Raw genomic sequence first — 71,889 nt, forward strand, 5'->3', positions numbered from 1 at the left:
GAGATGCAGATCAGTTTACATGCACCCCCACCCCACCCCCTCCCGCTCTCTTCACTGCGCGAAGAAGCGACACCATCAGCGACGGTACCACCACCTCTAGCGGTAAATCATTGACTCGCTTCTCAGCGACGCAAGATGCATATCGACATTTGTAAGCTGTGTAGCACTCTTCTATCGCCATGGCTCACGATCAGTGAGATGTTTACCCGTATGCGGAGCGCTGAACAGATCTTTCCACTTGCTGAAATCAACGGTTCCGTGCAGAAGTTTTGTAAAGTCTCGGCCTTTACATCCATTGCTCGTCTACATGCATGGCGGGCCAATGCACGCCCCTCTCGCACGCGCTCAGACCCGCACCGCCATCGGAAGGACGAGAATCGATGTCACTGATCGTCGTCAGGACTCAGTCCGTTGTGTGTGCAGATTTCACTGCCGCCCCGGCCACCGTTCGTGCGGAGCGTCTGGCCAAAAATAAGTATACACATATGCAGACAGATGTGAACGCTTCACAGTTGTTTAGACAAGTGTTCCCTGCTTGTCTCACTGCAATTGACGAGGGCAGACTGCGCTGGTGGCACCGCCTTCAGCGGCGAACCATTGACCTGTGGCTCGGTAATGTTAAGTATGGCTCAGGGTCTCTCGGCTACTCGGCACTGAAGGACCGATCGAACACATTGTGTTTTGAATTCGCTTCCTCGTATTTATGCATGCACACACACACACACACACACACACACACACACACACACACACACACACACACACCACACACACACACACACACACACACACACACACACACACACACACACCACACACACCACACACACACACACACACACACACACACACACACACACACACACACACACACACACACACTCACACACACACACACATATATATATATATATATATATATATATATATATATATATATATATATATATATATATATATATATATGTGTGTGTGTGTGTGTGTGTGTGTGTGTGTGTGTGTGGTGTGTGTGTGTGTGTGTGTGTGTGTGTGTGTGTGTGTGTGTGTGTGTGTGTGTGTGTGTGTGTGTGTGTGTGTGTGTGTGTGTGTGTGTGTGTGTGTGTGTGTGTGTGTGTGTAAGTGTGTGTGTGTGTGTGTGTGTGTGTGTGTGTGTGTGTGTGTGTGTGTGTGTGTGTGTGTGTGTAAGTGTGTGTGTGTGTGTGTGTGTGTGTGTGTACGGTTGAGTAAATTATCCTGCCTTGTGTGAGTCGGCAGTTTGCTGCGAGTGGATATCCTCGACCGAGCTATTGTTGACAAATTACAACATGTCTGCCTCCGATTGTTACCTGATCCTCGCCTGCGGTTTAGTTCAGTTCAGCTCAGTTCAGTTTATTTGAAACAATCCAAGAAGTGGGTTCTGCTGTTTTACGTCAAGATAAGGGACACACCGCAGGGGGGTTCGCTGTCACGTAGAGCAGACGAATGTTCATTTGTGCGGTCAAGTTGAAAACCGTCACGTCATACAGATAAGACGCAGATCTCGACTACAGGCTTTCCTCACATATCACGTAAGGCAGTCTTAGAAGCGCTCAGCGTGGCGATGGTGCTTAAAGAAGATGGCGGGCGGTTCTACGCAGTTACCGGAAGACGACATGCTGTGTGAAATCAAAAGACGCTCCGTGTCGAACCGACCCTGCACTCGCGCAGATGGAGGCTGCCCCTGCCAAAGGCGCGTGTTCACGTGAGGCCACGGTGGCGCGCATTGTAAACAGCGCCCGGGCCTCGACAGGCCTGCCCTCTCGTAACAATATCTTGAAAACCTTGACTGCACCACGGTGCGCTACCAGGTCTCGATCCATGGCCAGCCAAGACAGTTTAGAGCCGGAGTATTAGTGTGGTGCTTTTTGTACCCAGCAATGATCCTAGCCGCGAAGTTTATTACTTTCTGGGTTGCATGCAACTGGTCATTGACAGCCCCATCCCACACATAGGCGAGGTATGATATGGCGAAATACGTGCGCATGGATAAAAATGTTTATGACTTCCGACGGAAAGTAACGCTAAAATCCGCACAAAAAGACAAGGATGCCTTTGCCTATGTCAAATGCGCGTGTGACGTGCGCACCCTAAGACATTCGAGCGCCTTCGAGAGCTTGATCGCCGCCAGCGACGATATCAACGCCTTGTCGATGCTGGTGACCAGGCACTCGACAACGTCGAGCGTGACGTCCGCGCTGGAGTGGCATGGCCCTCACGCATACTGGGATGGGCTCAGTTACCTGGTCGGGTGCACGTAGGAGGCCAGTTGGCTACAAGTTACCTTTCCAGAATCTTAGAGAGTGCACTGATGAAGGATATAGGCCTATTATGGTACGACACGGCGACGGACACAGCGATACAGCTCCGGCAGCGTCGCCGGCTTGAGCTGGAAGCCTGCAGTGCAAACAGTGGACCGTCTAAGGTCTTGGCGACTGGTGACGACTGCCCTACGCAGATCGGTGGCAATGCAAGGCCCCGCAGCGGTGATGTGTCGGTTCAGCTCGTCGGCCACTGCTTCAGCCTGCTTTGGTCTCGCGGCAGACGCGCTCCCGGCTGTCGTCGGGGTCGCCATGGCAAACCTCTAGAAGGTCGGCCAGGAGTGACGTCCGCCGCCCGGCGCCGCCGCCCGACGCCATCGCTCGACGCCATCGCCCGACGCCGTCGCACGACGCCATCGCCCGACGCCGCGCAGTAAATCGCGCCGCGCTGCAATGAGGCAAGACTCCATTTGGTTCCGGAGTCGCGTGAAGTTAGCCTTTGCTTCCGTAGTGCGTAGACACGGCCAAGTGTGGCGCGTGCAGTCCCACTCCGACACAGCCAAGTGTGGCGCGCGCAGTCCCACTCCGACACAGCCAAGTGTGGCGCACGCAGTCCCACTCCCACACAACCAAGTGTGGTGCGCGCAGTCCCACTCCGACACCAATGCTCGTAGGGCCGTGCCGTCGGCCAGGCTGAGGCCTGGACACGCGCATACGCTTGGGTGGGTAGTGGTGGTCCATCGCGGCGTTCCACACGGCCTTGATGTGGTACAAGCAGGTGTTACCGCAGTGGCGCCGGCTACCTGAACCTGGTCTGAGGAGAATCGGTGAGAGTAGGTCTGCGATACATTTTACCCTGGGTTGTTCCCCGATACCAATGTCGGACAACCGTGACTTGCGTCGAGGATTTTCACAAACGGCAGTCCATGTGCAAATCTCGCCGGTTTCGATACAGCAGTTAATGTTGTCATCGGGCTATAATATGAAGGCGCCTTCTTCGAGCCTTCCCGTGCCTAAGTAGGCTCACGGAGCCCGGCAGAGGTGGCCCTGATATCCCGCTTGGACGCATCACTGCAGTGAACCAGGGGATCTGCATGCGTCGCGGTTCGCATGGATGGGCCATCACTCGGTGAATCGGCGCAACGACACGCTCACATGTCCGCAGGTCAGTACTGGGTCATCTCAGTATTTCCAAGAGTGGAGAGACCGCCGCCCATCTGCGAGTACACACAGCCATGCCTGCGCGGTGAATGATGACCGGGGAGCGCCACCTCTGTGTGATGGAGCACATTTCGGCACGCCCTCTGACAAACACAGACGTGACCTTGGGTACGGCTCACTCGACACTATACGCAGCATACACAAACCAGTCCTGTTATTAAGCTCGGAGACACACGGCCACGCTACCACAGTTGCGCTACATCCATGGTCCCCGTCACACAACGCGACGCGCTACACCCATCGTCCCCGTCACACAACGCGACACGCTACACCCATCGTCCCCGCCACACAACGCGACACGCTACACCCATCGTCCCCGCCACACAACGCGACACGCTACACCCATCGTCCCCGTCACACGACGCGACACGCCACACCCATCGTCCCCGTCACACAATGCGACACGCTACACTCATAGCCCCGTCACACGACGCGACACGCCACACCCATAGTCCCCGTCACACGACGCGACACGCCACACCCATAGTCCCCGTCACACGACGCGACACGCTACACCCATCGTCCCCGTCACACGACGCGACACGCTACACCCATAGTCCCCGTCACACGACGCGACACGCTACACCCATCGTCCCCGCCACACGACGCGACACGCTACACCCATCGTCCCCGTCACACGACGCGACACGCCACACCCATAGTCCCCGTCACACGACGCGACACGCCACACCCATAGTCCCCGTCACACGACGCGACACGCCACACCCATAGTCCCCGTCACACGACGCGACACGCTACACCCATCGTCTCCGTCACACGACGCGACACGCTACACCCATCGTCCCCGTCACACAACACGACACGGCGTGAATCTGCGCAATGCAAACACCCGATCACAACCCGCTTATCCGTCTCACCCCATTTCAACGCTTCTTCACAACTGTCATGATTAAACTTTGGAAGCAGCTTGTTTTACCTTCCCGGACAATCCATTCGCTGCCTAAATCTAAGTGTCCTCTGTCACAGAGGCTTGTGGTTGAACTTTCACCATATCATTGTTTCGGCTAGGTGAAAAAGCTAAGTTACACTTCATACGACAGTTCGTATGATCGGGTTCTCCTTCGATGCTCATAGACATCAAATTTTAAAAAGATGACAATCCATCAGGCTCCTGATGTTTGCCCTCTGAAAACGTCGCCGATTTTGCGACCGTTTTGGAAACACTACAATGCGACTTTGTTTCATTCCCTCACGCTCTAAACCCAACATGATACTACCCGAAGCCAGTCTGGGTGCCGGTGGGGGCTGTGGGGTCACCCGTGACTTTCGAAGTGCTTGCTGAGCTCAGGCTGATTTCGATATACAAGAGGCCCACACCGGCGCGCGTGGGCCTCCCCTGAGGTAGTGGCACTCAAAATTGGATTCGGGCAAAAGTCGCGGCGAGACGCAGGCCAGACGGGACGACTTTTTAATTCATGCACGCAGCGAGATGTCCCGTTTTTTTTTTATTTATACACGCAGCGATACGCCTCGCTCTAAGCGAATTCGCATTTGCACCAACCTGCAATGAAATCCTTATTTGTTTAAGGAATGAAGTTGTGACATCCATCACAAACCGTAATGGGGAAGTAACATCCATCACAAACCGTAATGGGGGAAGTATGCGGGCGGTGGGGGTGGAGGGGGGATAATTCATGTTTCTATCAATAAGCTTTTGACGTCGTTGTCAGATTATAAGAGAATGTTCGGGCAATGTAGTGTAGGGTAACATCGTCTCACAAATGATACCTGTGCGCTCTGCGGCAAGCGCGCATCGATGATCACTCTCAACGTGTTGGGTGTTGAGAACGGATGCAAAACGTCGCCGTTGAAGTTCACTGTGGAGCGGCCTGGCTCATGATGCGGACGGGTTTTGATGAGTGAGATTCCGATTCCGATCCCCAGACGCGCCATCAGCTGACGTCTGGCAGACGCGCCATCAGCTGATGGCCAGTGACGCGGTCAGTCACCTCGGCCTCAGTCAGCTGAATAGATGGGGTAGTATTGCTTTGATCAGATTGGGAGTGTGGCGTGTGAAGCGGCTACTTTATTTCATATGATATGATAGCATATGATATGATATAACATTTTGGCAACCGAGCGTTCTTACGTCAAAGTAGGTGACCTCCAACCTGCCAAGATCTACTGGATGAGCGACGATATTAAGCAATCATTGGTAAATATTTGGAGTGTTAATTATTGGATTGTGTGTGATTCCGTGCTGTTCGGATTTATTTTGGGGCTGTGCGTAGCGACCTAACAGTGTGCCGCCTGGACACATACGCGCCGCGTGCCTTCCAAGCTTCGAGATTTCCGGAACCGCTGGAGTGAACAAGCTGCGCGTGGTCAGAGTACATACCTATGGTGATGCCACTTTATGGAGTGCATCACAACTGTGATGTCACTTTATGGAGTGCATCACAATTGTGATGTCACTTACCGGAGTATAAAACAATGGCGGTGTCACTGGGTGGGTGTGCCGGTGCGTAGTGCAATGTAATGCAGTGCTCATATGCAAGATGGAGGGTCGTTCGCAAATAAGAAGTGGATCAATGGCCCGATTAATGACTCATGGACTCACGGTCGGTCACCGGAAGGCTGGCACCGTTAAGCGCATGATAAGGTGGCTCGCCTGACGACTTCTGGAACCGGTGCACATCATTGCAATACCATCTGAGCTTCTCCGGAAGCCAGCGATACAGGACGCTCTACAGGCCCACTCAGACGTCGTCTGCTCTCAGACAGGTGACTTGCCCCACATCTAAGCTATTGGCTATTGAGCTGACAGCGTCCAACATCGCCAGCTCGCTAGAGTGCCTGCACAGAAACGCATGCTGCTGGGCACCGAGCATGTCATGGCTTGACAGACGCGCTGGTAGCTGATGGCCGGCGACGCGGTCAGTCACCTCGGCCTCAGTCGGCTGAATAGATGGGGTGGATCTAGTATTGTTTTGGTCAGATTGGGAATCTGGTATATGAAGCGGCTGCTAAATATGGTATGATATGATATGATTGGTACCTTGGTTACTATGTGTTCTTAGTATTAAGCAGTCATTGGCAAATATTATGAGTATATATGATTGGACCGTAGATGGATAGATCGGGGATCATGAATCATCTTGGTTCTTCCGCATAACCGAAAAACGAGGACCTGTTTACGTCACCCGGGTTTGGGCCTAGTTTAACATTTCAGCGTCCCCTATAAAATACCAAAACATGCTTCTTTCTCACACGTGCCGTGATCGACAGCTGCGTTGGAATGGTGTGAGCGTATACCGCCGATCGTCGAAAAGGTCATGCCTGTCGCGCGAGCAGGCCTCGCCGTCATGAGTGGATCAGTCTGGCTCAAAAATGAGGACACGCGTGCGCAGCCAGGCATACGCTATACGTTCTTAGATTGCATGTCAAGAAAGGTAAGCAGTTTCCAAAGCAGTTCTGGCTAGCTCCGTTTCGGTTTCGGGAAGACGCCGATGGCGCCGCTGGTGCCGCCTCCAGCGGCACAGCTTCGTCAAATCATCCGTGAATCTAGCGTGGATATGTGTTCTAGACATGTCCCCAAGGAAGGAAATGCGTTGTATAAATTTTAGCGTGATCTGTGCTGCCGTTCCCTCCGTGTATTTGACTAAAAACATGACGCAAACACATCAATACGTCCAAATCACGCCCATGGATTACCTGTTGGGATGCAAATTGTGATTTAGCTGTTTTGATGCAAATTGTATATATGGCGGAAGCAGCAATGCTTGGCATTATCGCAGTCATGTGGTTGTTTATCTCCTGTTCATCAAATTTCGTGAACCGCAAGATGGAGAGCTTTGTCTGGCTAATCTTTCAAAAGAATGCTACCACCTAAGCATTAGCAAAAATAATACTGATAATAATAATAAGTCTCCGTAACTTAGAGTAGCTCCTCTGCTTGGTGGTTCTGGTGAGAGGATGGTGGATGCTCTATGGTGTTAACATAAAAGGTTCCATAAAATTAGCTAGAGGGAGAGCCAATCAATGAGTTATACTGCGCGAAGCAATGAAATGTAGCCCAAATTTATCTCTCACGCTCGCTTTTCTGCTAAATTTGAGAGGGAGGCGAGTTAATCGGATGGTTTATGCAGCCAGCTATGCGGTCATCTTAAGCTACATTGGAAAACAGACACCGTAATACTGTCAATTCGTCTGGTCTCAATGACGTCACTCACTACCTGGAGGGTCTCCGAGAGTCAAGCGCCGTATTGCGGCGCTGGTTCCCCACAAAGCGGTGCATTAACACTGAAACCCAATAGCCGCACATAGCACAAGGCCATCCTTGATACCTGTGTGTGGAACGCGTGCTATGTGCAGCTACTATTCCGGTGGGAACTTGCGACCTTTGCGACGGCCAGCTGCGCCACCATTGTTGCTGAGTGTTCCATCTACTTTAGTTTATGCCTAGGTCTCGACGACCCTCCCTGCCTCCTTCCTCCATGCAACAGAACCTTAGAGAACGGCAAAAAATTGTACAAGACATTGAAGCAAGGCACTGTTTGTCCGAAAGCCGAGCATGTTCGCAAAACAGATCATGACCGGCACTCGTTAGTTCACTTCTACAAATTAACGTTAAATTTCACCGGCCGGGAATGATTGACATTCTTTGATCTTATTTAACCCAACATCAGTTTTTAAGCTGAGAATAGCTGACTTCCCACGTACCAGAAACTACCATGTACCAGGAGAGGCGAGCTCTCATGCTGCACGCTCTCCTCGCGTGCTTCCTATCTTCTTCGGCCTGTTACGCGCATTTCGCTCAACCTATCCTTGTGGGCAAGTGAAAAGTTTCCTGCGGGTGTTTCCAGCCGGTTGTTTGTACTGCCCCAAACGGGGCCTGGCGCCGCCACTGTCCAGCCGAGGACGCGGCTTCGTCGGCTCCGTCGGGCCGGCGCGCGAGCATCGATCAGCGCCGGCGACGAGGCGGCTCCGGGCCCGGGCCCGGCCACCCAGCATAACACGTGACGCTACGCCCAGTCGGCGGGTGACGACCGGCGCAGCAGATCGGTAAGTGACCGCCAGACTTCCGTGCGCCTCGTCATTCGAGGTTCCCGGTGCTCTCGGGCGGGCGCCGGTCCCAGTCGATTGTGCGGGTGGCGCAGCCGAACCAGTTTGATCCGGTTAGTTCGCCGGTTGGGCCAGACCGGTTGGGCAGACACGTGGACTGGTCGCCATAGACGTAACCACGCCTTAAATGTTGCTGGGCCCCATGATTTGCTTTATTGTTACTTGATGTGCTCAAAGCATAAAAAGGATTCAATCTACTTAAAAAGCTGCTGGGGTTCAGGCCCCACCGACCCCAGTGATGGTAACGCCCATGCTGTTCACCACGGGCGGGGCACTATGCCGACACAGTTCGCTCAGGACCTGAGGAGGTGAAGCTAACCTCAGTGATTGCACGGAGGGCAGAGTTGACAGCAGCGGTTGGCATTTGCCAGAATACCTGACGCGTCGTTTACATTTCACTTAGGCTTTACACTCATTCAACAGGTTTTCAGGAAACCACGAACAGACAAATCAAACAAACAAATCAAGGGCAGACGTGATGTGGGGTGAATGATGTGTCACGTGTAGAATGGAATGAGATGCGTGAGGAGGAGAGCTATACAATACCAGCAAGACGTCTTTGCAGCGTGAGTCGAGACCATATATCACCGTCAGCAAAGTAAGCCTTTGGAAACCTTTGGAGCATTTGTCAGTCCATACAAGCGCGCAGCAATGCCTCGGACTACATTATATCAGCCACAGCTGGCTGGGGGAAGCTGATTTCACCCCGCGGTTTTTGAACACAGCCCAAAAACCAACTCTTGCAGCAATACCAAACTTTCAGTACTTGTTTATCGATCATCTTGACATCCTCTTCACAAATTTGCGGTTTTGATCTACCTAGGTCAAATACCTAAGTTAGGTCAAAGAGGTCAGCCTATAAAACTATTTGACCAAGTAACACTTTGTTATGGATGCTTTGCTAAGTTTCAAACTTACTGCAGGAATACAGCATGATAATATCCACAATTTGTGTCTTTCATATGTTTCGAAACAGAGGGGGTAGATGACCGGAGGTCAGGTCATGGTCTGCTATTTTTCGTAAATAATCCAAGTTATACTTATGTTTGTGTGTTTTTCGTGTTGTGTGTGCTGTACTGCACGTGAGAACCAGAGTACTAATTCACCTGTTCAGCCATCATATGAGTACAGAACACATGGCCTTGGCTCGGGTTACGACCTGCCTCTATCGGTGCCTTCTGCAAGACGCATGCTGAGCTCCAAATTTGCAGATGTAATCGGTAATTTTGGTCGCAGAATAGAAATAGTCCGCTGAACATGTTATGATCTCATTCAAATGTAAGACGAGGTCAGACTTGGCGACATGAGGACATGTGAGATTTTATGAGGTCATCCAAGTCAATTACTTCTGTCGCCAATAGCGGGCAGGCTAGATTAACGAGTGCGATGTTTGTAACCACCTCCTTGTTGTGTTTGTGGAGCTGATGACGTATAACTTCATGTACCAAACGTGCCTGTTCCCAGTTGTTACACCTTCATTGTCAAGCGTTAAAGGGGTTATGTATAACGTATATGACAGCTATGCGTTCATGTATACCTGTAGATATACAAGACATTATTTCTGACCACAGAAAAACAATGTGCGATCACTTAGACCTGATGCGCACCATATTTTTTGCAATTGAACGCTTTATAAATTTCACCTAAGTCGACCTCAACTGACCTCTAGGTCACCCTAAAAGCAGCTGCACCTGTTAAAATTAGCTTAGTCAGAAACATATTGTGGAGGAAATAAAAAAGCATTTGTTACTGTAGGCTTCTACTGTTGATGCATTCTACATGTACAGAGCGGATCGCTCTAGAACCAGCAAGCTGCCGAGGGTGGGGGTTATAGTGGCGTGTCAAATCTGGCACGGGACCACTATGAAGTGGAAACGTTGCCGACGCCCTCAACAATGACTACTGCTGCATCGAACTTGGAGATTGTGTGGTGCCTCGTCCGAACAGACAAACGAAAACTTCTACTGATCGCGTCTACCTATCGGCATCCTACCAACACCAATCGACAACTGACAGCCGACTTTGATGACCTCGAGGGGCAGCTGCAGCATATGTTACCAACGTGCCCAAATACCTCAATGATAATCGCCGGGGACTTGAACGCCTGTGTGCTGAAGAGACCATCCACCAGCTGGGAAAAAAGCTTCTGATTTACCGTATATGATCGGTGACAAGAACTGACACTTTTGCGAGCCAATTGGTGGCAAAATTGCGGAAATGAAAATACATTTCGAGAAACCAAACCATGTAACACCTTACTATGCCAGCTAAACGAAATTCAAAGCTTAGTATTGGTCTGCTAACACTTGCAGCATGAGCATGTATAGAACACATGTCAAAACCTTGACGTTTTGCTGTGTGAGCAGATTAAGCCAAAACATGCTGTCAAACATAGTAGCTTTAATCAGGATAGTGTCTAGTAGGTGCCAGAAACACTACAAACTATACCAGATCAGTGCTGACGTCACAGATCAGCGGTAACTGTGTTTTTTAACCCCTCAGATCATGCTTTTCACGGATTTTTCAGCCAAGATTCGCTTCACATGCTAAACAGCATAAGATACCAAATAACTAGGCTTATTACCAGCCGTAAGAATCGAGGCTGGTCACAGCATCTTGTGACGAACGTGATCAGTTTGCTACGCAGCGTTTAAAGCGTCGTGCTATTTGAGACAGATGTGCTCGAACGTTCGCCACGCGGTAATGCGTTAGATTCAGTGCGAGGATGTGGGCTGATGTTGTGTTCATGCCGTGAGAAGCTGACTGACTAGACGAACGTAGCTGATCGTCGGCTTTATAATGTAATGGCGTTAAAAAGCCCTGATGATCTAGGAGCATTGTTGTTTGTGGATGCCTGAGCCGTAGCTCCAGAGGTAAAAGGTAGGCCGTTGGAGCGACACATGCCTAAGACTCATCCGCGGCTTTCTGCTACTGAGAGTAACAGCGACTCTGAGGTAAGAGACTGCAGATCACTGTTGTAGGCCTCTCACATTGTCCGTTGCACCTCTGACTCAGCGTACTGATCGGTGGACAGGTGAGGTAAAACGCTTTTTATATTCATCATATTGCATATAAAACTGAATGAAGGTAGTAGAGGTGTTCAGAAATGTCGTTTACAGCTGTTGATACCAATTTTGCATGGGTTTTGCTCTAAGTGATAGGGGCCATGTTAGGAAGTGCGACTTCTGCACCGCTAATGATAATGTGAAGATAGTGAAGGTCCCCTGCGCGCTCAGCTGATGGTGCGATGACGTCATAAAACCAAAGGTGATATTGTTGTTAGATGCTTGTAGAACCATGTTTTGCTAAATATACGGCTACAGGGATACAATTTTGCGAAATACATAGACTTGAGGGATGGAGGGTGGGGGGCAAGAAAAAAATGGCTGAGCCTGTCTCCAAAATGCGCTGAAAACAGTTTTATCCACAGATTTGACTCGCTTTCTTTTTTAGTTGAGCGCAGGGATGTAGTTTCTCGAGATAAGTTTGAGGGTTGAACGCTAAACATTGTGATTAATGAAAAATAATGCTTAAAAACGATAAACAAAAGTGGGAAACTGCCCGCTGTGACTAAAGCAGTTGAAGTATTCGTGCATCGCCAGATAGGCGCTTATTCCGAGGAGAATGATTTGGTTTCGTCCTCCCAGCACGGATGCCGACGTCATCATTCAACTGAGACTGCCCTTACGGTAGTAACGGACCGTGCGTATCGCGCGATGGACTCTGGTGAAATCGCTCTGTTAGTGTCTCTGGATTGTTAGAAATGTTTTGGCGTGCTCCATCACGGAAAATTACTCAGGAAACTAAACGTGTACGGCGTAGACAGCCATTGGCTAGATGACTATTTTGAGGGACACACTGAAAAGGCCAGAATAGCTCGGGAGAAAAGGAAACCCTCTACGAGTCAATGACAAACACAACCGGAGCCTATCAGGGTGGAAGCCTGAGCTGTTCAATGTTTTTTTATATTCTCGAACGCGATGAACTTGCATACCGGCAGCTCTACAGTGGTCCAATCTGTGGACGATGCCCAACTGCCCGTGTGTGGCAGTAAAGAGCAGCTTGCAGGTATTATTATTCGTTTGGAAGCCTCTCTCACAGAACTTGTTAACTAGTTTGACCAGAATGAAATGAAAATTAATTCGGCAATCAGGACGTTAACTGCATCTGTCAGATCGACCGTGTTTCACTTTTCTTGAAATCTGATGACCTCACATTTTACCCAAAGTCAAAAACTTGGAGTGTTTCTCATGATTTGACAAAACCTTCACGTTGGTATATTTATTTGTCTCGTGCGACGTCTGGGACTTTGAGATGCCGGGGAAGTCAATATTTCCCTCCCCCCCTCCCCTCCCCGCCGGGCGCGGTTGTCTCGGACCCGCGGCCGGGCGCGTGTTGAGATCATGGCAGGCATAAGTTCGCTGCTGTTTAACGTCCACACACAAACTCACAAGCGGCATCGCTCGAAGATAGCAGTTTCAATCCACGAAATCGGTAAAATTCCAATTCTGGCAAATGTAGCCTAAGTGTCGCGACATGTGCATAGCTCTTAGCTGATCACTGGTCACAATTACCAGGGCTAGACATTGGTATAGTTTGCACAGCTCAATGTCTTTTGGTTTCGTTTGCAGTGTCTTTTTCCCGAGATCGGTTTCGGAAACGGTGGCATTGGCCTTATATCTTCGAATTGATGGCGCTCCTGTGAATGTAATACCTCTGGGAGATCTGTGAAAAAGTTGTGGTCGGTTCACTTATGCCGTGGACTTATAAGAAGCCTTTTTTCATTTGTCACGTCATTTCCTTGAAATGACGTGACAGTCCAAAATCAATGAGCCTCCTGGATGACAAGGCTACTCAAGACCCTCATCGGCCACAGAAACAGAGCACACATCAGTTACCAGGTCGGTAAGAAACTGAGAGAAGAGGTACCTCATGAGATTTAAGCTGCTGGGAGCAGTTAGTACAAGCGACGGGTAACAGTAATTAGCCCACAGCCCGGAGCCTGGAATAAACCGGAGCCCCACATTCCAGCACCAAAGCTGGGCTCGTCAATCAGTTATGTACAGCAGGAGTACATGCAACACGAGGACCGTTTTGTACGAAACAGTTGCCGTGAGTTTTGCCAGAAGGAGAAATTATGTTTGATGTACGGTCTTGGCAATACCATCTTTCCGGGAAAACGTGGCTGTACTCGCTGGTGAGCTTCCAGTGCAGCTGACGAAGGAGTGATCTAGAACTGGCATTGCTACATACCATTACATTTCATCGATCGCTTAAGGAATGCCAAGTCCAATCGGTTTAGAAGAGGTCAACCATTATCCCAGTTTCAAAACAACAGCCTGAAGTCTCTGAGTCTCTCCCCTTCGTTTGACAACGTTTTGGATCAGTTTGTTGTTTCCCCGCACTCTCTCAAACATAAAGCCGATGTAAAGACTGTTCCAACTTCCCACCTCTTGGTAAAATTGCAGCACGACTTTTTCTCTGAGTAAGATAGGCAAGATAAGCTGTTTTCTGTATTAATGTATGATTTTAAAAAGGGATTTGGCCTCATTGATCATACCACGGTACTACAAAAAATGCATGGCATAGGATTTCCCGCTGTTTGTTCAAATTGATTAGCTTCATTTCTCCAGAACAAAAAGAAGAGGGTTAAGATGCTAGATAAAACAATAAGGGGTTGCAGATCAATAGCTTGCTGCATCCCGCAGGGTGCACTGGTTGGACCTGTTGCCTTCCCAGCCAAGATCAACGGTGACGCCGCTGAAACATCGTTTGAAATATGTGGACGATCTCACAATATGCTTAGCATGTCAAATTGACGGAGTGGAGGAGCAAAGCCAGCTGCAAGACAAGACTGGAGCCAACAAACCATTGGCGCACTCAGACAACGTAATAAGTTGGACTAGTTCACCAGTTGTTTGCAGCACTAAACTATAAAAGCTAACAACATTAAGTGACATGTTATCTTGGCATGCAACTTATGGATGAAATTGTGAGGAAGGATTATTATGCTTTATATATGCACAATGAAGGAATACCATTTATTTCAACTTCAAATCGTAAATTTACGCCAAATGGATTCGAGCAATGCTTGAATATTCTGCAGATACTTTTTTCATACCGGGCTCACGGGCCATCTAGCCAAACAACTTGGGGGAGTGCTGACGTGGGCCTTCAAAATCATCGCTGGCTGTGGTATAAATAATCAACGGTTCCTACCGCAACTTAAAGTGGAAACCCTTGCTGATAGCACGGAGAGCTTGTGTTCACAGTTTGAACATCACGTCTTCGAATTCCAGGACAGAAAGGCATGCTCACACCACTAAGTGCGTGAATCTCGGCTTCAGACAGTTTGCTTTGGTGCAAGACTGCGGAAATCCACCACATCACAAAGCACCTCATAAACAAAGTTTTAATTTCATCTAGTTGACGGTAAACGTAATACCGTACCCACCACCACAGCCGTAAAGACATTAGGTGCGTGTAAAGTGATGCTCTCTGTGTTGCATGCAATGCTCCCATGCGTGCTTTTAAGATTGATTCCTCTCTCTCTTTCTCTCTCTCTCCCTCTCTCTGTCTCCCTCCCTTCCTCCCTCCCTCCCCTCCCTCCCTCCCTCCCTCCCTCCCTCCTCCCTCTCCTTTCTCTCTCTCTCCCCCTCCCTCCCTCCCCTCCCTCTCCTCTCTCTCTCTCTCTCTCTCTCTCTCTCTCTCTCCTCTCCTCTCTCTCTCTCTCCTCTCTCTCTCTCTCTCTCTCTCTCTCTCTCTCTCTCTCTCTCTCTCTCTCTCCTCTCTCTCTCTCTCTCTCTCTCTCTCTCTCTCTCTCTCTCTCTCTCTCTCTCTCTCTCTCTCTCCGTGTCAAGCAGTTGGTTTCTGTTTGTTAGGTCATGTTAACATTTTAACTGTAACGAGGTACGAGTGTTCCTGTTGTATCAGTTGAGCGCACAGGATGGTCTTGGATCGTCGTGGACGGAAGTAAATATTGTTCGCCCAGCCACGCGGAGGACGCCAGGACTGGATGGCACGCGCCGTGGTTGCGCGCGTCGCGTAAATGTCGTCATGTGATGTGTGTTATGCTTGCGATGACCGAAGCTGTCGCGCGTATCGAAAGCCCAGTAAACTTAGAGCCATTTCACGCCAAGTTTTGGAGTGTACCGGTGACAGCAATCCATAAACATATCCTCCACTGCTGCTTCTGTGTATGTCTCTTTGTTAGCGTGTCCGGCGCAGCAGGGGTGTACAGCGACTGGAACAGGTGGTAATTTCCCAAGTCACCGGGCGCCAGGGGCTAGTTGTATTGATACTGTAGCCAACGACAGCTTTTGCCGGCTCTCACACGGCGTGTCTGATACCATCGGGGTGATGAGCAATCATGTTTTGTTGCTTTCAAATAGGTCGGCAGTTCCCAGAGCTTCAACGCATCAGTAGTTAGCGGGGTCTGGTAAGTGGACTCACTCCTAGGAAATGATATATTTGCCGTCCGTCTTGGTCGAGCCACCGCCATACATCTCTATTGATCGGTTGGCACCGCGTTGGAGCGGTTGCACGTACCAATGTGTGCTGCCTGCGCTACAACAACGGAACTAACTCAGTCCGACACACATAACTGTAGTGGCTAGCTGTATTAAAGGCCAGGTGGCGATCTGTCAGGCCGTCATTCAGCAGCGCTCGTCACTATCTATACTAGACGTGTCCAGTTGCATAAGGTTTTGTTGTAGACGACTGTAGGCGATTATGTAAGGTGGTTCTTGGATAGGAAGAGCAACTTGATTTTGAACACATTGCCTCCAATTTCTGACCCACGCTTGCACAGTTAGCCTTGTCTTCTCCGTCCTCACTAACTGCACCGAAGGTTTTTAGCAGCAAATTATCTTCGCTAAGCGGGTTCCGCCATTATGCGATGCCCCTGGGGCATAGGGCACGATCACACCAGTTGGACCAGCGCGACGCAGTCGTGAGGCAAAATGGCCATTTGGTGGTCCAGGGGTCCGGACAGGCCAACGATGCCTCCACCAAACACAACACATTTAAAGAGCACTGCAGAGGTGGACAAATTCGGCAGCTTGTCCTTCAACTTGGAAAAGATCCAAAGGTGACTGTGTGTATGGAAAAGTTAAAACAATGTGCAATCAAAAAGCTCGCGCTGAGCATCGTACGTTGGCTCAGCCCTGCGCAGGCTGCACTCCAGAATGTAGCAAGGCTTGGAAACATCTGGCCCCACAAAAAAACATTATTTCCAGCACGGATACTTCCCCTTTGCGAATCATGCATGTATTTGTGACGCTCACTTAACATTTGACGTTTTACATTTTGGCGTATTTTGTGATGTAGAAATAGTTTTGATCTCATAATTTTAGAATTAAGTCATGTTTACTCAAAGAAGCCCCCGCTGAATATCATTGGGTCTGTTTATCCCATACAAATTATTAGGCATACTTTTCTTTTGCTCTCCTCATACGGAGCCTAGAAAGTCTTTCGTGGCTTGATTCTGTACCATTTTCTAGCTGTCCGTTTGCATGCAAACAAGTGTTGTGACCTCATCTGCGATGTAACCTTACGATGTTTCAAGAATGTGGTATTGTTTCCTGATCATTATTGTATTCGGGAAACGATGCTTAGCTTTTAAGCCAGCCCCACTGGGTACAAGCCGCAGAGCGGGCGCATTGTTTGCTTGAATGACTTGAGAAAGTTAACTGCAAACAGATCAGTGAGGGTCTTCCCATGCTTGCGGTGACCGAGCTGCAGCATTGTGCGGCAGTACAGCCCTCCGCAATGTTGTCTAGCGAAGTGACGGACGTAGAATTATCCGTTGGGCTAGAAATGCACACACACACACACACACACACACACACACACACACACACACACACACACACACACACACACACACACACACACACACACACACACACACACACACACACACACACACACACACACACACACACACACACACACACACACACACACACACACACACACACACACACACACACACACACACACACACACACACACACACACACACACACACACACACACACACACACACACACACACACACATATATGTATATATATATATATATATATATATATATATATATATATATATATATATATATATAATATATATTCTGACATTAGATGAGGATCACACCTTCCTCGTACCGGTCTTACATGTTTCTTGGGAATCATCCAATCTGATGCAACAACGGGGTATTAGACGAAGCAATACATCTCTGAGACACTTTCTTAGGCGATACAACAAATGCATGAACAATTTCCATTGACCCAGGGTCAGGCGTGAAAGCCAGAACTACTCTACTTGGGAGTTCATCCAGTAGGGGCTGGCAAGAATCCGAGCAATTCTCGTCAACATTGGAAATATCAACACATATTGCTATCCCTTTTGCAAATAGGTTAAGGATAAGTTCCACAGCCCAGTCAAGAATGAGCGAGATGATTCCACCCAGGACATCCGACTTTTGGTCCAAAAGCAATATACGCTAGTCTGGACACAGGATGAAAACACCGGACCAGAGTTTGGCTGACTATCACTCGAAGTCTGACTATTGGTTGGAGGCTGGTTATTGCTTGAAGAAGTCTGCCAAGTACTTGAGAAAAGTGTGTGCTTTTCCCATACTTATCATTCTTCTTCAGAACAGCAAGCCGCAGCAACCTCAGAAAACTCTGGCGCTTACCACTTGCTATCACAAACCCAGAACATCTTGTGTAATGCGTAACGACGTTCGTAAGGATACTGACCTCTTAAAACAGGGAAATGGTATACCGATCCTTATCTGGTCCAGTGAGATGACTCTAAGAGACTGCTCATTATCAAAGCTGCTTATGTAAAAGATATGTCGCCAATCAGAAATATCCATAGTTGGCTCGTGAGTACCGTGGTCCTCTTTTATGGGCGATAGTGAATGGATGCATCCAATATAAGTTATTGGCACTCTCTTGTTGAAAGTACCTGTGCCAGTTAGGACCTTCCCTAAATTACGTTGGAAGGAAGGAAGGTAGGGGGGGGGGGGAGAAGCGGAGGACAGGAAGGAGGTTTGATGGAGCGTAACGAAAGCAAAGCAAGGGAGGAAGCGGAGTGTTTTCTTATAGTTTAAAGTTGCGTCTAGGTGTGCACACCAAATGACATTGAGTTTCAATCATTACCACGAACACGTCCGTTACTTATTTGGCGTGACTTACTTAGTTAAGTTGTTACTTTTGGGGGGCGTTACGCTTAACGCAGCGCAACCAGGGGGTGGGGGTCGCCAGACGCGACCAGTGCGTAAACAGGGAGCAGGGAGGGTTGAAAGTGTCCTAAAATGCCTAACGTAATTCATGGACGAGACCATTTGACATATACTTCAGTATGCACTAAATATTTGTTTCAAGATCTATATATAGATATGTATACATACGCATATATATATATATATATATATATATATATATATATATATATATATATATATATATATGACCCCGCTTGCTCATTTAGTAGACAAACCCAATATTGTTCTGCCAGCGCATGCTTTACATTCAGTCACAGCAATTGAAGGGAACTTTAAGGTTTATGATTTAGTGCCTCCATCGGGTTTCGCGTTTAGCCAAAGGGAAAATAAGGCATTGCTAAAAATGAGATAGTGTGTGACGTAATATGTTCTTGTCCCTTACATGTATGAGGTGACGTGCTAAGCGACTCGCACTGGTTACACACGTGCATGGTCTTACGACATTGGTGCATCAAATTTAGCCGGACGTCTGTGTGGTGATGAACAGCGATTGTTGATCTCTACAGGTCACCGCTTACAGTTTCTTTTCGCAAGTGTGCTAGGCGCAACGCTTAGTGCGATTTTAAAGAAACTCTTGCATTATAAGAGGTGGTAAACCGTAGTTTTATGGAAAGATTGAGAAGAGGTACTATAATCACGGATAGACTAAATGTTCGGGCTATCGACCTCGGCTGGTGCGCTACTATCTCCACAGCGTTTGGACCAATTAACTCTCCGGCCATCGCCAGGTGTTATGGAGCCCTCAGATGTTTGACTATCAGTCAAGAATCAGTCAAGTATGCGTCACAACTCGATTTGTCTCCTTGGCGTTGCTCGGATTCGGACAAAGGTGTCGTTGTTTACGAGTCGTTCATGTTGTTGATTACGAGTCGTACACGTGTACCAATACCTGGCACACAAATGATCAGCTTGAACGCGGTCCGTGGTTTTCGATCAGCCAGTTCACCAACATACAAACACATGAAGCCTTAACTGCTGTGCGAAACAAGCTGGAAAATGATGATACGTTGGTGGAAAAACAGGCATCTCAATCATCGATCAGCGCCAGTGGCTACGTGAAAGCTGTGACATCGTTTGGTTATTTTGTTTTGATAACGGTAATGTATACATGCATCTTTGCATAGCGTTAACTGTTCTGGAACGGCCCACGTATGGTTTTGGACTTATGACAGTGTCAAAAGCTTTTCTTGTTATGTTTCTTGGCTAAGTTTGTTTAGCAGTGGGTGGTGCTGGGTCTTGACTAGTGCTACTCGCTGTGCGAGCTGACCTGGGCTGTGACCTAAGGGCTCGCGGGGAGTTGTTTGCCAGACTTCGTCGTGAGTGGAAAGCAATGTATCGTTATGTGTGAGCTGTTCTGTCATCTGCTAACGAGAGCTGCCTAGCAAAGGAAGTTAAGACAGAACAGGTATTCTTTTTAATCACCGTAATTGTACAAGGTGGAGCAAAATAATGTGCGTAGCCTTCGACGCTGGAGTTCTGCCGTCATTTTTTCACAACACCTCTTCTCAAGTGATGCTGGGAACAGTGTGAATTTAACTGCGCACGCGACGGATAAAAGGCGCCACGTTGGTCGCGGCGCCAGTCGGACGCTCTCTCCGTGCCAGGTGAAAATTGCCGAGTCATGCTGACGGCAGCGCCCGCTGAGCGCCAGAGCGGCGGCCGACCGCGCCGCGCCGAGCCCTGTTCGGCTGCGCTGGACGCCGCCGAGGTGTGGCTCATGTCGGCGGAGGCGGGCAGCCGAACAGTCATGCCGTCCGATGATGTGAGAGCTGCAGGCTAGGATGAGTGGGGCGGATCCGCATCTGTTACCAGGGCCGCTGCCGGAGAGAGATCGATGCGAAAATGGTCTGCAACATATAGAGGTTTATTTTTTATGTGAGAGGACATGTTTGTTGGTCAGGTATTAAGCTGGCGACTATTTCCTCAAATGAGCATCCCACGTTTGGGGTGCATTTTACAAACATACTCTAGTGAAACCTCAGCACTAGTTACGTCTAGTAACAGCGCTGAATATCGCCACTGCAGCAGCGCCAAGACAAATTAAAAGGAATGTTTTCCATTTGAAAAGCTGAGTCAAGCATCATATCAATAAATATGTATGATGAAACACTCTCACCCATAACTAATTACATACCTTTATGTGGAAGAGACCGCTCTAGACAGCATAATTCTCTGTTTAGTAAATATGCTCCTCAATGCATCATGGTTTGATTACGCCATCGTACCCCGTACAACTTCGATTGAGAGCCAGTTGACGACCGTTATATCTAGAAATTTCGCTTACGAACACCAGATATGAACGCCTTGACAAATGTATTTTTCTTGGCCTTGGTCGTCGCGTAGCTTTGAAAGTGCAGGACTTAAATGACGTTATTACGACAGCATGAAGGCCAATGTGACTGAGATACTCTACCGATATACCTTTCTCCATTTTTTGCGGGCGTGTTGCATAGCAACTAGAAGTGCTTAGGTCATAAGAAGGGCAAGATTGCGAGGAGCACCAAAAGGTCTTCAAAATGGCTAGTTCAGTTCAGAAACCTCATGTAAATATGGAAGAATGCCACTAAGGATATCAATTTCAATTATTCTCTAGTCCAAATTACGCTGTCAACGCTTTATAACAGCACTAAGCCTCATTCCTGCAACTGCGACCACCATCGTAATAACAACGACAGTGCGCAGCTCTACTGGTGCGGATAAAAGAACGCTTGCGATTGGCCTAGCGGGTAGGGGCCGGTCACCAAGGAGACGACTGACTGAAGCTTGAACCAGTGTTTCGTAAGGAGCATGTGATGTCCCATTATTAGCTACATTTTCGCATATTATTTTCTAAACAGTATTTCAAGCTTTCCTGGCATTTATTACGCAAACATTTTGGCACATAAGTGTGACAAACATTACAGGCACCACACGTTGGAAAGAGCAAGGTGCATTACTTTCATAATGGTGAGCAGGGAGCCAAATGAGGCATCTCCCGCGGGTTTGGCTACCTCAGATCGGAGTCCTGAGCTATTCAGAAGGATTTCCAGAAAACTGGTATTTCTGAGTAAATTTTACACGTCTGCTGTAACCGTAGGTGTAAAGTGCCAAAAAGAGATAGACCCTCAACTGGCTGTTTTCGGGGACTTTTGCCTCTCTGACTCTTTAATCATTTGTTTTAACATTTTTGTTCACTCCTTGCTGATCGGAAACCCTGATTGTCACCCAAGCCACCACATACAAAACGTTACCATCACATAAACATAACCAACGGCGCAGGGACACCAGGCCATGTCAAACACCGTTTACAGATTCCATGCGCCATATAATCTCTGGTACTAACTTGTAAGGAAATCCCGGCGACCAGTAGCAAATTGACGTTGCATAAATCATCTCCCACTGCGCAGAATGCAGAGACAGACGTATATTTGTATCGTGCAGACGATACATGGGAACCTATAAGGCGAATTTGTCAGCACGTTGATAAGTTATGCAGGCATGAAATGTGTAAGGTAATAGGCTCCATTCGCGTATTTTCAGGGATCATCAACATGGTGATAGCAGTCACGTCTGCTATCGCCTTGATTGTTCCGCTCCGCACAATGCGTATTTGTGGTAAGGCAATCTTCGCAGTCCAGTTACAGTGAAAATAGAAACGCTCAACTGAAGGAAATGTTAGAAAATCGGGAAGATAGTGCACTTCAGGGTGTGTACGCGTAACCGGCGAACGAATCTGGAATCCCGCTATTTCCGGATCATTTGCAATTAATTTTACTTTTCGCTTACTTACTATGGAACGAGCAGTCCAGACTACGATGAACCACTTACCGCAAGTTTATTTTCTTGAGGATCAATTGCATGGCTTGTATTGCCACAAAAGCAAACGGTCACGTTACAGGACTGCTGTTGCGTCACTGGTATGCGTTCCGTTGGGCCTCATTTCCCGTTGGGCCTCACATAGTTTGCACGGAAGGGGTCATGTCCCGCATGATCCTTAACCCCCCCCCCCCCCGAATTCTGGTAGCTAAAAAAAACATTTACTTCGGCACGCACAAGGTATAACTACGACAAATCTGCCCCCTGTTTAAGGTTCTGCCAGCAAGACATCAATGCCATCACACTTGGTTTATCGCGGAGGCAGATCGAGAAGGAAATGACTAACACTACCCCAAAATATTAGTGGCTTAAGAGCCAAGCAATCATGACTTACATAGGGACGTCTCGCGTGCTTCATGCACCATCGGCACGTTTTGAAAAAAGGAGACGACTCCATCAAATGTTGGAGCCGTCAGATAAGAGCCGCACTCTTTGTAAAGGCTTGGATGCGGATGGAAAGACATAATGCGTGCACAACAGTAATATGAATCGTATGCAGTTAACGTTTGGTCAAACCTCGCTCCCATCACGCACTATGAAGCCACACACTGACCCCTCTGGTGCCTTCTGCTTAGGGAACGTCACCAAGCTCGATGCTCACTCGCTCACGTCACAACACAGGCTTACTCGACTGCGCAAAGCGATGCTGTGGAGGGGCTCGAGGGGCGTGATGGAGTGCATTTTACGCAACCACGCGCTGACCCCAAACACACGCTCCTATTCTCATCCCAAATAGCGCGTGTTTGACTCAGCTGGGGCCTGGGAGCCGACGGTTTGCCGTTACCAAGCAGCTGCAGGTGACCCACACGCTCATCACAAATTGGCCGGCGGGCACTCCAAACAAATGTGGCACCACGGCCGTCTCGTCACTGCGGAAGCAGGAATTAGAGGGCCGATGTAGTCGGCCAAGAGCGCTGGCGTGGGTGGTTGGAGTGCGCGGCGGCGGGCGGCGCACGGCCAGGGGTGCCGCCCTGGCGGGGGACCCAGCCGTCGGGGGTCGATCCATCTCCGGTGGCATGGGTCGTCTGGAGAGCGGCGAGCGGCGGCAGAGCCGGCGAGACGTGACCGACTTCTGGCGAGGAGCCCTCGTGCGGCGCCGCTCGCCTCCTGTCACACCCGTCAGACGGGCGGGGACGAGGTGACCTCTTTAGTAAGGCCACCGACGATGTAAAACTTATGCGATGTTTCCAGCCACGGCGTGATTCCATATGATGTGAGGCTGTCGAGCTGTGGGGGCTGTCATTACCAGCTGTCCAGCTGTCGGGGATGTCATTACTAGCTGTCCGGCTGTCGGGACTGTCATTACCAGCTGTCAAGCTGTCGGGACTGGTATTACTAGCTGTCCAGCTGGCAGGGACGAGGTGACCTCTTTAGTAAGGCCACCGATGATGTGAAACTTGTGTGGACTTGTGTGGACACCAAAATGTGTGGACAGCTGTCGGAGATGTCATTACTGGTTGTCCAGCTGTCGGGGCTGTCATTGATACCTGTTCATCTGTCGGGGCTGTCATTACTAGCTTTCCAGCTGTCGGGGCTCTCATTAACAGCTGTCCAGCTGTCGGGCTGTCATTACCAGCTGTAGCCCTCTGCCGGTGGTCAGCCCCAGTCATCACCGGCTGCCAAGCTGTCAGAGTCCACCGCCCGTGGTCAGCTCCGGGGATCATCAACTCACCGTAACTGGGGAGAATGGCTAAGCTCGCCATAGTCCCCGTCAGCCAACGTGGGCCCTCGCTTTACGCCAGTATATTATCCTGCCCTGCACTGGCCGGTGGGACGAGTCCTCCCGCGCGCGCTGGTTGTCGGAGGGACGGGGTGCCATTCGCCGCTGCTGCTAGAAGTGCAAGATTTTGGCAATGCGTGGTATCGGCAACCAGTGGTGAATCAGGCCGGCTGCACTGAGCTAGAGCAAGTAGTGCTGGGTCTATGTCGGCACCGGGACATCTTGGTTTTTGTTGGACGTTCTGGAAGCTGGTACATGTACCGGTGCCAGCCAGAGCCTGCCGGCTGAGGGCCCAGGCGGTCCTGTGCCTGTGAGTTGTAACGCCAGGCGTTTTTGTTTGTGTTACGGAATCTTGCATCTCTAGGGTGTCCGGTCCCTACCGACGCGCCGGCGGACTGGCTATTGACACATGTCGCTGGTTGCTGGTTACACGCAGGCAGGCCCGTCGGCGTCGGCGCAGCCGGCGGGTTGGCTCGGCTCGGCTCGTCCGTCTCCATGGTGACGTGACGCCGGCACACACGCGTGAGGCGCGCCACGCCGCCGACCGCCAGAGGAGCTGCGGTCGCGGCCGGCCGAGCCGCGCGCCCCTCAGCCAGACCTGGTGTCGTCCCGCGCCGGCCGCCAGCGCACCGCCCGCCCGCCGGTGAGTGGACGAGGGGTGCCCCCCTTCCCCCGCCCGGCCCGGACCGGCCCGACTGCCAGGTGGTAGCGAGGGGATCAGCCTCTCAGGGAGGGGGTGGACGGGGTGTGCGATGTAAAGAATGTCTGATCGGATTGGGACGGAGATCACCCGGTGTTTGCCGACGAGTTCAGACATTTGAGCTGCAGCTGTGCGGGAGACGAGTCCAGACATTTGAGATGCAGCTGTGCTGGGGACGAGTTCAGACATTTGAGCTGCAGCTATGCTGGAGACGAGTTTAGACATGTGATCTGCAGCTGTGCTGGAGACTTGACGTTGGAGGCAGCGCGAGCGTCCGGACGGCATTGTCTGTGGGTTCCGTAGTGAATCTGTTCGTGTTCAGTCGCATGTGTTCTGTTGTCATTTACTGACCATAGCATTACCGATGGCGCAACTACGCCTTAATTGTTCCCTGGGTTATGTTCTGTCTTAGTGCCATTTGAGATGTCTAAAGCCCAAGCCCAATAGTTCAACCTGTCAAAAAACTACGGGGGTCTGAGCCAAACCGACCAGTGTCAATTACACCCATACTCATACCGTTTGTTTGCAATTGGACTCTCGACAGGGCCGGAAATAATCTCTGCTTTGTTTACAGTTGCTTGCCTAATGATGATCTTTTTTGTTCTGCTTGCTGCTCTGGCCATCGGTGTCAAACCAACATTCGAGGACCGGCTTGCAGACATGTGCCTGGAGCCACCAAAAAGATCCCAGCATCCGATCCCTGAAACATGAAATCCCATGGGAGCCTGGATCCACCCGAGGGGACAGGCACATGCCATTCACATTCAGGCAATCCAGACGCATTCTGGATTGTGCAGAATGGGCATTGTCTGGGTCGGCACCCGCTGGGGTATTCCGCCGCCGGTAATTGCGCAGGGGAAGAGTTATAAGACATACTATTCTATTAGAAAGACACAGTACATATCTCAGGATACACCGGTCAGATCGGAAAATGGAAATAGCAATCGATGGCCATGGCCAGTCTTACTCAGGCATCCTTGAGACGTCCGCTATGCGATCAATGATATCACTGGTTACGCAAAGCGTCTGTCAGCGCCTGTTATGTTCATTGTTTATTTCTGAGACCAATCGCGAGCAAGCGAGTGTGCCCCTTACGCGTTACAATCATGCCATGACCGCCACGAGGAGTCAGGGTCGTGTCGGGGAAAGGTCACGGAAAGATCTTTGCCAGAGATGTGCCTGATGATGAGCCGGGTATTTAGATGCCTCAGGCTCTGACCCTCGTATCGTAGCGGCTCACGACAGCGGCTCACCCAGGAACCCTTGGGTTGATGTCTGCGTGGGGATCAATGGCGTCAAAGCTTCCTCAACATCACTTGATGGTTGGCTTCCCACCCAACCGACATTCATTAGTTTTTCACCATTTGGTCTTGGCCTGTTCCTGCATTAATATATATATATATATATATATATATATATATATATATATATATATATATATATATATATATATATATATTTATTTATCATGACCGTGAAGGACGGTATGCTTGGACGTTTAAGAAGCGTTGTACCTATGAGCTCTTTATATTATTTAATAAATGAACAACAAATGAATTACCGAGAGAGCGGTTTAAGTGAGATTAACATCGTACCCATTCATAGCACCCTCAAAGAGTGTGTCAACTGACCACTTCTCAACTAAGCAAAATTGTTTTAAAAGCCCGCCCGTACGGCTCAGGTGGTATGAACGAAACTCGGAGGGTTGCGTATATCATATCCAACGGTCGTGAGTTTACAGTCATTGTTGCTGTATGGCGGGCGACATTTTAGAAGACTGCGTAAAAATGGAGGTTGTATGCAAGAAACTAAACAATATGTCTGAGAAAGGTGCAGTATGTGCCGAATGCTGATCTTTATCCAAAAGTTACTCGCAATTGTGTGTCGTGTAACGTGGCGATACGCTACTTCAAGGAGTGAGCTGCACACATCCAGCGATGAAGTTTCTACATTTCGGTCGCGATCCGACGCCTTGACATGTGACACAAACACTGTGAAAGCAATCAGCTTGGGCAGCAGTCATTATCCCGGGTTCTAGGAGTTCGTCACTTCGAGTGGGAGGGGTGGGGGGGGGGGGGGCGAGGTAGGGGCGTGGCTGGTTCGGTGGTCCAGCCAGGGTTGACAGGGGCGGCGGGCGGCGAGGCCGCTCCGACCTGGCAGGGGCCGACCGTCTGCCGCGGAGTCTTCGCCGTCAGGTTTGCGTCCTGATACGATCTGTTCCTGGGCCCGACCGCCACCTCCTTCAACGCTGTCTGAGGACTGCCCGGTCAAACATTTCTTTCGTGTCGCGGAGGGTTGGGCGCGTGTGCTGGTTCTAGTGGTGACATCCAGAGATTTTATGAATCGCATCGCTATTGATGAACCTGAAGAGCCCCTCTGGCAACCACAGGTGATATTCTCATGACTGTTTTCCGGTCACTTAGCATGCCACGTTCCACCGTGTTATCAACTCCATGACATTATGTATACACCTGAACCAAAGCCAGTTGTTTTTATGCATTTCTCTAAGCCTCTCCACGATTTGACAAAGTCGCGTCAGGCAGGCAGCCTCCATGATGTGTCGCAACGATCGGCCAGTAATGCATCAGTCAGCGAGCTTGGGGCTTTGCGGCGTCACCATATCGGACATGGCATGTCCGTATGGCAGCACACCAGCAGCGCGGCATGCTCATCACAGACTACAGCAGGGCCACAGCCACAGCCATGTGGTTACCGCAGATGGTCGGGCTGCTGTGGTTACCGGTGACGTCCGAGTTGTTCTGGCTACCACAGACGGCCGGGCTGCCGTGGTTACCACAGACGTAACGGCTGGGCCAGCGGGTGGCTGGGCCGGTTTGGTTCCCTCAGACGTCCGAGCTGGCCTGGTTACCACAGACGGCCGGATAAACGGCCGAGCTGCCGTGGTTATCACTGACGTCCGAGTTGGTCTGGCTACCACAGACGACCGAGCTGCTGCGGTTTCCACTGACGGCCGAGCTGCGGTGGTTACCACAGACGGCCGGGCTGCTGTGGTTACCACAGACGGCCGAGCTGCTGTGGTTACCACTGACGGCCGGGCTGCTGTGGTTACCACAGACGGCCGGGCTGCCGTGGTTACCACAGACGGCCGGACTGCTGTGGTTATCAGTGACGTCCGAGTTGGTCTGACTACCACAGACGACCGGGCTGCTGTGGTTACCACAGACGGCCGAGCTGCTGTGGTTACCACTGACGGCCGGGCTGCTGTGGTTATCACTGACGTCCGAGTTGGTCTGGTTACCACAGACGGCCGAGCTGCTGTGGTTACCAGTGACGCCCGAGTTGGTCTGGCTACCACTGACGGCCGGGCCAGCGCTCATTCGACGCCCGACCTGTCGCCATGTTTGCACGCGCTGCGTAATGACCCGCCGCGTCCGCCCACCACCGTTGGGACAGCGGCAGCGGATCGCACCGCCGGGATCGTCTGACCCACGTGGTCGCGTTAACCCCTCCCCCTCCCTCGGCGCCTCGCCTGCACCGACGTTCCGGTGGTATTTTTACCCTCCTGTGCGGGCTCGGGCAGACCGACCGGTTTTTTTCTGCGCCCGGAGGATGAACGTGTTGCGGTGGCGGACCACGTGACCCTGTGTCCAGACTGCCATCGACCCGGCCGGACAGATGGTCGGGCAGAGGGCCGGGCAGGGGGCCGGGCAGGGAGCAGGCAGAGCCGGAGCCCGCTCCTCACGGACGCCGGTATTCTCCCGGGACCTGCCCGGCCGGCCCCGGAGTCGCGTCGTCTGATTTAGGTACTGGCCTCCTACCTGACGTACGGCGGTTGCGGCTGTAGGTGGTGTGATTCATGGACACTGGGAAGCTGAGTTGTGGCGCTCAGGCCCCCATTCTTGGCCACCATAGGTTACTGCTGTGTGTCTGTGGAGAGACTACGTGGGGGATGAGAAAACGCATCCTACCGCTGTCAAAAACCACAGCCCATATAGCAGACATGATGAGTGATGTAGATCAGTGCAAAACTGTGACTCGAGTTCATGGTGAAATTAAGGGCAGTAATAAAACATTTAATGGTACGGTGTTCATTGCGTCAGAAGACAGAACAGACGCAAATGTGCTGTTTTTTACCCCAGTTTGTCATATTCCATTAAACTTTTGATTGCCGTTTTTCTGCATGTTGTGATGAACAATGCCTGTTTTTCAGACCCTGCTCTCTCTTGTCGAGTTTTAGACATTTAGGATGTGGCATGTATTGCCGCCAATTGAGCCGAGTTGCGGTATGTACATTAGCCTGAGACATCCACTGCTCACAAGTCATGTTTCGATGGTTCGCATTCATGTCTGTCCTCTAGTTGTAAATTACATTCGCATGTCCATTTTCTTTGTTCTGGTTTTCTGTGTTGAGTTCTTACATTTTTATCACAAGCTTCTGCAGTCTTTTCGCAGTGAGAGGGGCTTGCTGTGTGCATTATCTCAGCCCGAGCTGGCAGCAGTGATTCGGCGAACGTGCTCGCCGCCGTGAATGTCGTCTGTTCAGCTGTTGGCCATCATTTCTGGCCAAAGTCGGGTATACAAATACAGATGTACCGTCGCGCGTCTCACGGCGAGCTACCTGACGCTGTTCGTGCCTCCTAACACATCCTCCGTACACTTGCCGAGACACGGACGCCTCCTCGATATTTGGTTGGCCGCCCCGCACCGCGGCTGGGAGACGGGACCGGTGATCAGGGACGGGACTTCCCTGACGCCGCGGTGAGCCTGTCTGATCAGGGGTGGCCCCGTCCCGATCAGGGACGGGGCCGGTGATGAGGGACGGAAAGGGCGATCAGCACGCACAGGTGCCGAACTGTGAGGGCCCGCCTTGGCGTCTGGCACGTCCGCAAGACCGCCCTCCCGCTCTGCGATTGGTGCCGCGTCGGCCGTCCTTCGTCCGCCAGAGGCGCTGCTATCTGATGCGTCAGCGCCGGACACCGGGCCTGGCTGGCAGCAGGCTTGATGGGCGACGGACCTGGTCAACTCCTGATCGGGCAGATCGGCTGAGAGGTCAGCTCGTGATCTGGGCAGGTCAGCACGTGATCAGCCAGGCCGAGCGGCAGGTCAGCTCGTGATCGGACAGGCTGAGCGGCAGGTTAGCTCGTGATCGGACAGGCCGGGCGGCAGGTCAGCTCGTGATCGGACAGGCCGGGCGGTAGATCAGCTCGTGATCGGACAGGCCGGGCGGCAGGTCAGCTCGCGATCGGGCGGCAGGTCAGCTCTGGCGGCAGGTCAGCTCGCGATCGGGCGGAAGGTCAGCTCGTGATCGGACAGGCCGGGCGACAGGTCAGATCGCGATCGGGCGGCAGGTCAGCTCGCGATCGGACAGGCCGGGAGGCAGGTCAGCTCGCGATCGGACGACAGGTCAGCTCTGGCGGCAGGTCAGCTCGCGATCGGACAGGCCGAGCGGCAGGTCAGCTCTCATTCGCGCGGCAGGTCAGCTCTGGAGGCAGGTGAGCTCGTGATCGGACGGGCCGGGCGGCAGGTCAGCTCTGGCGGCAGGTCAGCCCGTGATCGGACAGGCCGAGCGGCAGGTCAGCTCTGGCGGCAGGTCAGCCCGTGATCGGACAGGCCGAGCGGCAGGTCAGCTCTGGCGGCAGGTCAGCCCGTGATCGGACAGGCCAAGCGGCAGGTCAGCTCGTCATCGGACAGGCCGGGCGCCGCCACGCTGGCGGTGGGCACAGGTCTAGGGTCCGCCGTCGGTGGCCGGCCGGCGGGCCGATGCGCAGCAGTCAGGTGTTGCGTAACGACCTCCGCTAGCGCAGAGCTAGGGCTTTTTCCGCAGCTGCGGACCAGCGCTGACCACTGTTTCGGGGGCAGGCGGATTAAAACTGCTTTGTCATCGCATACGGCCCCTCGCTCACAGCGTCCGCGCGGTATGCCCCCTGGCAATCTGGCCATTACAGCTGTTGATACGCCTTCCAGTCGGCACATGTCGGCTGACCGCCGAGCAGTCCCGGCGTTTTTCACATGGTAATCCGTCAGAGGCCTGCTGGATGGTCTGCACGTGGTCCAGAGGGCGGTACGTCGTCTGCCGTATGGTGGTCACTCACTCAGTCACACGGCGGTTGAACGTCGCCCATAAGGCGATCTGTCGTCACGCACAGCCTGACTGTTCAGATATCACTTCAGTGTGTTGTCTTCCGGGCGTGGATTCCGTTGGTGGCCTGAAGAGTGCGTCAATTGTCTTTTCCCTGGGCTAGTCCGCTCTAACCCCTCCCCCTCTCCCCTCAGTTGTCCGGGTGGCCGGGTGTGTCAGGCGCGCCTCTGCCCTCCGCCGGGGCGCCTCTGCCCTCCGCCCTCCGCCCTGCTTCGTCCTTGATCTAGTCCGGTTGCCCTGCGGTACGTGTTGCCATCCCGCCTGACGTGGTCACGGCAGACTTGGCTGCGCGCGCCACGCCGCACACCGGTGCCAGACGCCCCCCCCCCCCCCCCCCGCCCCGCCGCCGCCGCCGCCGCCGCCGCCGCCGTCTGCCGGCCGGGGCGCGCCAGACCTGGTGTAGCCGGTGGATAAGTGTGATTAGTCCCCTGTCGATCGCTCAGGCACTGGCATCGGAACTGCGATGCTCTGAGCAGGGTCTCGTACAGCAACAGAGGGAATTCATCATGGTGGCCTGCGTCCTACTACGGACGCCACCGAACAAATGACTACGTTTGCAAGATTCCGACTGTTTATGTTATCGGAGAGTAGGAGAGATATTATGAACACCATGAGCCGATGGTGTGCATGACGTCGCGCATGTTACCGTGGCTCATCTCGTTTACAGTTGTAAACACACTAGCCAAAACTGGGGCCTGAAGGCCGGGTTGTTACCGCACGCCTTGCACGTACTCGTAAGCAGTCATTTGGGACGCACTCGATGGTATCATTTATGAACTTGGTGTGCGCTGTGCATCATAAGTGGCCCTTTTGAAGTGATGTAGAAATGTTGCGCGAAATAAACCCGCATTCAGTGGTGTTTAAATGCTTCAGCGTAATTGCTTAACGCTGCCCATCGTTGTCAGAGTTCATCTTCATTTGTTAATGTTGTTCTCCACTGGTGCCGTGTTCCCTTCGCTACTCTGTCAAAAATGTTTCAACAGCCAGATGTAGTGTATGCCAAGCACGCGGTGCATTATATAGGCTATTGTTACTAGCAGCGTGATCACCCGTAATCTGTCTGTCGCTAGACCGGCCTTGTCCTGGCTACTGGTTCTGGGTGGATCGCCTGGCGTTGCAGGTCGCGAAAGCAGTTGTGGCGCGCTTAACTTTTTCAGATCCTGTTGTGCTTTGCTGTGGACAGTTGGATAGGCTTTGGTGCCTGAACACTCAACCACGTGTTGTGTCCTGTGTTGTTTTGAATCGATGCAGACGTTTCCACTCAGCTTTAGGCCTCTGGCTCGGGGGGGGGGGGGGGGGGGCTCGATCTGCGTCCGAGACCCTCGAGCTATCGTTCGCCTTGGGGTCGCGCAAAGTGGTTCCGGATATAACTGGTTTTGGCACTGTTTAGCTGGAGCAGCATTGGGAGATTTACACACAGTCTTACAAAGGCAAGCGGCCAGTGGGCGCGTCCTACCTCTGCGAGCGACGCGGCCGGCCGCATTTCCGCTGAGGGCGAGCGTGAGTGATCTCGCGTGGGCGCCAGCAGCACTAGCGTGCGTCAGTGTGCTCTTGTGATCTCAACGCAGCGTCAAGCTGTCACTGTTGTGACGTCAGATGGCCATGGGGACTTGTTGACTGCTGACTTCTGCCCCTAATTGAGCAGTCTACATTCATTCTTTCGTAGGAAGAAGTCGCAGTAAAAAAGTGTTTTAGATTTGATTTTTTTTAAAGTTACATAGAATAAGCTTACAAATTCGGAACCTAACGTCACTGAGTATGTTGGCTGCGGATATGCGGAATCCAGTATTAAGACAACACACCTTGTGTCGATAAAAGCGTCTTGAAAGCCCACTGATATGCATGCCTCCGTTTACCGTGGAGTGGTTTCCGCCGTCCGTTGGTCGCGGCGAGTAACAGCGTTTGTCCAGCCCACCCAGCTTTTGAGCGAAACATCAGCACCTGTCGTGATATCCACTGGTAACGTACCCGGGCATGGCATCCCATGAGCTCCGCGAGCGGAGCATCAGCACCTGTCGTGATATCCACTGGTAACGTACCCGGGCATGGCATCCCATGGACCCCTCCAGCGGAGCATCAGCACCTGTCGTGATATCCACTGGTAACGTACCCGGGCGTGGCATCCCATGAGCTCCGCTAGTGGAGCATCAGCACCTGTCGTGATATCCACTGGCAGCGTACCCGGGCATGGCATCCCATGAACTCCGCCAGTGGACGGCAGTCATCAGGTGGTGTCAACAGAGGGACAGCTTTACCGCCTCAGGCTGTCAGGTGCCGGCCAGTTTGTGTCTGATGTCTTTCATATGATCGTTTGTCTTGTCGTGAGGCCCCCGGTCTTATCCAATGTTATTCAAGGTTGTGTAAGGGAATGGATGGCCACCGGACTCTCGTCCGGTACGTCGCCTCTTGTTGACTCTCCAATCGGCTGATGCTTGTCGGACGCCAGGGGATCTCCTGCGAGAACGTTTGACATGGTATAGCTTATCCCGTCAAACTGGAAGACGCCTCAGATTTCAATGATAGCATTTTCTGTACGGCAAGTGGCAAATATTTGCGATCTTTTAAAATGATTTTCCACGAGAGGCCGGAACAAATTATGCTTCATTTGACTTCGCCCCATTCACCTCCCACCACCCTCCCCCCAATGACGGGCTTGGTCCTGAGGGAGACTTGAGACTACACTGGGGGCTAAGCCTCTCCCCCACCTGCTACCATGCTAGAGAGGCCCCTGGTGGTCTGCGTTGGCGTCTGCCATTTTTTTTCTTTTGACGTTTCGCGTCCGTCACCATGGAGCGACCGTATTGCGAGAGGAAAGCTTTTGCCGGTTGTGCTGACGACAATACTGGAATGACGCATCCTGTCCACCTAATTAACTGAGTTAATGCCAGCCTTTTCTGTCGCCCTGCCAAGGGTGTATTGATCTCTTTCTTGCGTCTGTCGTGGTCTGAAGAAAGCCCTCGGGCCCTAAGGGGAGAGGTGCGGAAACTGGGAGGGGGAGCCATGAGCCCGCAGGAGACTGAGCCCGCCCAACTTTCTAAAAATTGACATTGGCCCATGGAGCCAATGCCAATTTTCAGAAAAGAAAGACCACCAAAATGGTTCCCGCCCCTCCCCAGCTCCTCCCAGCTTGTGGGAACTTCCTGTGCCACCGTCCGAGAGTGCCCATTTTCTGAGCCGGAGGGCCTGGGCTGGGCCTGCTCTGGCCGCAGTGACACACATTCTGACTGATGGACTCTGTCCCGGGCGGTGACCGCTTGGTTTGGCTGGCAAGGCTGGACAAAAAGCCTGCTCGCCGCTCACACCCGTTCCTGGAAATATCTGTCGTGGACCACGCAGTATTAGGAGGCGGCGTTCCTGGTTTGGTCACGATTTCAGGCTCTTCCAGATGCTGTTCTGTCATGTTCTTGTGCCCGGTACAGAAGACCGCCTTCATCCCGAGACTAGGGATGCAGGCAGAGTGCTGTAACAGAACGGGAAAGAGGCGCAGGGCTTGACGAAGGCTCTCGTTAACCCCCCCCCCCCCCCCCCCAAGAAAAATGTGTTGGGTTGACCCACGTTATTTCGAAAGGCTCCATTGTCTGAGTTTCTTACCCAGTTGCTTCGCCGGGTGTGAGCATGGTGGACCTGCTGGATAGAGCACCAAAGAGACTCATCACTTTTTCGGGACAGGAGCCGCTTGGTAAGGACGCCAGAAGTCCATTGTCTGTCCCGGTCAGGGGCTGACAATGTTTTTCGTCACAGCCCACGATATCTACCGCTTACTTTCCAGGCGGCACGGGGCCGAGACCGTCGATGTGGAGGCTTTCAGTGGAGTGCAGAATGCATCAACCCCCACTCTGACGCGGGGATCAACGCAAGGAGCCTTACTGACAACAAATGGCCCCTTGCCTGCGGCTGGGAGTCTCTTATCTGGCACAGGGACCTCAGTGCGGCTTATCTGGTCCCGGGTTCGTGATTGTGTTCCCCTGACTGAGACGGGGACCTTCTGTTATCTTACTGTCTTATTTCGGATCATTTCAGAGTCAGTTGGCACATATCCTTTCATTGTCAAAGTGCCCTGACCAACGCCGGAGGCCTTCTGACGGGACCAGTGGCTGTCCCTGTTCAGCAAATAAGCCCTTGGCCGACACTGGGCCATTGGCGGCAAAGGATCCCTATTACGTGCTGTGGTGCTGATGATCGACACAGGGGTGCTCGCCATCTCAGAGGCTCGAGCAACGCAGGAAGCCCATTGACTGACATTCGAACGTGACGCGACGTTGCGGGCTGGGGCCTTTGTGTCCGATCTCCGACCAGCCCTTCGTGTCCTGCCATGGGACCCTTCATCGCCGGTGCCGAGTGCCCCTCGTGCTCCTCGGTCAATCCCATGCGCTCCATGCCTCTCAGCTGCGCCTCCGCCGCACCGGCACCGGAGCGTCGGTCCAGCTCCCTCCTGAAGTCCGCTCTGGTCGCCGGCGCACAGCGACCGGACTCGAGCGGCAGGCCTCAGTGGCGGCTGCTCCACCGTCCCGATGGTACGCTGGCACGCCTCCGTGCGGACCGACGCGGGGCTCGGTGTGTTTGTGCGGTGTGCGGTGTGCGATGTGCGGTGTGCGGACTGATCTGGGGCCTGGCGTGCGCTGTGGCCATGAGACGCTGCAGTGATCGTGATCCCAGCGCTCGGCCGGGCCAGCGCTGACCTTGCCGCCACCACACGCGGCGCACATGGCGCTTCCTTCCGCTGCCCTGGTCTCCCACGCGCCCGCCCACATCGCGGTTGGCGCTGGTGCGTGTGCGGCGCCCATATGTAAGCGTAACGGACGCCGAGATGCTACTCGTTCTTGGATGTAGTCATGATTGAGCAGGATGGGGAGTGAGTTTTTTTCGGTGTTAACCGGCTGAATTAGTTTCTGCCAAGTAGCTACCAACACTGCAAGTAGTGCCTACAGTGGGTGCTCTGAACCCAAAGCCACGATGAAAACCATTCGGAATACATACATGAGAAATTAAAAAAGACCTTTTTCTAGGCCACAGGCCATGTCACGTGGCAACGGCAGTTTGTGACGTAAATGGGACCAATAAATACAAACGACCGCGTGGCGACTGGAGCTGGCCGATCTACCCTGTTCGGCTCCTAGCTGAACCTGACCCATGAAACATTTGACGGCTCCTAACTGGAGATGGCTGGTCTACCCCGTAATGGCTCCCAGCCGGAACTGGCCGATCTACCCAGTGGCGGCTCCTCGCCGTAGGTGGCCGATCTGCCCTGCTACGGCTCATAGCCAAAGCTAGGCGATCTACCCCGCTACGGCTCATAGCCGGAGCTGGCCGATCTAACGTTTAGGCAGTGGCTCACTGCCTTCACCCATACAGTCGTGACTCACGTGTAGTCACATGCATCACTGTTTGCTGTGGACGCTGCCGGCCACTGTGTGGTGATCGCGATTGTAGCGGCTGATGGCGTCGATCGATGCCGGTGCCGCCGGGCTATCGCGGCCGTGGCCGTGGCCGGCCCTCAAGGCCTGCGCACTGCCGCCCCGCCCCACATGAGTCAGCTATTTGTCGCCGTCGCATGTGTCGCGCGGTGGCGAAGCCCGTGCAGACGCGTGTGGCGTCCCGTGACGAGACGTTGGCGGCGCTCGCTACGCCGGCCTGCCGCTGACGCTCCGCCCCGCTCGGCGCCGTCTCTGGCTTGGCGCCGCCGCGCCGTGTCCGCCCTCCGACGCAGCTCTCGCCCCGTGCGCCAGGTGTGCGCGCTCCGCCGTCTGGTGCGCCATGCTATCAGCCGGCTGAAGGGGCGTGCAGCGGCCTGCCGGAGGAGTACTGCCTGCGCCCGGCGCGTGACACTGGCCGGCCGCCGCAAGCATGCGTACCGCCTCCGACCAAGAGCGGCGCGAAGCTCAGTTCCACGATGTCGTCATCATCGGTGAGTGGATGTCACGTTATTGTGGCGTGAGCCGGTAGCTCGCATGTCAGTCGATATCGGTGCATGGTTCTTCGCGATAGCCGGTTCTATTACCTGTGAGCGCTTCCGAAGCCACTCAGCAGATGCCTGGTTTGGGAGCTGATAATGCACTGGGATCCGGAGCTGCGCAAACTGCTTGCGCGGTCCTGATAAGTCTGGGCTTGGAGTGCTGTGTTAAACTTAGGCCTTGCTTTTGGATGGTTTGACCCACCCCGTTCCAAATGTGTTATTCATTGCATTATTCATAATGATATGAATATATATATATATATATATATATATATATATATATATATATATATATGCTACTTATGAGGCACATAAGAGGTTGTACTTGGGCGGCAGGTTTGTTTGTGCAAAAGTTTTTTCTCGAAATTACAACATATTTGTTTTGCAATGTCCTCTTACTATTCTAGATCTTACGAACACAATTTTCCCGATGTGGCTCAATGCGAATTTTAAGCTATCCAACTGTTTGCAACGGTTCATGCTACATAGAACATCGTTTGACAATTTAAATAAGCATGATATTCAAATGACATTAGAATAAAATCAGAACAAGGCATACACTCGGTATAGGTCGATCGCACGGAAAATTCGCATTGAACCGATCAGGGTGGTTCAGACAAAACCGTATGGCCTCGTGCAAAATTTCTGAGGGAACCCTCAGTCAGAAAATCTTCACATTCTGGCTGCATACGTCAGACTGTAAAGCAAGCGGAGTGTGCCCCCTGCGGTGACCTGGCGGTTGATGACAGGGTCGTTGTCGCGGATGTGCGTGTACTGTTTCTAGCGTTTGGAGCCTCCGCCTGTCAGAAGAGCAATAGGCGAGAATGTTGGCGTTATTAATCATAAGTTGTCAGCTTATTTGGCTGCTGTGGCCTCCTTGAGATGGTGAATAGGGCCTCCATCTCAAAAGTGTATCGGAACTTGTCTGCTGAGGGTCGTGTTCGTGTGGCCTACGTAGATATCATTAGGACGGTGCGCATAATCACCGGTGTTGAAGCGAAAGTTGTGTACTACATTGGCAATTTTCAGCACAAACGGGTCATAACGTAAGTCATTCTTCATGGCCAAACTGTTCATTCACTTGCTCACTTGTAACTTACGTCTTACTCGTTACCTCTCATTGTCTGATGATACCCCGTGTCGCACGAGACGTTGCAAACATTTGGATGTGTAATACGTATCATGTGGCCACATGAGAGGAAGTGTGTTCGTTAGGTCGATAATGTTCAGAAATTGCACAATAAATATGATGTCATTTGCGACACTTTTGGCATCCAATAGTTTCGAAATCGAGGCACTTAAAATAACGAAAAAACGCAAAAGAATACTTCAGGGTGTCAAAAAACTCGTTTTATGTTTGTTATGGTTTGGTGGGCAAATTTCGGTCTGGGAAAAACCGCCATTAACTTTCGTCCCCCTCATCAATTAACGCAGTTCCCCATAAATTCAGTTTCGTATGTTCTATTTGTGTTGTGTATTTCAGATGTCTTTGTTCCATAATTTCACAGTTAATCTCGTAACAAAATCGAAATGGGAGCATCGTTTTCTCTCAGTTCTGCAAGTCAAACAAGTGAACGTAAACTTAAATTGTATATGTCTTACTTCGTGGTTGGTGCATCGCGTTAGTGTCACGAAAAAGTTGTGTAGAGGTCAGCACCGACAGCATTCACGTCATGCCGTTCCTCGCGGTAAAAGTATTTTTTTAGGGAACAGATACCGCACACGGCCGCATCGCTGGGGAATCCGGTCTTTGGCGCTGGGACGAGCGTGACCAATTCACCTTCGAAGCGCGGCTGGCGGCACGTGTGTGTGTACGCGCCTTTGAATGAGTCCTACCACGCGGGCCGCGTCGCACCGCTCCACATGCGCCGCGTCGCGCCTCTTGCACGTGTGCCGCCTCGCGCCTCACGTGCCGTGCTTCGTGGCCCCACGGCGGCTGATGGCACCGCGAAACCTGCCAGCCCTCCTGTTTCTGTCGCGACTCGCGAGGCGCGCGAGTCTGACGTTCTCCGGAAGCGTCGCAGGCCCCCACGCCGGACTCGCGGCGTAAATCAAGGCCGACGTTTGGTTATTTTTCCGTCAAGCGTCTGGCATTGTATGGTGCGCGCGCGACCTTGTGGAGGTCGTGAGGGCCAGCTGTGGCGATGGCGTTACCAGCTCAGACCACTCTCCGGAGGGCCTGTGTCGCCGCCGGCCTCATGTCGTCGTACCAGCTGAACGGATGTTGTGCGTGGGGCCAAATATTTGCTGATCAGCAATGCGTTGAACAAATGGCATACGCGTCGTCCGTCATGCCGCCGTGGACGCATGCTGCTGACTTGCGGTAACATGGATTGCATATTGTATGCTTCTGTGAGACGCGGTCCATAACTCATCATCCATAATCTCGTTAAAGCTATTAATCAGCGGTCGATATGGTTCAAACATACACCAATATAAAACGATAACTAATATCAATAAAATGGCATGAAACCCAATGGCTCCTGCCACACGATTAGGTGGCGCGGTGGGTCAAGTCATGCCATTTGGCGGTCAGTGAGAGAAGCTCCGGGAAATTCCTTATCAGCAAATGTGTTGTGCCCGCGCGAGTCGGGGCCGCGCCCAGCCCGTGTGAGGCCCCGACATATTTTCGCCATCGCTGGCCCCGACATATTTTCGCCATCGCTGGTCCTACGGCGTCTTGATGTCAACATTATGATGCATGTACGACTCAAACCTTTTGCGGCCTCCTGCGTCGTACCGGCAATAGTTGTAAAAGTGGTCTGATGTTGTCTGACGTGGTAGCATCGCGTTTTGATGTTTATGTGGATGAGGCAAGGGGTTTTACCCATCGTCGTACAAGTATGCTGTGTTGTACCGCTACCACGTTTGCCTATGTCACACAGGCATTATGTGCAGTTTTTGTCATGTTAAGCCACTTTCCTCAGTTAACAAAGCAAAATCCATTGATGTTTTTTTTCGTGCTGCTACACTAAATCACCGCTGATGAGATTCTGGCGGCAGTTCTTTTCCATTTGTATTTGTTGTTGGCAATCGCTGTTTTTTAAGCGCTGTATTGTCACCGCGTATAAAAGCGTAGGCGCACTGTGCTACTGCGTTTACCTACTCGTCATCTGGTTATGTAATAGTTATCTGCCTGTGGATGTCCGGTGCCGCGGATTTAGAGCGAGGCCGTTGTCTCCGGCCATTATGGAAATCCATCGTCGCGGTTATGGCTCGGAGGCATGACTACGCCGACCGGCCGCAGGGCACCTGCCTGCGGACCTGGGAGTTAGATGGCTGTGAGCACGCGTGCATGTAATGAGCCAGGTAGTCCAATGCACCATGCGATTTGGCCGAATGCCCTAAAGCACGGACGTTGCCCCAGCTATGTCACCATAAGTCGCACGAACGTCCAGTTCACCAGAATAGCTCGACCCCGCTTGTTAATCTGCATGCAGTACTGTCTCATGCATGCCTCGATGCAATTGGCAGTCTTAGAGAATGACATCGATGCTATTACTTGGGAGTTCTTACGTGGAAAATTAACGACCTACAGTCTACCGGGAGGTATCGGTCGATCGGCGTTATTATGCAAGCGCTGATTATGCTGGGAAAGCTTTGAGCGTAAGAACTCCCAACCCATGTTGCGCAAAAATCAGGAGCTCATGGCCTTCCTTGCTGGCATGGAGAATGACCTCGGCACATGACTACCGCGGCTGGCGCGGTAATGAACATGGCAAGCCTCCTGTGCCTCGTGTAAGCGTCCTGTGACTAAAGTATGGATAGCTGAGACGTTGTTGTATCTGGTTACCATGGGACCATACACCCTAGCAAGCTGGCGTAATGTATGGTTTGCTGTATTGAACCACGTGCAAAAACAAAGCCGGCACATGTCGCTGTGGAGCCGCCCAGTCGTGGCAGTTGTCATGGGAATCGACTTACTGTATTCATTTGGTTGCTGAAGCATTGATCCTAGCAAATCACTTGATAGCGCATGTACACCTATGCATGCACCGTTTATCAAAATCTAAAAAACGTGCATTGCGTGTTTGCAATAGTTTTGCTATCCGAAAAATCTGCTGTCATGTTTATCACAGCCTGGCCATGTGCGAAATCTGCTGTCATGTTTGTGTCAATGATATTTGCCTTTCTCGTCAACACTCCTTTGTGCGCTGCGACCAACGGTTCAACAAGAACGGAGCTCTGGCCGCGCACTTCGCACGTCGAACGGTTTCGCCGACAAGTCAGATGTTTCAGATATCTCTCCACTGCCAATGAGCTGAGACTGGCATTAGGAGAAGGACAGTTGTGCTGGCAGCTGCACTGGCTACCGCCACTGTCTGCTTGTGAGGCCGGCACGGTTGGTGTTGTCAGGCAACGGTCCGTCGGCCATCACGCTCTCGTACCTGCTGGCGGGCAACTGGCCGTACTACTCGGGCGGCGGCGGCGGCGGCCTCATCCCGGCCTTTCTGCACCAGAAACTGGAGACGGCACCGGCTACCTCTCTGCTACAGCACGACCTGGAGCACCTGTCCGAGGTGAGGATACAGAGCACTTTTCCGGGGTGAGGACAATGAAAGCACTTGACCATGGTGAGGACGCTGACCGGTCTGCGGCAGCACCCCGAGGACATGTCTAAGTTGAGGACACTGACCGGTCGCGACCATCACCTGTCTAACGTCGGGATATTGATAGCACGCTTAACCTTCGCCAAGTAAAGGAGTGGATGCTGTCACCCAACAGATGATTTCTAGCCTTAGAAAACAGACAGTAGGCAGCGCTGTGAGACTTGGTGTAGCTGATGTTCCTGTCAGATTACTGAGGAAATGATGTTTTATCTCGGAAGACTTGCGGAGCCATTTTTACGACATCACCGATGTATATTCTTTTTGTTATGTGTCCTGGCAAGTTTAAGTTCGGTACATATTTACGCAACTGTGCGATGTGGTCACTTGGGTCAATACTTCACCTTGGACTTTGGGAAGGTCCAGTGTCCGTCGTATTGCATGGCCCCCAGCTGCTTGCGGCTTATGACGCATGCACTATACAGATGCTGGCTTCCTGAAGAAAGGCCTCGCTTGTCATGCAATGTACATATACTACCCACTTAGAGCAAGACCCTGCTTGTCATGCACTGTATAGATAACGGCCACCTGGAGCAAGACCCTGTTTGTCACGGGCTGTCCAGATGCCGGCTACCCGAAGTAATAACCTGCTCATCACGCACTGTATGGATAACGGCCACATGGAGCAAGACCCCGCCTGTTATGCACTGTACAGATGACGGCTGCTTGAAGCAAGGCCTCGCCTGTCATGCGCTGTAGAGCTTACCAGCGTGAAAAACGACTGTGATTTTGCGAAGGCCTTGTCCGTGATCACGGTCGAAGACGTGAGCTATCTAGAAGGGCCTGGCGTTATGTGGGGCACGTAACGGAGACGCAGGGCTCTGTTCCGCCCCCTTGGCAAGTGTCGGGACTACGGGACATTTGGGGAAGCACGGAATAGCAGTTTCAAGGACTACACCTATTTTCACTTGTGTTTGACGCGTAAATCGAAGCGCTCCATCCAGCGACTTCGGTCTCATCATACTCGGAATATCCCGACCGTTCCCAAGTTTCCGGTTGGGGAACGCCTGGGGATCAGTAACAAAAATGAGACATTGCGCTTGGGATTCTCAACCGTTTTACATTCGCATTCATGTTCATTGTATTCACGAATCATTCTAACAGGTGGTTTATTATTTAATTCGGTTCGGTTTGGTTCGATTTGATTCGGTTTGGTTCAGTTCGGCTCGGTTTGGTTCGATTTGGCTTGGTTCGGCTCCGGAACTTCTCCCAATATTTCCCCCAAGCGGGTATCCGGGTTGTGTTCCGAGCTGCCTATGGCGCTTACGCACTGCAAAATGACTCCCCCAAGCCAATACCATATTTGACGTTGGGGAATGCCCAGTAAAATCCCAAGTTTCGCGGAATGATGGCCGACGGCAGGGATCGATCGGAAAATGCCGCAGCAGAAGGCAAGAAATGCATCATGTGGCCCACTGCTGCTCCCAGACTCCTTCCCACTCACACCCCCAATAGGGTTCCTCACGCGCCCCTTGTCAAGAAAACTACGTAAGCACGTATGGCGTTAATAGAACGAGTAGTCTCCTGATGCTCACTCCTTTTTTCCAACCTGAGTGTGCCGAAAGCCACACAGCCGCGCTCCGTTGCTGTCTTGCATGAAAGGCTGCATGGGCCCTGTTGCGACCGTTGTGACTTCGACCCGCCACTGTTGGAGGCGCCGCGACCGTGACTGTGACCGTGACCGTGCGTGGTGTCGGGCCGTGCCTGCCCGCCACTCCGCTGGGCAGTGAGCCAGCGCCGCCCTACGCGCCACTGGCCATTCCCGGCCCTCGCTAATGACTCTAACGAGCCTGTACACCTGCCGCCCTCCCAGCGACAGGCGGCCCGTTGGGACGGGCTCCCGCCGATCCGTTGTCCGGTCGCTTGTCCGGAGCCGGCCCCCGCCTGTCGGGACTGCCTTGTCAGACTTCGGCGGTGTGGCCGGGTCCGCTCAGAACCAAGCCCCCCCCCCCCCCCCTCCCAGCACCGCCTGACCGGTCGAGTGGCTCGCCGGTGACGTCATGCATCGTCCGGGTCACGCGGCCAATGGTGGCCCGGGTCGCGTGTGGACGCGGACAATGCCGCCGGTGTACAGGTGCCGCCCGCCGGCGCCCCGACCAGCGGAAGGCGACAGTGGAGCCCCGGCTATTCTTGGCTTGCGCTGATGTCTGTAAATCATGTCATTCAGTCTATAGGTAGGCCGAAATGTGTTACCCGATGTTGATCTATTTCGCGACAGACTGACCAATGCTTCAGAAGGCACGCATGCTGTGCCGCCGTAAGAGCGCATTTCGGAAGTCCCTTGTAAACAAAGCTGGACGTGTGAACACCAAATCGCACACGTCTCCAAACATGGCCCCTACGGCACATGGTGGCGATCGCCAGCGCATCTCAACGAACCAAAATCGGTTAATTTGGCCGAGAAAAAGCGCACGATGTTTTTAGCCCGCCGCATCGTCTGTAGTCTGCCCATTCAGCCAGAAAGTGGGCCGTCTCTGTCAGTCGATGTCCGCTCTCAGTCATGGGGGTGGATCACCGTTTCTTTGATCATAAACAACCTATCATCCATCCCAGCCGGGCTTCAGGCGAACAGGCCTCCATTGGCCGTTTTTTCCAAGCACTGCAGCCGTCCCCATGCAAGTTCTCGTAACGACGGTGCGTAGGCTGCCTTCTGGTATATTTAGTGTCCGTGCCATAGCGTGCAGCTGGAAGGTTCGGAACGTGCCGAGGGCGATGTGCTTCTCGTGTCAGCTGACGTCATTCAGACTCGCCGAGTGTGAGGGTCGCCGGTATGATAGTCCGCCCGAGTGTGACGGCCTTCGGTGTGATAGTCCGCCCGAGTGTGACGGCCGTAGGTGTGATAGTCCGCCCGAGTGTAGTGGCTGTCGGTGTGGTAGTCCGCCCATATGTGGCGGCCGTCGGTGTGATAGTCCGCCGAGTGTGACGGCCTTTGGTGTGATCGTCCGCCCGAATGTGACGGCCGTCGGTGTGGTAGTCCGCCCGAGTGTGATGGCTGTCAATGTGATAATCCGCCCATATGTGACGGCCGTCGATGTGATAGTCTGCCGAGTGTGACGGCTGTCGGCGTGGTAGTCCGCATCCGCCCGAGTGTGACGGCCGTCGGTGTGATATTTCGCCTAACTGCCAACGCTGCACCATAATCGGCGGTGTTCAGTTGAAATGCAGACTAGGGAGCCAATACGACATTTTCATACTGGTTTTGTCAAAGTTGGCCTGATCTGTGATCGGATGTGATCTGAAGTGATCTGATGTTCTCTGTGTGGGTTGATCTTGTGTGCCCAAGCTATTTACATCGAGTACTTACTGAATTACTGACTGATGAAACTCATCCTTACATTGACTTACCATCACGACGTATCCTGGTGGCCATTTCTCCATGACGAGCACTTGCTGATGACGGATTCAGACCGCCGATGGTTGCCTGGATGCTGGTTGATGGTTGCCTTCCGTCGCAGGGTCTGGAGGGTCGGTCCAACAACCCGATCTCCGTGCTGTTCGACACGCTTAACCACCCGGGCGCCGACCTCGGCTCGGGCGAACAATCGACCGTAACCTGGGTCAAGCGGGAGGAGAAGGCGGTGGACCACGTGGTGCTGGGCCGGGGCCCTCCTGGCGGCGTCTGGCAGGTCAGCAGCGGCCGGGGAGCCAGCTGGGCCGGTCGACTCAGCGGGGCCTCGGACGTGATCCCGTCAGCAGGGTGCGGAGGTATCGGACGTAGGCTGGCTGGGCTGGTGTTCTCAGCGGGGCCTCGGACGTGATTTCGTCAGCAGGGTGCGGAGGTATCGGGCATGGGCTGGCTGGGCTGGTCTTCTCAACGGGGCTTCGGACGTGATCCCGTCAGCAGGGTGCGGAGGTATCGGTCGGTTGCAGAATATGATGCGGATGGCCCTAGCTAATTCAGATCCGTTCCATATATTTGCATTGCTAAGCATTTAAGGGATTTCGCCGCTACGCTCCATTCAATGTAAATGCAGTCTTTGTCTACAGTCTGTCTACAGTCTGTGAGTGCTTTCGGCTTGTCTCCCGTCCGATCACGTTTTCGCCCGCTGCCGGCATCATTTGAAATGTTTGCATTGTAGACATTTCGGCCTGGCCGGAGACACCAAAGGTGACCCGCGTCAACCGCTACCGTTTCGTAACTCAGCACTGAGAAACTGGACCGGGTGATCGGACTGCGCGCCCCTCGCCTTGTTTGCCTGCTGATTGTGACCTCTAACGATTTCGTTTATGTTCAGTTCCCTGCGTTATATCCACTCTGTCAGACAATTACTTTCCCTGTAAACTACTAGCCGGTCGTGTTCTGTCCTCCAACGAGCCGTCTGCTCGGTTTAGATATACAGACTAGCTTGGTGGCATTGGTCGCAAGCTGTAACTTGTCTGGTTTAATTGGCTTTCATTTGGTAGCAGAAACCGATATTGGGCCACGTCTCTCTGAGCCCCACTAGCTCATCTCTGATGTCGTGTTGCATTATGCAACGCGACAAACTGCTCGAGGGTGTGCAGCAGTGTTTCCGATCTGTCAGCCCGACATCGGTGTCAGCTTGCGGTTGACCCTGGTCTGACGGACTCTTCGCTGGCAGAAAATGGCCGGCGACCTACTGACGGTGAGCCTGGGCAGCTGGATGGAGCTGCCTGGGCTCGGCTTCCAGCAGTGGTGCGTGGACAACCAGCGCTCACGGGCTCGTGTGGCCGACGTGGCCCGCTACTACGCCGACTACGTTCAGACCATGCGGGTACGGCTCGTGGGACACCAACGGCAGCAGTATGAAAAACCGACATTAACATTTTTTCTCTGGGCCTACTGTCCTTTGTTTTCACGGCTATAGTCATGGCAAATATTCAATATCTTTTATTCATTTCTTATACGCGTGTCGTCACGTGATGTTTTAAAATGACTGACGATGAAAAAGTTGTTTGTGATGGTCCATTCTGCATTCTTTTGTGCCGTTTTTTCTTGAGAGCATCACACGTGTTTGGCAAGTGGTTCGAATGTCCCTTGGGCTGCTTTGTACGCTCTCCGACGTGTGGTTGTGGATCTTGTGGGTCTCCATGTCACACCCGTGCATTGTATGTGGTGGGTAGCATTGCGTGGCCTATTTGGCCGCCGTCTTGGCACCGCCTTTGAGACCGGTTGTCTCACCGTTGCCTGTCGTTGATAATATACCGCTTGGCTTGTCTGACCGTATGCATGTTCGCGGCCAGTGCCGGGCGTAGCGAGACTCTCTGTCGTCCTGGCCGTCGCCCTCGGCCCGTTGCCCTCCTCGTCAGACGTGTGGCCCGTTCGGTCTGTGTCGGGTGCAGCTGCGCCTGTGGCGGGCCGTCCCGCCGCCGCCGTCGCCTGACGTCACCGCCGCTTGTGCCGCCAGCTGACGTCACACTTCCGCGACTCTTACCTGGTGACGTCACTGCGGCGGTACGGCTCGAACCCCGAGGACGACCGGCTCACGCTGGTGCCCGGCTCTGGTCAGCCGATCAGCCAGCGGCCGGCGCCCGACGCCCAGCCCCTCTGGCTGGTCGAGGGCTACCGCGCTGGCGCCGACGACCTGCTGGAGCGCTTCTGCTTCGCCAGTCGGCGCGTGGCGCTGGCGTGCGGCACGTCCGACGTGCCGTCGCGCCTCGGCTGCCTCGGCGAGGCGCTGCCGTTCGTCTGCCACACGCTCTCCAGCATGGAGGCGCTGCTGGCGTCGGGCCGCGTCGCCGGCCCGCTGCTGGTGGTCGGCGCCGGCCTCAGCGCCGCCGACGTCATCCTGGCGGCGCGCGCCCGCCGCCTGCCCGTGATCCACGCCTTCCGACGGCGTGCCACCGACCGGGCGCTCATCTTCTACAGCCTGCCGCGCGCGCTCTACCCAGAGTACCACGAGGTGCATCAGATGATGCGCGACGGCGGCCGCAGCTGCTCCCGCTACCGGGCGCTGCCGCAGGCGCGCGTCACGCGCATTGGCGAGAGCGGCGCCGTCACTTTGGCCACGCCCGAGGGCGCCGTCACCGTCAACGTCAGTCACGTGGCTGTCATGATCGGGGCGCGGCCCTGCCTGGAGTTCGTGGCCGAGCCCGAGGCGCTCGGCTCCCGGTCTGGCGAGCCGATTGATGGCCGCCACAACCCGGTGCAGGTGGACGCGTTCACGCACGAGGCGGTGCACGCGCCTGGCCTGTACGCGATGGGGCCGCTGGTGGGCGACAACTTCGTGCGCTTCGTCCAGGGCGGCGCGCTGGCGATCGCGGCGCACGTGTGCGGCCAGCGCGCAGCCGAGCTCGCGCCGGCAGAGGGCGCAGCCGCGCGCGGAGCCTCTGAGCTGAGCCCCTGAGCGGCCCACCAGGTCGCGCATCGGGTCTTTCACCTCTTTTTGGTAGAACGTAGTTCTTCGGTCCTGCGAACCACTTTTGCACTTTCATACTGCACGTTCATCGTAGCACCGTGTTGTTGGCGAGCCGCCCGTCGCCGTTCGGGCGCGATCGGTGCCCTTGGCGGGCTGTGGGTGCCATCCGCGGGGGAGGGGGTGCCGCGCCCTCGGCCGGCCCGGACCGGGACGAGCACTGGCACTCGTCAGGTGGGCTGTGGCTGGGGAGTCGCTGGGAACGCACCGTCGAGGAGGACCACGGTGATGGCGGAACATGGCTGGAGCAGGCGTCTCCAGACATCAGTCGCGGTGCCCTGCCTCTGAGTGGGGCCGGCCGTCGTGCCGACAGGCAGCGCAGTCCCGCCTTGCAGCCGGGAGGGGGCGGGGGTCCGGGTCCGAGCTGGTCGTGCCTAGCTCTGTCCCATGACCTCGGAAGGGGTTCTCATGACCAGGTGGGTGGTCCCGGCTGGCCGGAGGTGTCGTGGATGGAGTCGAAAGTTATCGAGTTGCTCAGGCTGATAAATGCGTTCAGAGCTCACGAGTGCACGGTCGTACATTGCTCTGGCCTTTTTGGAAGCATTTTTCCACGCGTCGTTATGGCTACATGTAGTTTTGGCAGTATTCTCTCGGCGGAATGTTTATTTTTCCAGTTAGAGACCAATGACCGCTCCATGCGTGATTTCTCTCCAATCACATTATAGGGGCCAATATCCGGTGGCTTTCTCCATAGTCGCAGACCGTTTATGAGCTGGAGCGAGAGTGCCGTTTCGCTTGGGTTTTCGTCTGGGCGCAGTCTTTCTGTGTGGAGGTGGGATAATTATAGTTTGCATCAAACCGCAGATAATCATTCGCCCACCGTCTTTGTGTTGGGCTTGTAGACTGAGGATCAGCCATAACTGGAGACTGCCGCCTGTTAGTGTCAGTATTATTGACAGACTAGCCGTCGTCGGCTCTTGCTAGCTGGACTCTGGTGTGGACAGTGTCTGTTAGCCCATTCGGCGACTGTGTTTCGGTTACTACTGCCAAGTGTTGTTTGTCCGCCTCGTTCACATCACGTCTCGTGCCGGCGGCGCCGTTCCAATCCCCTACGGTCAGGACCAACCTCTGCTACCGACCGCGGTCAGGGCAGATGGTGTGCAGTGGGCGAGGCGCGGGAGCCCTGCAGCGCGTCAGGCGTGTGCTGATGTGAGGACCAGCTCTTTTGGCCTGCTGCGCCGGGCTGTCCTGCAGGGCGTAGTTGATCTGACTGAGACGCCGAGCCGGGGTGGTCAGGGAAGAGGCGGCCAGCGGGCGCGTTTCTGTCACTCGCACCCCTCAGTTGTCGGCAGGAGCGGGCGTCATTCCCAGCGACAATGCTGAAACTACGTTTCTGTCCGGTGGTAGAAGACCTGCGGTGCGGTTGGTTTGTAGTGCCTATTTTGCCACATTCATCGTCGTAGTCGACCGGGTGACGGTAGACTTTGACAACATGCCTAGTTTTCGCCGAGTTTTTTCGAATGTCAATACAAGTAGCACGAGCCGTGACTGATGTGGACATGGTTTACTTCTGTACTGGATGATAATGTCCGTAAGGGCCGTATGCCGATTATTTCTGACCAGGACGTTGTTTTATGTGTTTTTATTTAGCAATCATTTACGTGGCCTATGGAAGCAGCTGCCCATGAATCCTCTGCAACTTCTGTTCTCATGAAGAAACAACGGCATTCGTTCCAGCGCACACGAACAAGCTAAAATCGATGTTTTTCGTTGTCTACACGGTGAGCTCGTAATTTTGTGATTCATTTTGAACTAAGATGGTGGCCGTGGCTATAACGTCAACGTTCTCGGAGATTGCGACAGCGCTCACCTTGTCTTAGACGGAAGATAGGGTGAAAAAAAATGGTAGCATGTTTATATGTTTGTGTATTATTTACTGGGTAGCCTGCCTGTTGCATGCTTGGATCGTTTTCGGCCTGATGATACGAAAGTGAGTTTGTGCTACCAGCATGTTCAATGTTTCGGGGAAATTAAAAACAAATGGAACGAAGTACTTGGATGTGTTTAATCCGGTCACCGCCCAAAAGGATTGAACCTGAAGGCTGTTACATTGAACACAGTGATATTTCCTTAATACAATTCGGTCGTTACCTCTCGAACTTGTCTATGGAACGTTATGTACGGAGGTGCTTCTCCGGAGCCTCTGTACAGGACTGACTGAGAAGGAGCCGGCCTGGCAATGTCGCAATATGTTTTGTGAAGGTTGTCAATTACCCACATGGTTTTGAAAAAAAGATGAAGAATTGCCAAGCATTGCTGAAAGGAACAGTTGAATCAGCTCCCTTATGGCGATGATTGGAAACAGTTCGCTCTAAAGAGGGAGCATCCGCTTGACTTAATGTTGATGTTCCAAGGCTCCCACTACCCACTAAGCTTGTTTTGTTCATGCAGTCAGGAGTGGCGGGACTCCTTGTGGGTTGGGGAAGGACGTCAAAGCGGTTTTGAAAGAAAGTTCATCCGTTGCAACGCCATACGGCTTTGTAAAATTTTGTGGAAACTGGGATCAGCTGTCCCATTTGCACCCCCCCCCCCCCCCCCCCCACTCTTCCCTACTTTGTTGCCTCTGACGGCCGCATGCTGGAGTGAAAACTAAGCAGGTGAACTCCAACGGAAATAGCGGACAGTGGGCAAAGAGAGGAGCATCGCGATGATCAGAATGAGTTGCGGTAACCCACAATTTAAGCGTGACAAGTATTCAACGATTAGCTTCGGCCAAAAATGGGCGCGGGTAACAATTGCGCGCTCAGGGCCCTCGCGAGGTGGCCCCCAAATTTGCCTGAACATTGCCCAAAACGGGCACCACTCAAGATTATTCGCTGCTTGATCTCGTTGGAGGAGATGGAATGGGGTTTGCGGAGCACATAAGACGGTAAATTGCGTTCGTTAAAACCTGGCGCTACTTATCGGCGTTGTTTCCTGGTCAGCATACCCTAATGACCCCGTGGGGACCGGAGACATGCCAGAATAATCAGATGTGCCACCGCGCGCAACTCGTTTAAGATTTGACGTCAATTTGCAGTTGCGAATCCAATTTACAACGTAGAATTTTACCTCAAGTACTTTGTAATCAACGGGAACCAGCATCACATTTTCATTGAACGCATACTGTCAAAACAAGTGGAGAAATATTCCTAACGATCTAGGTATTCGGCTGTAGCATGAGAATACCACTGACAGAAAGGCGCAACCATGCAGGCGGTCCACTCAGCTCGGCGGACCAGCCTGGCCTCGCGTATTCGCACGCGCTCTGTCCCCCTCCCCCCCCCCCCCCGTCCCGCTCACAGCTCGGCTGGTGATGACCGATTGGAAGCTATGATCTATGATGCTAACGCAGACATTACCGGCCACCAGTCATATTGCACCTCAACAATAGCTTCTTCGTGCATAACAACAGTCTCTACAAAACAAAGCATAACACGCGATTTGCCTCTCAACCTTAGCCCCACACCTTCGCCATCGAAATTCCCGACTTCGCCGAACAGCGTTCAAACACTGGCACCAGATCACGTCCAGGCTGTGCTCCCTGGCACTGCTTCAGATCAAGCCTGCGCGCAGGCGGCCGGGCGTTCACGTCATCTGCCTTCAGCCTGTTCCAGTCCGGGCCCGGCAGGCGCAGCCACGAGCGCCGCCACAGGCCGCTCTGGCTCAGGTATGCTATACCAGTCCAGGACGGCAGTCCCGATGTGACGCGCCAGCACCCCAGACGGCTCAGTCGCACATCGCCTCCGAATGTGATCCGTGTGCCGAGACATCATCCGCCCATTATAGGTATAAATAGCGAACTGTCTCTTCTTCAAACTTACAAACGAACCGTCACTGCCACTTCGATACTCATCATTTCCAACCTTACAGCAGGCAGTTTACACCAGGTAGTTAATTACACCATTACACCAGGTAGTTAATTCCAGGTAAAAGGTAGTATTCCAACATTACACCAGTGAGTCAATTCCGTCAATATGCCTGTCTGTCCATCCACTGATGATATCCATATCCATCCATCGATAATATCCATATCTCGGATGCGCCAACTCCAAGCGGTAAAAACAATGAGCCAATCTAATGCAAAACTTTTAGAGCAAATGTGGACGGCAAACAAATGGGAACTGAAAAGTTTAGAACCTGTAAAAATGCCAGTCGATTTCCAGCTTGGCGAAGCATGCCAAAACACCAATTGGTCCACCATTTTGGAATGCTATGAAAGCACTGGGAATGTGTTTTTCACCGACAGCCACAGTACATCATCAAACAAAACATTAAACAAACACGGCGATCAGGCGCGATGTTTGAATGCTTTGCAAAAGCGCACCGCCGCCAGTTAACACGCGCTCGGGTGGGGGTGGGGGGTCAAATTGACCCTCCCCCCCTCCGGAGAATTTTCCGGAGTGGTTTCCGTAAGACGTGACATAGCCGCGTCAAATTTTTCGTAGTTATAGATAACTGAATAGCAAATCGTGTGGAATCCAAAAATCGGATGTACCTTGTAAGGTCGCTGACCTATGACAGGTCAAAGCCAGGCCATGGATTCTGTGAGGTTAATGTTTAGGGAGTCGTTTAATCTGATGGAACAACGGAATGTGAGATGAAGCCATACATCTATGGGGTACTTTCTTAGGCAACATAATAATTGAATGACCAAATTGTATTGACCTGGGGTCAGATATAGAGGTCAGACCAAGGTCAAAACCAACCTATCTGTTAATCTAGGGCTTGCTGTATATGGTAGTTTCTCGTGCTCATTTTGAATTTATTGATGACAATAACCGCACCATATATCTTCCATGGACCTCTTATGGTCAGAATAGGCACTGATCCAAAATAGCCCAGGTCAACATTTCGTTTTAGGAGCATACCGCCTAGCGTAATCTTTGTCACTTATTCTAATGCAAAACTCAAAGCAGTCTCATATCATTTTGGTCACTATGACCTCTGAAAGGTCAAACAAGGTCTCCTTAAACCTTAAACGACCTTAAACGACCAAGGTGATCTTAAACGAGCATGTGACCTTTTGCTTGGAACAGGTATCTAGGTCCTGTGGACACGTTGGAGATCGGCTTGGAATTTGACCTTGTTTGACCTTATTTAACCCGAAGGTCATGATCTGGGAACGTCAAACGTTGACCTACGTGAGTTCACGTACAGGTCAACACACCTTGTGAATTTAGTGTCCCTAGCCCTCTGAGTTCCTGACACCTCAGGGGGGTCAACTTGACCCCCACCCGAACGCATCCAAACGGCCTCTCGGGCGCGTGTTAAAACGCACGCCCCAAGGTTCGCGCGCGTTTATAAGCATTGGTAGCGCAATGCCGTACCAAGTGTATCATGCGCCCAGAGACCGCCCAAATTCAATAATACAATCGTGAGGTGGTCATATAATGAAGAGGCACCGCCGGCCAGGTCCAAGGTTCGGGCCTTGAGTGATGGTCGTGATACGGAGTTATCAGGCGCCCGGGACCCCATCCGCCGAGCACGACTTTAGATATTTCTGAACCGCACTCGCAATTTACTCTTATCGTTAACGTTACCGCCCGCGTTTAGTAATACGCGGATAGCATGATTAAACGCGGATATAAATATATGTATAGATATATTCATTTATTTATATCTATACGACGTGTGTGGTCAAATCAAACAAAAACAAGCTGCATCAAGCGAGTGCGGTGTTTGGGTGCGATACGACAGCCCAGAGCTAGTGCTCTCCAAGGCACACGGTCCCACTCTCACCGCTGTCTGTCAGCAATAATCCCTGTACATACACATACATACGTACCGGTGGCCTGGCTCGCTGCTCGAGTGTCGTGCAAATAGCCCAATGGCAATGCTATCGAACACGCCCGGCCCCACTCACAACGCTCGGTAAGACGCTGATGTAACTCGCTCTCCTTGCCATGAACGAGCGCCCGCATTCAAGTATTAGCCGTGAGAGGATCAAATCAAAAAAGACCCCGGCGGCCGAGCCCCATATTCGAGTGTTTGTCATGGCTTACAGGAAGTGGCGGGAAACGCGCAGAGTCCCACGCGCTGAGCTCAGGCAACGCTGTTAAAAACGCTCCCGTAAGGTGTGCACAATTCACCACAAGAATTGGCCAAAATTTGTCAATTTGCCATTTCGCCAATTTAACAAGTCACCAACCCTTCAATCATACGCCGTGAGGTGGTCATATCAAACAAGTAGGCTGGCAGCCGCACGCGATTTTCGAGTGCGATGCCCATAGGAGGTGGTATCAAAATTGCACTGTCGTATTCGCTGAGGTCGATCGCAAACATCTTTTTAAAACGCTGCTGTATTCGCTTTCCGCGTCCTGGGTAGCCGTGCACCCCTCTATAGTGCACAGTGCGGGGCTCGAGGTAAAAAATACAGGTGCCGGTGGCCGGGCCCGATGCTTCGGCGTCGTGAGACAGCGCAGAGCCAGTGCTATCAAACGCATTAAGTTCCACTCTCCGCTCTCGACAAACATTTTTAAGGCGCTGCCGCATCTCACCCGCCAAGCGTCCAGCGGCCGCCCGGAATTAATAACACGCGTGAGGGATCAAAAAAGGTCCAGGTCCACTGTTCCGACACCGTGCAATAGTCCTGAAGCTGTGCTATCGAGTGCGCACGAATCTACTAACCAAACTTAAGTTCAGATAGTTTTGATGTGCTGTGCATGCGCACGGCATGCGCACAGCATGTGCAACGTACCGGCAGTACATGTGTGGGTTTACTCTTCACGACCAGAGGTTGCCCAACTTGCAATCCTACGCCGCGTGGTGGTCAAAGCCCTGCTCTTCGCACGTGATTAAGTGTTTTAAAACGCCTCCCTAGCTTGCGCGCCAGGCGTCTCGCGGCCAACATCACTTGAAATTTCAAGAGGGGACCGCAGCAACCAGAGGCGTTGGCAGCCCGGTCCGATGTTTCAGTATCGTGCGATAGAACTGCAATCATGGTAAAAAAAACTCCACATTTTAATCAATCAAGATGGATTTTCAATGCTTTTTGAAAAGTCGCAGACATTTCCCCCGCCCCCCCTCCCACGCCCAACGAACTATCTAACTTCAGACCACGGCAAGCCGGGTTCATATCAAACAAAAATAGGCACCAGCGGCTGGGTTCGATGTCTGAATATCGTGCGATAGCCCTGAGCCAGTGGTCGGTGATTCCAAGCCAACTCAACCGGTCGATCAGAGCTCCTCACAAATTGGATCAATTGGCGGATGGCGCATAGGTCCGCGGGCAGCCTGGCCCGGACCAGAAAATTTTGGCAGCGTACGGATTGAACGGATCGCAGTTCAGTTAGATAAAAAACACACTAAGTGAATGCATGATACTGTGTCAGCCTAGAGCACCGCCACAGTGGCACCTCATGCACACTCGCGCATGCTTCTCGCACAAATAAATATAATTTATTTGTGCGAGACCTGCAGCAGTATTTTCGCCAAAATACTCCGGCTGGCAGTTCGCATTCAGCAAGGCGATAGCAGCGTGTCACTCCAACACGATAGGCACCGTAAGCAGATGGCCATTTTACTGTGCCAGTTGTGACAGCGGTGCCCAATGAAAACAATTAAATACGTGCCCTACAACAATAATATGGAATGCACACCGTTGCACTTTCTGCCAATGATTCAACATTTGCTAAAACGCTGCCGTATTTTCGCACTGCACGCTAGGCTCAGCGGGCAGCATTCGGCAATATACTTTCAAGCTGCAATACGATTCAAATGGGTGTCTTCGGCCAAGAACGGCTCTGCGGCGCCAGTTGATCGAACGCCGGCAATGCTGTCAAATGCTCTCGCTCGCACCCTCCGCGCACCACTGTAAGTATTTCTTTGGCTGCCGTACTTTCGCCACCGAAGTCCGTTCAGCCACCTGTATGCGACAATACGGTGTCAGTGTTTTCATGGCAGTTAAATACGTGCCTTGGCCCGATGACGGCGCCAGCTGATGGTCCCCCCATTGTGCTATCAAATGCAAACGGTCACCCCTCAATACACAGTCACGAACAGTTTTAAATGGCTGCTGTATTTTAGTGCGTTCCGTATTGTGCAGTCAAAGGGGCTTACCAATAAAGTAGGAGGCTTCGGCCGAGCACGATGCTGCGGTGCCAGCTGGCAGCACGGCGCGAGAGCTATCAGCTGACACCGTAAGATCGTGCTTGGCAGAGACCACCTCTTCTGCTGGCGTTTCGCCGCGTTAGCGCATTACAGAATGGCGGCAGCTTGTGGAGCGTGGATTGGCTTACATACGACAGCTTTTAAAAAAAAAATTGGTGATTACCGTGCTCCAAGGGCGCGACTGTTTGCCTTTGGCAGCACATTGGGAAGGCTATCAACTGGAACCGTCGCACGGTCATCAACCGACGGAACCTATTGTGTTGACATAACCTCATGACATCGTGTGCCTGTACGTGGGCAGGAGGGTGGAGCGTGGTGACGAAAATACAACAGTTTATTTCTCCAACTGAGGGCGTGGGGTGAAACCGTGTGCATTTGATAGCTCTTTGGTGGGTGACTTAAACTGTAGCATCGTGCTGGGCGGAAGACGCCTGTTTTATTGCCACGATCTCTCTGACAGCGCAGCAACGAATGCGGGCAGCCGACCGAAACGTGGATTTGCTCAAATACGTCACCCTTCTAAAATTAGTTGTAATAATTCGCAGAAGGAGCGACCGTGCGCATTTGATCTCACTGTAGCAACTCAATCAGCTGGCAGAGTAACGCGGTCATCGGCCGATGGCGACTGCTGTATTGGCATGGCCGCCCGACGGCGCATTACTGTACGCCCGCGGCGGTCCGGAGCGGGTGGAGAAATGCGGCACACATTAACAAATGGTATACAAATAAGCGGAGAGTGTTGCTGTGTGCATTCGGTAGCCCTGTGGACTGACAATAAACTGGATCGTAACATAGTCACAGCGCATCACTGAAAGTGGGGTCCCGTACAGAGCTTAAAGAAAACAATGCAGCAATAATCTATAAATGCCTATAATCGTACGCGTAGCGTGAAACCATGTGCATTTGAAGGCTCTTCGGGTTGATTCAACAGACGCCGTAGCATCGCGCTTGCCCAAAAGTATCACTCTATTTTGCTGAGTACCTGACAGCGCATTACCGGGTGTTTGATACCGGCCAGGGAGTGAATTTGTTAACCTGCGTAAGGCTTTAACAATAAGATCTATAATGATGTGCGGAGGGTCCAGCCACGTGCGTTCGATAACACTGTGGGAGAGCAATCGATTGCCACTGTGACTTGGCATGCGCTTGAAGGCACCTCTTCTATTGGAATACGGTACATGACTGAATTGGGTTTGACGGTAGAGCGAGGGTTTGCTAAATGGTAGCAAGCTTTTGAAGTCGCAATAGTGGGCGAAAGCCGTCACCATGCAACCTCCATCGCGCTGCGTATGGGCTGTATACGTATGGGCTGTATGCATATGGGCTGTATGCATATGGGCTCCATGCTGCCAACGTGACATGGCCGACGGCCTGCCGCTCATCTTTTAATGGTAGTATTATTATGGCATATTGTTGGTTTAAACTTTATTGGTTCAGATTTCTTGCAGCTTTTTGTAAAGTGGAGCAGCCGGCTGGAGAGAGGATTTGCTAAAACATGGTAACCTTCAAAACAGTTTAATCGCACCTGGAACGTACTATTTAAGTTCCTTACGCAATCGAAAGCACTATAGAGGGGCATAAACTGGCACCACAGCACGGTAATGGGAGAACCTGTCGAGATCGATGGTATGGCCGCCTCTAGAGGGGCATAAACTGGCACCACAGGACGGTGATGAGAGAACCTGCCGAGATCGATGGCATGGCCGCCTGCAAGGCCTCACTGAATGAGGGCGACCAGCCTAAGCGTGCTGGCAAAAGTGCAGCAACCGGTGGGAAATATTTATTATCGTGTGCAGAAGATGCGACGGCGTGTATTTGAGAGCACAGTGGAGGAGGTGTCAGGCGGCACCGTGACATCGTGCCCGGCCATAGGCACCTATTTTATCGGGATGACATTACTGCTGCGTCATACCGAATGCAGTCGGTCAGCCAGATCGGACATGGACTAAAGTCGGTACCGATTTAAAAATTGTATGATTGTGCATGTCGAATGCAACCGCGTGCATTCTATGCCACTGTGGAAGGGCAGTGACATTCCAAAGCACACTGCAGTAGGATCGTCACCACAATAGAGTCCCCGACAGAAGGCACCTGTTGTGTTGCTTTGATCCCGTAATAACACATTACAGCATGCTGGCGACTGCGGGGAGCGTGGTGTCATAAAAATGCGTCAGCCTTTTAAAACTACTTATAGAAGGGGAGAGTCGGGAGAGCTGCATCAGTTTTACTCTGAGCTCCCTCCTGCTATCGCAAATGAGGATGGAACTAAACTTTTACATCTGCGGACCACTGCAGCCTTTAGTTTTACCTGTAAAGGTCAACTTTTGGGGAGCACGCATTCTTAGTTTGAAGTTTATTTAAATGGCCTCTAAACGTACCCTTTTCCAATGGCACAGGTCGCCGCGTCCCAGGCTAAACTGTAACACATAGCGGGGAAAGTTGTTTATGGGCTTTAGCATAGAGTAAGTTGCATCGAAAGCAAGCTGAAGGCGTCACGACATGTAGACCAAATGCGTTCGTACTGTGCTATTTTGTCATTAGTCGTGGCTGCGACGTGACAATCTTTGTCCTTTAAATCAGTCATTGACTCTTTTACAAGAACTGCCACCTCCGTTGCGGCTGCTCAGGTGAAAGCTGTGGATCTACCTGGGTAATGTAAACGTCAACAAGTTGTCATGACGTCAATAAAGCATGGCGGTCATGCCAACCAATCACTGACGGTACGATAGTCAATAACATATTGTTGGCGCATTGTAGCAATGATACATGTTCCATGTACAGCTGATACAACATGTACCACTCGACATCTTGGAAGAAAGTTCGCGCCACCCTGAAATCCTTGGTTAGCAGATGCCCAAATGTTTTGCATCCCTCACGACACATGTAGTTCCCCACCACTTACTATAGCGTTCGGATTTGTCTAGCTATGTATTAAGCCATCAAACTCACCTTCACACTGTTCGCTATAGTTTTCAACGATATGCAAAAAAGACTTGTTGCGCTCTTCCCAAGGCGAGTGCAGCATGCGGCCGAAGTACACTGAGCGGTAGGGGGAGCTGCTGTGGGTCAGCTGAGTAACGCAAGCGCAGGTGCCGTCTGTACTCTTTTGGGTGGGCCACTGCTCCCCATGTCCGATTTGACCCCCCTCAACAGTGAGTTTGCCCCCCCCTCCCCCACCAACCTTTTGGAGCCAAAATACAAGCAGGCGCTTCAAATGGGAAATCAAAATTATATCAATGTTAGAGAAGGTGTTTAATATCCGTTTCACAGGGAAACGAAAGGCAGAAAATGAAAGCTGTGGTGTCGTGCTCAGCCGAATGCGGCTGGCTGATTTAGGCACTCTTTAAAAGCCTCACGTTTGTACCGTGTTCATTTGAGTATTTTCTATTGTTGCATGATGTTTCTGTTTTTTTACGTTTCTGATTCTGCTGCTTTTTCTTGCATGATGTATGCATTTAATTGCACAATTAAATTTTTACTTTGATATAGTTCTACGCTATTGTCTGAGTGTTTTACATTACTCCGTGATCATAAAAGATGCACAGATTGCAGCCAGTTGCTGCTATTTTGCTATGGTACGATGCGATATCTCATCGGAAATCAAAAAAGCTGTCAAATTTTGACACCCAAAACTTCAACAACTGTGTAGCCCAAAACGTTCGAAAGAACCCTTGACTTGTGCCGACCTCCAATTCGACGTGAATATTCGATAGAACAGTTGCGAAAACTTGGCGATCCACACCAGTCGACTAGACTGATAGCGGCGGTCGTCCGACAATGACCACCAAAAGAGCACTAGCCCTGTCAAACACGCCTAACGCGAGTGCTGCGCTGCAGCCTGCAGGCCGCCTCACGGATAGCAGCCGGGAGACTCTGTGGAAGCACTGAATAGTGGCGCACATCAACGTACTGTCTTCACTCCCAACGCCGCACACGTCAAACATCGTGTGAAGTCACATAGCATCGACCCTGCGTCGACCACCGAAGCCTGGTTTCGGCGATCGAAGCCAGGCCAAAAGAATAATGATGCCCAACGGCGCTGTCTTCCGCCAGGCCAGAACGAGGAAACGTATTAGAGCACTGCTGTAATTTCCCCATCAATTGGTTGAGAGAAAAATGCGTCAACTCCGGGAAGAAACCTCCCTTTGTATTTAAGCGTAGGGTTTCCCCGCTTAGCCCCCCCCCCCCCTAGCCTATTTTGCAAAACAACACCCCTATGGCGGAGGCTTACCAGTCGTGACACGTGGCGGATCCACCACCAGATTACTCCAGCGTCAGATCTAGGTTCAGGGCCCATTTTCCAAGCAGGAACAAAGCCGGGGCCCGAAATTCACCTCGGTCGGGGCCCTTGATGCAATGAAGGGCCCCTGTCTCGATCTTGGGACCACAGTTTCTTAACAAGGGTCCTGTTTGGCAAGGAACCCAGAATCGGCCTGGGGCAGTGTTTGAGGGGACCCGTAGCAGAGTCCGAAGGCCCCTAGGGACCGACGGTGAAGCGCCTGACGAAAAGGCACGAAGGGCATTAAATAGCGGTACATTAAGTAGGCTTGTGGGTCACATTAAGGACTCCGGTCCGAAGAACCGGGCCCTTAGTTGTCAGCCAGAGAGTCTCTGGCGCCGACTGGGGACACCCAGGGACAAAGCGGGCGTCTTTTCTGGTCAGAGACCACCAACAACGAAGAGTCGGCTGCGTGTCGGTCTGAGCCTTGGGGCCCATTTCCCAAGCAAGGACGGGGCCGGTATCCGCGATTTGCATTGGTCGGTATCTCTGGCACAGTGCGGCCCCTGTGTCGGTCAGGAACCCATAGTGCCTAACAGAGCAAGGGGTCCCGAGTCGTCGGCAAGGGGCCCCGAGTCGGCCAGAGTAATATTTGCTGACCATGGACGGAGACTGAACCCAAAATGCTAGAGGGCCTCTTGCGTTGGGCGGTGACCTCCGACGATGAAAGTGGGTGTGATCATTTACGATGAGCGTCCACAATGCGATAATGGAAGGTCATGTATCAGTCAGGGGTTTCATTACAGAGCAGGGAGCTCTCCATCCCATTTCAGCCAGGAGCCGGTGTGCTGAGCTGGAGTCTGCGACAATTATCGGACACCTGCGTCGATAAGGGATCGGATTTGCGTCAATGAGAACACCTGCGTTGATTCCGGTCCCAGTTGCCGGGTCAGGGGTCTCCGGCGTCAAGCAGGCGACGAATATATGTACAGGCATGCCCCTGTATCCACCTACATGCCCCTTTGGTATCGCCACCAAAAAGGCAGTCAGTAGGCACCCCGGCCTGGGACGGAACTGCCCTTCAGCCCCTGACCGGGAAACATGATTGGTCCATAACGCTCTACCCACCGGGCCGGCTTGCCTAGAAAAGGTAACAGATTTCCTGAAAGCTAGGTATGACGGATCAAAATGTCAAAAATGAGAAAAAGGCCCACAAAATGTCCAACACGATCGAGGATATCCATCCAGGGGTGTCAGTTTATATGGTTCCGGAGTGCCTGAGCCCCTTCCCCCCCCCCCGAACGCTGACTTTAAGGGAATATTCCACATTCGAAGATGCTAAAACAACTATCAAATATGACGAAATCAGCACACTTATAACTTTTGGTATGCTTTTAGATAAAAAAGATTGTTCTAGAGAACAAAATTTTTAATTGAATGGCTCGACGAAACTGCTATTTTTGGCTTTGTTTGCCATATAGCCTAGGGGGGGGGGGCAGCATTTGAATGGCGGTGCTGTTGCGTAATGCATGCCTGAATGGCATTGAAGTAGGCTCCACGAAAAAGTCCGCGCATCTTCGAAGGCGTGTAGCTCAGAAACTGCACGATTTTAAGTCTTAAGGTCAGGGCTGTGAACCGCACATAATGATCTTCAAAATAGTTATTTCAGTTCAAAACCCCATACAAATGTGAAACACTTCCGTTAAGCTACTTCAATGCTCTTCTTATCCTCCTCCTCGCCCGCAATGCATATGAGCAAAGAAGGGAACACAGGGCCAATGAAATGCAGCTAGTGTCTGATCTGATGGCACATCAAGTCCTAAACGCACCACTATCCACCTGTCTACCTATGCAGTGATATACTGTATCAGCATGGGCGTAAATCTCACACGTAATATTTTGAGGATGTAATCTAGTCAGGTAAACGGCGCCGAGCGCAACAAAAGAGATTTTATGTCTGCTTGTTCAGTTCCGCCACCAGCATCGGTCCGCAGTGATGTGGATGTTTATCCGTTCCAATTTTGATTACATAAATTGCGCAGGCAAAACCCGCTCTCGGACTACGTTCAAAACAGTGAATTGACATCCCAAAACGTTCAGAGACATTTCTCACAGAAACGTTACCATGCCCATTCGTTTACTGCAGCAAGGAGCCGACCCCCGTGGCCCGCAGAGACTGCAACGCCGGGCGTCGGGATTTTGTTTGGAGTCTTGAGAGCTCGCGTGCCCAAAACCATGGAATGTAGTTCTTCCACCACTTGGTTCTGAACAAAGGTTGAGCCTTTGAAGACGCACATGGTCACTGAGTAGCGAACTCAACTCGCGCTATTCTTAGAATCAACCTGCGTTGCTCATGATATCGCCATTATCGTCGTTTCACATTTGTCATACATTCAAACTGAAGCGGGTTAGGGTCGCTTTCCCCTCAGTGGCACAACAGCTCAGAACATTGTCTCCCACATGTAAAGCTGGCTCTCAGAGCGTGTTTGATGAAGTGAGCGGGGAAAGGTAGCATCAAGAGGTGGGCACATGCCCAAGCGGATTGGGGAAAGGTTAAGAACCATTTTCCGAAATGATGCGCGGATGAGTGCTTATGCATGTCTTTTATCGGTTGAATTGTTTGCGTGTCCAGAAGCTTTATGTAAACGGGATGCAATGCTAGACATACTGCGGACACTTTCTGTGGATACATAAATATATACACTACAGAAGCACAGAATGGTAAATCGTGCGCATATTCCAATTGGCGGCACGCAAGAGAGAGGTGCACTGCGCAACTGCACCCCTTCATCTTCACAAAATAAGTGCGTTTATACGAAGCTGATGCAAGCTTCCAGGCTTCCGCATGTGACTGCTGTGACTCCGCACATGATCTTAAAAGCTGTGTGACAGATGCAGCTTATATACATATATATATATATATATATATATATATATATATATATACACGCGTATATGATCGGGAGCCAGAAACAAAAGTGATTTGTATCCGAGAAGTTTTGCGTACCCGTTCCCTTATGGAGACTTTCAAGACTCTGCCCCCCCCCCCAATCACTTCGAGAAATCGACACCCATGGACTCGAGACTGCCATCCGTCGCACAAGTTTGGAACGGAGAAGTCACCCCGATACTGCTTGAATATGATACAACTCACCACCACTCCCCCTGGTGTGCAGAATAGAACATGTTCATTCGATCCCACTGTAGGAGGGCTGTCAACTGGGGCCGTATCGTGAAGAACATGTCCATTCGATCCCACTGTAGGTGGGCTGTCAACAGGGGCCGTATCGTGAAGCTTGGCCGAGGTTGGATGCTTCATCAGTGTGCTAATATCATCATTGTGCTGTTATTGTTATCGTGTTGATAGTGTATTAATGTGGTTAATATCACAGACGGGCTATTGGTGTGCAGAGGATCACTGAATGAGTACGACCGCATAGATTGGCCTGGCCAAAACATGGGAGCCGTTAAAAAACGTTTCTTACCGTGCGCGGAGGGTGCAACCTGGTGCACGACATAGCACGGTGGTAGGCAGGAGGCCAGCCAGCTGGCACCGCAACATTCAACTCCGGAGAATGCACCTATTTTATTGGTATGCACATTGGCACCTGATGTTAAAAAGAGCATTGTACGTCAATCGTCATTTTTAAGGCAACACATATCGTAAAAAATCGTAAACAGGTGCATCTTTAATCTTACCCTCATAGGCGTAAGAACGTTTCAAAGAGTGCGTGGGGGCCAAGCCCAGAGCGTACTCTAGGGACTTTTTCTGGAAAACAAACCCGATGACCGGGGGAGGGGGGGGGGGGTAGAGATGGAGGTTATCGCTCTTTATTCAAATGTAACGACTGCTTTTCTAGATATTCATCTAGAGCTGTTTCTCAATGGTGTACACTCTTGCCTATCTGACTCATTTATGTTATTCGGGAAATAAGGCTGTCCAGTTTGCCAAAGTTATTTGTCCATTTCAACGTGGTCTTTCCTGGGGAGCTGAAATTCCACGAGCGGGTAGGCATTTTGGGTCATTGAGGGGCATCTGTCTCCACAGGGTAAATGCCAAAATATGGCCTGAGCATACGTTGGTCAGAATTTTGGAAATGAATCGATGGCTCACAGCACAACAGATTTTGCATGCGCCTTCAATTCGCCGGCTACTTTTTTAGAGATAAGACTTGTAGCGGCATTTTAGGCGGAAACAAATTCAGAAGCTCGAAACTGCCAAAAACCATGTGACAAAAGTTATAGGACTGTAGGTTCTCCTTTAAACACCAAGCCAAAGAATAAAGGCCCTTCTGTCATATATCCCTTGTCTGAGCCCTGCTCACTTCCGCCGTCAGTGGCCACTGTCCTGGCCCGGCTGTCTCCGAATGACTGACCGCGAGCTGATGGCATGGCTGCTTTGTTGCACATTTCTGGATCAGCATTGCTACTAATTGGGATGTAAAACATGTGTCGGACACCCGCAGCAGTACCTTTTCCGAATTATCTTCCCTTACACCACACCACCCCAGAAAAATGCCGCCGGGAAGCTGCCTACTTTAGGCATGAATTGGCCCAACGAACATTGAATTGCCCGTCATTCAACGTAGATGACTTGATATGCTTTTGCGTATAGGCAGGGGGTAGCCAGAACCTGGCTAAGAACATAGGCTTGACAAAAGCCCGCTTTATTTGTGATCCTCCCACAAAAAAGATCCCCAGATATAGCTTATGCGTGAACGGGGGATATAGTTTTCTTCGTTTCATTGTTATTTGTACGTTGTAACCAGAACAGAATCCAGAAGCTACCGTGAAATCAATTCTGTTTTCATTTTTACGCGCGCCCGGGTGGCCGGCCAGATACCCTTCGCGCGGATAGGGGTCAATTTTATCCCCCTCAAAATATCGGGAACTAAGAGAGCTAGAGACACCAAATTGGCAGGGTGCGTTAAACTGTACATGAACTCACTTGAGTCAAAGTTTGAGGTCTCTAGGTCATGACTTTCGGTTCAAATAAAGTCAAACAAGGTCAAATTTCGGGTTGGTCTCTGAAGTGCTCCCCAAACCTGGATAATAGTTTCTATGCAAAAGGTAGCATGTTCAGCTAAGGTCAGTGACCTTGTTTGACCTTTTAAAAGACATGGTGACCAAAATCATACAATCCTGCTCTAAGTTTTGCATTTGAATAAGCGAGAAGTATTACGCTAGACAGTATGGTTCTAAAAACAAAATGTTGACCTAGGTCATTTTAGGTGAATGACCTATTCTGACCTCTAAGAAGTCCATGGAAGGGGTCTAATGCGGTTCCTGCTATCAATAAATTGGAAATGAGCACTAGAAAATATACCATACAGCAAGTCCTAAAGTAATAAAACAGGTTGGTTTTGATCTTGGTCTGACCTGTATTCCTGACCTTAGGTCAACGTAATTTCCTCATTCTATATTTGTGTTGCCCAGGATACCATCTCAGAGATGCATGGCCTCGTGTAACACTCCATTGTTGTATCAGATTGAACGATTGCTCATAATTTGACTTCGCTGAAACCGTGGCCTGACCTTGACCTGCCATAGGTCAGCGACCTTGCAAAGTACATCTAAATTTGTATGCCAAACGATCCAGTATTCAATTGTCTACAGCCGTGCGAAACATGGTGCGACTGCGCCGCGCCGTTCGGAAACCATTCTCGAAAAACCTTCGGGGCAAGTCAATTTGACCCCACCCGAGCTCGTGTTGAGGTCAATTAACTGCAGAAGTCGGACGTTTAACGACCGCATGGAATAAATCACCGGTGTCCTTAATTTACAGTGGGTGAGTGGACTCTTTCTACACCAATATAATTCAGAGGCTTTTTCATAATGTTAAGCTGCGTCCTACAGACCTTGAAGACATCGCGAAGGTAGATTGTAGATCGATATGTTTGATCAAAATTTGGGGGTGAAAATTTTGACCGTAGATCGAGTGGTCAACAAAGTGTTTTAACATCGCCAATCCATGCTTGTCTGGAAATGTGTAACATTCAGTCAGACTCGATTAGCGATGCAATTTATATAACGTGGTTTTAACATCGCACTCGCAAATCTTGGCGACAAAAATCTCGACACCAGGCGTTGCAGTCTCCGTAGGTCGCGCACGGTCGGCTCAACAGCTAATATTGAGCCGTGGCCAACGGGTGGACGAAAATGAAGACGCTTCCGACAGAAGTACCTTAGAACGCTTCAGGACATCAAATCTTACATCTACAAGGCAGTCTGGGCATATATTTCATGTGACCTATTTTTATAATGATGCTAAGAACGGATTGGTCCCTAAAGCACCGCGAAGTGGTGGTGGAATCTGGTGGTGGAACTGGAAGAGTAAAATTAGATTCTCTATTTTTCGTGTTTCTATTATTGCTCCGTCCAGAAGACAGATTAACACGGCGCCCGCCATCTGGTGGCATTTGTGGTGACCGACGCCGTTCGGTTTTACGGAAGCTGCAACCCAGACCATCGCAGTCCCTGCTCTCGAGGTTGCGGGCGGGCGTGTTCAAACCCTTTGTTGCATATTTCTCACCAATCCATTCTGAAAAATGGACGTTTTTAGGCAAACATGGGGGTGGCCTTGTTCGTTTTCTTAAAGTAATTTCTGCCTACCCTATTCAACAATAATGAGACCTCCACTATACTCAACAATGAGGCCCCTTATTTCATTCCGGGCAAGGGGCCCCTTGAGTAGAACACCAAGGGCACAATACTGGTTCCGGTCAAGAGCTGGAGGGCCACTCCGTCCCATTGCGAAGCGTCTTCTGGCTGTCATTCTAGCGACATGAGGCGGGATCTCCTGGTCGATCCGGAGGTCATTGGAAGGATATATAATTTCACATTGTTCCCCTCCCTGACACGGGAGGCAATGTGAACCACGCAGTTGGCCCCGGATCAGCACAGGAACCCTCATTGATGCAACAACATCCGTGATCGCCAGAGGTGGTCCAATAATTGTCGGACAGGCCCCAGCCCCGTGTTTTTCTGTTTTCTTCAGGTATATTGAGGAATCCCTGAACGTAGATTGTAGATGAAATGGGGTCCTATACTTGTACTGACATGGCTAATCCGTGTTCGTCTAAAACTGTTCAAGATTCTGTCAGAATTGGTTACTGATAAAAAAACTATGTCATAGGGTTTTGAACGTACGCGCACGCAAGCCATAGCAACAGTCTGAACGCCCGGCGTTGCAGTCTCCATAGGCCGCTTGGCTTTGGCTCGCAACTGTGATACTGAGCGATGACCAATGAGCAAACGAAAAAGATGACGCATCTTGAGGAAGATGGCTGGTGAACTAGGTTAAGTGTGTTGTATATTTGAGTGTCGTGCAAAAGCAAGTTAAGCACAGACACAGTTAAACACAGGGAACGATGGGGCCCAGTCAACACTGCTGGCCCCCTCACTCTGAAAAGTGGGGGGAGGCATGACCTCCCTGTCCCCCCCCCCTGTTCCTACGCCCATGCTTACCCTCGAACTTTAATAAGTGCTACAGCGAACGTCCGAGCGCTGCATATAAGCATCAACCGCGACTCCCGACGCTATTGCTAATTTTTATGGTTTTTGATGCTGCTTGATGCACAGTAATGTTGTGACCCGCGCAGTAATGGCGCCGGTGTCGCGGGTGCTGTGTGTGTGCGGCGCTCGGGAGCTCGCCATCGTAATTATAAAAAATTGAAGGTAAGATTATGAATCTTCCTGTTTTGTGATTATTTACGATATGTCCTGCCTTAAACACGACGAATGGTTTACTTTGGTCCCGTACATTTTTAGAGTTCTTGGTAAGCAGAAATACCGTATTTACGCAACGGCAACGCAGAAACGGCGCTAGGGAGTCCAGGCGGTGCGGTGCGCGCGGCGCTCCGGGGCCCGCCGTCGAAGTTATTGAAATTCGAAGGTAGGAGCATGATTCTACCTGTTTTGAGATTATTTACGATATGTCCTGCCTTAAACACGACAAATGGTGTACAATGATTTTTTCTAACGTTAGGTAGGAAAGTACACCCTGACCTGTTCTTATTTTATGATTATCTGCAGTGTCTAACCTCTTCAGACGTCAATTGGTGAACAATTTAACAACTCATTGTTAGGTACCAATGTGAAGAATGATCACATACATACTTGAAGTAATTCCACTTCATAGATTTGATGTATTGAAATGGTAAATAAGAAATTGTTAAATGCATTTAATGTAAGTAAATTAAATGTTTCAGCAGAGAATGGGTGATATACTTGAAGCAATTGTTATTTGTATTGGGTATCAAACTGAAATAGCCATCTCAAAGACAATTTGGTACAGTTCGCATCCCTGTCCATCTTCAGATTTAAACTCCTCTAGTTTTTTATCTTCACAGCTATGAAGATGTGCAGTTTACCTTAGGGACTTGTTTGTATCTGGCTATTTCATGGCCACTCAGCCATCCATGACACCGTAATAGCGCATTAAATTATTGTCATTCCATTAGCCATGCAATAATCCATGTCAAGAAAGATATAATTGCAGAGTTGCTCATATCTGGCATTTGTGAGCTTGGTTTCAAGACATAATAGATGATAATAGACTCCCAATCACTGTTGTGCAAGGTGTGGCAATGTATTCTAACAAATGCATATATGAGCATATTTACTAACCAGAGAAATGTGTCATGTAGAGCAGTCTTTCCACTTAAAAGGTTACCACTAGTTACCTGTTAGATTGATTCATCATATATGGTGCTTGCATTAATGTCTTCATTTGTGTAACATTCCCTTTGAATAGCACATGTTTTCCATGTAATTTTATGACTATGGTGGTCTTGTAAGCCCTCTGAATTGTCTAAGGTCCTTAATACCGAAGGGATGTACGTGTGTTTGTGCTGATGATCCAATCTGACTCATATTGCATCTGTTGTGATGGAAGATCACATACATTTATGTGACTGCTGAGCTGTATTCATCATGCTTGTCTGTCTCAGCAGCTCCTCAGTTAAGAGTGCATGTTGAGTTTTGTGTGTGTATGTTATGAGGCATTTGTAAGAAATATTTTTCTAGCAATTGGAAGAGTGAGTTCCCTGCTCCACTAGTGTCACACGCTATCTGTCTGCCACGCTCTGACCTAGTACCTGTATCATGTGGCTGCAGATGGCAGGCCGGACGGGCCGCGGGGCGGCGCTACTCGCCATGCTGCCGGCCGCCCTCGGTCGCCGTCACGCGCATCTGGCGTGGCGCGGCAAGCCGAGTGCGCGCCGCCGCCGCACCCCGGAGGCGGCCGTCGACGCCCTGGTGCGCAACGTCGGCATCATTGCACACATCGACGCTGGCAAGACGACGACGACGGAGCGACTGCTGTACTACAGCGGCGCCATCGCGGCTATGGGAGAAGTGCACGACGGCGCGGCCACCATGGACTTCCTGGAGCAGGAGCGAGCGCGCGGCATCACGGTGGGCGCGGCGGCCGTCTCGCTGCCCTGGCACAACCACCGCATCAACCTGATCGACACGCCCGGCCACGCCGACTTCACGCTGGAAGTGGAGCGCTCGCTGCGCGTGCTGGACGGCGCCGTGGCCGTTCTGGACGCGGCGGCCGGCGTACAGGCGCAGACACTCACCGTCTGGCGACAGTCGGCCCGGTACCAGCTGCCCGTGATTGTGTTCGTCAACAAGATGGACAAGGCGAACGCCGATCTTGCGGCGTCGCTGCGCTCGGTGGAGGAGCGGCTGCGCGTGCCGCCGCTGCTGACGCAGCTGCCACTCGGCGTCGGCGCCCAGTTCCGCGGCGTCGTCGACCTCGCCACCATGACGCGGCTGGAGTGGCCGCGCGGCGGTGACGGCACTGTCTTCGAGGCGCGTCCCCTGCGCGAGGACGGTGACGGCGAGCTGTGGACGCGCGCCGCGGCCGCTCGCACCTCGCTCGTCGAACAGACGGCCGACCTGGACGACCAGCTGGCTACGCGCTACTTGGAGGCGGCGTCGGCGACGGAGGTGGACGGCGACGAGCTGCGCACGGCGCTGCGCCGGCTGACGCTGCGCCGCGCCGCGCTACCCGCTCTCTGCGGCAGCGCCTACCGCAACACCGCTGTGCAGCCGCTGCTGGAGGCGGTGTTGCACCTGCTGCCGACGCCGGCCGAGCGCCAGCCGGATGCCGCCCGGCTCTACGGCGACACGCTCTGCGCGCTCGCCTTCAAGACGGTGCACTGCCGGCAGCGTGGCGCACTGACGTACGTGCGCGTGTATTCGGGCGAGCTGAAGCCGGGCCAGCGGGTGTACAACGTGACGCGCGGCCAGGCCGAGCGGCTCGTGCGCGTCATGACGCCCAGCGCCGAGCAGCTGACCGAGGAGGAGGCCGTGGCCGCCGGGCACATTGCCGTTGTCAGCGGCCTGAAGGCGACCGGCACCGGCGACACGCTGACAGCCAGCCAGTCGGCGGCGGCGGCGGCGCGGCGGCGGGCCGGCGCCGCCGGCAGCGCCGCGCTGCTCGGCGTGCCCGTGCCGGAGCCCGTCTTCTTCTGCTCGGTCGAGCCGCCGTCGCTGGCCAAGGCCAAGGCGCTGGACCAGGCGCTCGAGTGTCTGCAGCGCGAGGACCCCAGCTTGCGCGTCACGCACAACGAGGAGACGGGCCAGACGGTGCTAGCCGGCATGGGTGAGCTGCACCTGTCCATCGTGCGTGACCGCCTGTCGCGCGAGCACGGCGTCGACGCCGAGATGGGCGAGCCGCAGGTGTCGTACCGCGAGACGCCGCGCGCCGCCGCCGACCTGCGCCAGCGGCTGGCGCGCCGCATCGCCGACACGGCACACGAGGTGGAGCTGCACCTGCATCTCAGCCCGCAGGAGGAGGCGCCGCGGCCGCCGCGCCTGCTGCTGGCGCCCACCGAAGAGAGCGCCGAGCAGCTGCGCCTGCTGCGGCCGCGTCTTTTGGCCGCCGCCGAGCGCGGCGTGCTGGCGGCGCTGGCGCACGGGCCCGTGCTCGGCTGTCCCGTGGTCGGCGTGCAGCCGCGCCTCTCGTGGCTGCAGGTGGCGCCGCGCACGGCCGAGCACGTGGTGGCGGCGGCCGCGTCGCGCTGCACGGCCGAGCTGCTGCGCGCCGCCGGCTGCCGCCTGCTGGAGCCGGTCATGAGTCTGCATGTGACGACGGATGCTGCGCACCTGAGCGCCGTGTTGGCCGACCTGGCCGCCCGGCGCGCGCAGATCAGGGACGTGCGTGATTGGCAGGGCGACAAGCTGGTGCTGAGCGACACGCCGCTGGCTGAGCTGCGCGATTACTCGACGGCGCTGCGCACCCTCAGCTCCGGCACGGCCACCTTCAGCATGGAGCTGAACTCGTACCAGCCGATGTCGGCTCACCAGGAGGACAGCGCCGTCGAAAGCGTGACCGGCTTCAGGCCGCACTGATGGACTGGCGGCGGTGATCCGCGGTTCTGC

At 52.2% G+C, this 71,889-nt stretch overlaps 2 protein-coding genes across 3 annotated transcripts in view; both read left to right on the forward strand.

Moving 5' to 3' along the window:
* The first annotated feature begins 25,065 nt into the window (after window positions 1-25,065).
* On the forward strand, window positions 25,066-50,284 carry LOC119105961 (oxidative stress-induced growth inhibitor 1). 2 transcript variants are annotated; one of them, XM_037229546.1, is made up of 6 exons: window positions 25,066-25,094; window positions 36,978-37,156; window positions 41,561-41,724; window positions 45,267-45,437; window positions 46,392-46,544; window positions 47,178-50,284. In XM_037229546.1, exons 2-6 carry the CDS (start codon window positions 37,096-37,098, stop codon window positions 48,114-48,116), a joined length of 1,488 nt encoding a protein of 495 aa, XP_037085441.1. In that variant the 5' UTR covers window positions 25,066-25,094; window positions 36,978-37,095; the 3' UTR covers window positions 48,117-50,284. The 2 variants fall into 2 exon arrangements, with proteins under 2 accessions (XP_037085441.1, XP_037085440.1); XM_037229545.1 differs by lacking the exon at window positions 25,066-25,094 and having other exon boundaries at window positions 36,901-37,156.
* A 19,344-nt stretch (window positions 50,285-69,628) lies between these two features.
* Window positions 69,629-71,889, forward strand: part of mRRF2 (mitochondrial ribosome recycling factor 2) — a 2,715-nt gene continuing 454 nt past the window's right edge. The window contains exon 1 of the mRNA XM_037229518.1: window positions 69,629-71,889. This exon is cut by the window's right edge and continues 454 nt beyond it. Within this exon, the coding sequence (XP_037085413.1) occupies window positions 69,652-71,859 (2,208 nt within the window). The 5' untranslated portion in view covers window positions 69,629-69,651 and the 3' untranslated portion in view covers window positions 71,860-71,889.

Source organism: Pollicipes pollicipes, unplaced genomic scaffold, assembly GCF_011947565.3.
Source record: "Pollicipes pollicipes isolate AB1234 unplaced genomic scaffold, Ppol_2.1 Scaffold_6138;HRSCAF=7277_pilon_pilon_pilon, whole genome shotgun sequence".
Taxonomy (NCBI): Eukaryota; Metazoa; Arthropoda; class Thecostraca; order Pollicipedomorpha; family Pollicipedidae; genus Pollicipes; species Pollicipes pollicipes.

Excerpts from the sequence above, each read along its gene's own strand:
- LOC119105961 (XM_037229546.1), top strand. The coding sequence starts at position 37,096 with ATGCGTACCGCCTCCGACCAAGAGCGGCGCGAAGCTCAGTTCCACGAT. Across the intron at positions 37,157-41,560 it reads CCACGATGTCGTCATCATCG|GCAACGGTCCGTCGGCCATC; the intron begins GTGAGTGGATGT and ends TGGTGTTGTCAG. Across the intron at positions 45,438-46,391 it reads CTCCTGGCGGCGTCTGGCAG|AAAATGGCCGGCGACCTACT; the intron begins GTCAGCAGCGGC and ends CTTCGCTGGCAG.